General features: G+C 37.4%; 2 protein-coding genes and 1 pseudogene across 5 annotated transcripts in view; all 3 read left to right on the top strand.

Annotated features, from left to right (window-relative positions):
- LOC146462761 (uncharacterized) overlaps positions 1–585 on the top strand; it is a 2200-nt pseudogene extending 1615 nt beyond the window's left edge.
- LOC146462760 (uncharacterized) overlaps positions 1–9659 on the top strand; it is a 121632-nt gene extending 111973 nt beyond the window's left edge. For all 4 annotated transcript variants that reach the window (XM_085085230.1, XM_085085233.1, XM_085085229.1 and 1 more), the window contains exons 22-23: positions 7361–8606; positions 9412–9659. In XM_085085230.1, the coding sequence (XP_084941356.1) occupies positions 7361–8606; positions 9412–9596 (1431 nt within the window). In that variant the 3' untranslated portion in view covers positions 9597–9659. The remainder of the gene's footprint in view (positions 1–7360; positions 8607–9411) is intronic.
- Positions 9660–38562: 28903 nt separating this feature from the next.
- LOC146462759 (uncharacterized) lies at positions 38563–47530 on the top strand. Its single transcript, XM_085085257.1, has 5 exons — positions 38563–39007; positions 39496–40020; positions 41207–41512; positions 42599–42901; positions 46666–47530. Exons 1-5 carry the CDS (start codon positions 38563–38565, stop codon positions 47010–47012), a joined length of 1926 nt encoding a protein of 641 aa, XP_084941383.1. The 3' UTR covers positions 47013–47530.
- Positions 47531–72089: the final 24559 nt, after the last annotated feature.

The following is a 72089-nucleotide window of genomic DNA, read 5'->3' as shown; positions in this document are numbered from 1 at the left end:
TCACACCTTTGGGCCGCTGAATGGGGCTACAAAAGCCTTTTGAGCACTTTTTCAAGCAACAAGGCAGGTGTAGGTATCCTTTTCAACAACAACTTTGACCTCCAAATCATGAAATCTTATATCAATATTTCGGGCCGCTATATAATTTGTGAATTTAAATCCAATAGAAAAATTATAACTTCAGCGAACATATATGCCCCAAATGAAGACGATCCAACTTTTTTTAAAGCTTTGTCTGATCACCTCTTAGACTTTCAAGGTAACGAAATCATGCTGGGAGGGGACTTCAACCTTGTCCTAGATATAGAGAAGGATAAACAAGGTGGCCTTGCAAAAACACACCAGAACGCTAAAAATACTGTCTGTGACATATGCGAAAATCTTGACCTTGTAGACGCTTGGAGAATCTTAAATCCAGAAGCCATTAGGTATACGTGGCGTCAATCACGACCTGAGATTCATTGTAGACTCGATTTCTTCCTTGTAAGTCAAAGTCTTTTGAACATCGTCAGTTCAGCAGATATCCTTCCAGGCTTTAAAACAGACCATTCCTTGATTACAATAAATATCTCCTTACACTAAAACCCTAGGGGACGTGGGTTCTGGAAACTTAAGAGCGGCTGCCTGTAAGAATCGAGAACTGCATTTCAGCGACCCCTTGGTCGAATTTCTGATATTTCGCCTGAAGATACCCTTGGATTAACTGTTTTCGAAAATCATATTTTAAAGCTCCAAGGTATTTTATTTTTTGAGAAAATTGCGAGAGTTTGAAATACGGCCTAGGTGCGGTCACGGGCCGATGAAAACCGCGAAAATTTAGGTCAAAGGACGAAGCCCCGTTCACGATGTAAAATAACTCAATGAACTTGAAACTTTACACAAACCTAGACCAACCATCTGACAAGAACATTAATACAACAAACATTCCAAACTCGCTGGCTGCTTTCTAAAGCATGCAGATTTGTGTACGCTACTCAAAATGGCCTCAAAACTAATGCCTATTTTCATTAAAATAAAAGTGTTTCTGGTATGTCATTTTCTCTAAATTAAATCTCATATCTCGAAAGACGAAGAAAAGAACTTTATTTGTTCCAAGTTTCAAGCTCTGATTCAAACTCTTTCCCACTCAAGGAAGATCGAATATGTGGCGATACTTGCGGCTCACAATTCACGTCACGAATTATGAGATCAGAACCAATTCACAAACACTTGACATCTGGAGCCCGTGAATGTTTCCAAACATCACATATTGGGCCCTAAAACTTATCAGACTGACTGAAGATAGTCATTCAATGTTTTTCGATCCCAGATTTCTTTCCTATTCTGCTCTAAATTAATATAATTATTTCGGTCAATTAGCCTACGAAACATGTGCAACAAATTTGCATACCATTTCGATGTCGCAGGAAAAAGTAGTGCAAATCAAACTTTACAGCTCCTTTATCTTCTTAAATGAAGCGATCGATCAGTAAAATGGAGAAAAACGCGTGACTTTGTTCCTGCCGTGTTGTTTTGAGTGTTCGTTTTTAGCAGCGACGGCTCAAATCAATAAGCCAGTGTGAAAAAACAACTGTCACTCGATATTAACTTCGTTGATGTGGGTAATGCACACGTGATCCTGGCCAGGCACTTGCGCGTTCAGGGTGCTTTTAGAAAAGTACTTCTTGTGGGCCAAGCTGTGACTTCCTTGGTGATGATAACCTTGTCCAGCTTTTTTTTTTCCGCAAAAAAACTTGACGTTCAAGTATTAGTGTCAGTTTTTGTTTTTTTGACTTACAGTAATGCAGATCCAGGAAGGTTGATTTTTTGCAAAAAAAAAATCTATCCATAACCACCATCCCCACACTTAGAAATATAAAATTTGTAACTTTGAGGGTATCAGAGTAGTGAATTCCCAACCGACCAACCCGACCTCCCCCACCCCCATTCCCATCCCCCCTGGCGATAAGCGCCAATTGTGGTTATTGTTTACTTTCCTAAACCAGTTTTCTCGTTGTTCCTGCCAGTTTCTTTCAATTTCCGAGAAGATAGGAATCTTGCCAGCCTTGGTCTGTCTGATGATGGCCACGAAAACTAACTTATTACTAGCGCAAGCGGGTGAGGGCTGTAACTACCTTATTACTAGCACGTGCAGGTGAGGGCCGTATTTCGCCTATACATTTTCCAATTTTTCATTTTTCACGGAGTTGAAAAAAACTGGTTGGAGCAGCGAGAAAACGATTTAGGAAAGTAAACAATAAACACAATATTATTGACGCTTATAGCTAGGGGGGAGGGGGTAGGTCGGTGGGGAATTCACTTCTATGCTCTCAAATATACAGATGTCATATTTTTAATTGTGAGGATGGTGGTTATGGGGTTTTTTTTTTTCGCGAAAAAAATCGACGTTCCAGGGTCTGTATAACTGTTAGCTAAAAAATGAAATGACAATAATACTTGAATTTTTTTCGCGAAAAAAAAAAACAACAACAACAACCAAAACTGAGAAGATGGGCTCTTGCATCTCTTGTACAGTCTTTTAGCTTGACAAGGTTTTCATCACCAGGGTAGTCGTAGCTTGGCCCACAAGCAGTAATTTTCACTATTTACAGTTTCTAAAAGCTAAGCGCCCTGTACGCGCAGGATTTCATACTGAAATGCCTGGATCACGTGCGCGTTACTCACATCAGCGAAGTGAATATCGAGTTACAGTTGTTCAGTGTCACACTGGCTCATTGATTTGAGCCGTCGCTGCTAAAAACGAACACTCAAAACAACACGGCAGGAACAAAGTCACACGTTTTTCTCCATTTTACTGATCGATCGCTTCATTTAAAAAGATAACGGAGCTGTAAAGTTTGATTTGCACTACTTTTTCCTGCATCATCTAAATGGTATGCAAATTTGTTGCACTTGTTGCGTAGGCTAATTGACCGGAATAACTATATTATTTTAGAGCAGAATAGGAAAGAAATCTGGGATCGAAAAACATTGAATGACTGTCTTCAGTCAGTCTGATAAGTTTTAGGGCCCAATATGTGATGTTTGGAAACATTCACGGGCTCCAGATGTCAAGTGTTTGTGAATTGGTTCTGATCTCATAATTCGTGACGTGCTTGCGAGCCGCAAGTATCGCACGCATATTCGATCTCCCTTGAGGGGGAAAGAGTTTGAATCAGAGCTTGAAACTTGGAACAAATAAAGTTCTTTTCTTCGTCTTTCGAGATATGAGATTTAATTTAGAGAAAATGACATACCAGAAACACTTTTATTTTAATGAAAATAGGCATTAGTTTCGAGGCCATTTTGAGTAGCATACACAAATCTGCATGCTTTAGAAAGCAGCCAGCGAGTTTGGAATGTTTATTGTATTAATGTTCTGGTGAGATGATTGGTCTAGGTTTGTGTAAAGTTTCAAGTTCATTGCGTTATTTTACATCGTGAACGGGGCTTCGTCCTTTGACCTAAATTTTTGCGGTTTTCATCGGCCCGTGACCGCACCTAGGCCGCATTTCAAACTCTCGCAATTTTCTCAAAAAATAAAATACCTTGGAACTTTAAAATATGATTTTCGAAAATAGTTAATCCAAGGATATCTTCAGGCGAAATATCAGAAATTCGACCAAGGGGTCACTGAAATGCAGTTCTTGATTCTTACAGGCAGCCGCTCTTAATACATCGCTCTTAGTGGACGCTGATTACATCGACTTGATAAAACGGACCATCAGACAAACGAAACAAGAATACGAAAACAATGAAACGATGAACCCTGCCCTACTTTGGGACATGATTAAACTTAAAGTCTGAGAAAAAATCTCTTAGCTTCGCAGCGGCCAAAAAACGTAACATTATACATAAAGAACTCGAACTAGAAGAGTGAATCGCCTTACTGGAAAGAGAACTTGAAGATCTTCCAGCCAGCGCACCTCAGAAAATGAACTTAACAGAGCAACGTGAATCTTGCAAAAGTGAATTAGAGGAGATAATCTGATGGCGCACCCAAGGCGCAATTTTAAGGTGTAAAGCTAAATGGTACAACGAGGGCGAAAAAACCACCAAATATTTTCTTAACCTTGAGAAAAGGCATTTTAGACTCAGCACAATAAGTCAGCTTAAAATTAGTGAACATGAATTTGTCACCTTAGATAAAGACATCCTTACTGAGTGCGAAACTTACTTTTCAGAGCTTTATTCATCAGGCATAAACCAAAAACTACCAGAAAACAACTTTTTCGAGCCCGAGAATGAAACTGTCCTGAACGACAATGAATCAGCAAGCTGTGAGGGCCTATTAACGGAAAAAGAGTGTCTAGAGGCTTTAAAAAACGTGGAACCCAACAAAACTCCTGGAACGGATGGCCTCCCTGCTGATTTTTACAAAATATTTTGGAAAGACCTGTCCCCTTTTTTAATCAGTGCTTTCAACTATGCTTACGACTCAGGAATGCTCTCAATCACACAGAGACGAGGTATTATTAAACTTATACCAAAGAAAGATTCCGAATCATACTTTTTAAAAAATTGGCACCCACTAACTCTTCTGAACTGTGATTACGAAATAGCTGCAAAAGCCATAGCAAACCGGATAAAGACTGTTATTCCAAGACTTATTAACAACGATCAAACTGGTTTTCTTAAAGGAAGATTCATCGGAGAAAACATACGGCTGATAGATTGTATTATCAAGTATGCTTCAGAAAAAAATATACCAGGTCTACTACTTTTTATAGATTTCGAAAAGGCCTTCGACTCGCTGGAATGGCCTTTTATCGAGTGACACTCCAATACTTTGGTTTTGGACCCTCTTTAATACATTGGTTTAAAACTTTTTACAAAAACATTAAAAGCTGTGTTCTGAATAATGGGTGGTCAAGCAGTTTCTTTGAATTACCAAGGGGGGTTAGGCAAGGATGCCCTCTCTCTCTCCATATCTCTTCATACTTTCGGCGGAGATCTTAGCTAAAGTAATAAGATCCAACGATAGAATTAAAGGAATCTCTGTTAACAATACAGAAATTAAAATAAGTCAGTATGCAGACAACACAACATTTATCCTTAATGGAACTAGAAATTCTTTATCTGCCACTCTTGATACACTTGAAAGGTTTGGCAGTGTGTCTGGTCTCAGACTTAACAACACTAAGACCGAAGCCTTATGGATTGGATCAATGGCGGGAAAGAATAAAAAACTCTTTCCAGAGAGAAATTTTAGATGGCCTGAAAATAAAGTCAAAGTGCTTGGTGTTTGGATCTCCACTAATCACAATATCATGCTAAACCTAAACTTTCGAGAAAAAGTGGACAAGATCAGAAACATACTTAGCTGCTGGAAATATCGACGATTAACTCTACATGGTAAAATCCTAGTTATCAAAAGCTTAGCCACATCACAGCTTACGTATATCTTAGCTCCACTCGTAACAAACCACAGAATCATAAGTGAGATAAATGACCTTTTCTACAGTTTTCTCTGGAATAATAAAGGAGAAAAGATCAAACAAAGCGTGATGATAAACGACTACGACAAAGAAGGTTTAAAAATGGTCGACATAACGCTGTTTAACAAGTCACTTAAGACTAACTGGATTAAAAAATATCTTGATGAGCAACCTATATGGCACAATTCGCTAATTAGGATTGAAGACAAACCGGCTTTCAATAAACAACTCTCTCTTCATGGAATTACCAAGATAGCTCATCTAATGAGGGACTCGCACAACTTTCTCTCTTTCGATGAGTTTATTAACACTCACAAAATACAAGTAAAGCCATTGAAGTACTTTGGCCTTGTATCAGCCCTTCGTTACCATTACAATGCTCATTTTCCTAAGGAAACTGGTGACACAATAACACCCGACTCTTTCCTCCATACATTTCTTAAAAGTGACAAGGGTAACAGGTTAGTGTATAAGAAACTTCTTTCCACCAAAAGCACCTCACCAGTGAAAAGCCAACTGAAATGGAACAACAGTTTTCCCTCTGACGAAAATTGGACTCCCGATTGGAAAGCCGCTTATGGGCTAGCAGCTAAGTGTACCAAAAGCGCAAAACTTGTAAACTTCCAGTACAGGTTTCTTCACCGTATCCTACCCACAAACGTTTTTCTAACCAAAATTGGTATTAAAGAAGACCAGAATTGCTCTTTCTGTAGTGGCTCCTCAGAAAACCTAGCCCACCTATTTTGGCTCTGTCCAAAGGTCTCTCTTTTTTGGGATAATTTGGTTGAAAGGCTAGAGTAGTTTAAGTTAATGCCAAGAAACTATTCAAAAGATGTAGCCATTTTTTTAGGTCTGAGGTCTGACAACTCCGTTTCCGCCCTTCAATTGAATTTGTGCTTTCTTTTAGCAAGGTACTTCATATGGTGTTGCAGGGTAAACAATAAGATCCCAGTTTTAAAAAGCTTTCTTCTGGTCCTCAAATGACAATTTCACATTGAGTCTTATAAATCAAGAGCAAATCAAAAGAAATGGGAGCCTCTCTTCCCTTTCCTCAATATTAATTAGAAATCAAGAAAAAAAAATTAGGGTCACACCCTTCTAAGCTTAGTCCCCATTCCCTAGTACATTGAGGTAGCTACCAAACTGTCCTTATTATTATCTGACGTGAATGTTATTATCCACCACTGCCACCAAACTTTGTAAAGAAAACGGCTGTAGAAAACTGTTTAGCTACTGATAATTTTTTTTTTTGACTTTATTTTATTTTATTTGTCCTGTAAACGCCTCTTTTGTCTGTAAGGCTTTTGTTGTATGTGTCAATTTTCTGTAATTATTTGTAATAAAAAAAAAAGAAAGCAAAAAAAAAGTGGTTTAACCATGCGTAGATTGACCATACACTACGGAATAAAGCCAGTGATTAAACACCACCCATGTTATCTCCCTCCTATATTTCTTTCCGTGTAAAAAATATAGAAAGTTATGAATTAATTAGAGAAAAACATATTGCAGTGTAAAAAAATTCATAAATTAAGCTATGAATTAATGCGAGAAAAATCCCTCTCGCGTATACAGTATGTTATGTTCACATTGCAATATGCTGAATCTGATATTTTTTCAGCTCACCCTGTGAATCTGTTTGTTTTGGACTGTTATTTATCTGAGGTCAGGTGGTAATGCTAAGTGAACTTTTAATCTAAACAAACTGCGCCTTAAAGACTTAAGGAGGACACTGTAATTACACCAGTTCGTTAATTTTTATAAGGTACACTGGTACTTGTGACCCCCAGCTTCTCATTGCATGTTTTCTGCATTTCACGAATCCATTGTATTTACTTTTTGACTCGCTTTGACTCTACTTTGATATGAAACAATGTTACTGTTACAACTCTATGTTAGCTGATCAAGGAGGGCTATATGTTATCCTCTTGGTTTTTGTTTTGCAGCTTCGTCCTGAGATCAGCATTGAAATCACGTCACAAGATCCACTCGGACAAAAAGGTCATGTTTCCACCAGGGAAACACTGAAGGTTGCTCTTCTTAGTAGCAGGTGGTCCTCATCAGCTGGTGGTTTGTCCACACTAAATAGAGAGCTTGCAATTCATTTGGCACAACACCCTAAAGTTGAAGTCTCTCTCCTGGTCCCAGAGGGAACTTGTAAAGATGAAGACAAAAGAGAGGCTCAAAGTTATGGAGTTACTGTTGTTGATGCAAAGAAACGCCCAGGCTATGAACTTCTTGACTGGTTGAGCTTCCCACCAAAAGATCACAGAATGGACATTGTTGTTGGCCATGGTGTGAAGCTTGGCCGGCAAGTACAAATCATAAAAGATTCTGCCCACTTTTCCAATTGCAAATGCGTTCAAGTGGTGCATGCTGCTCCAGGAGACCTTAGTAGGTACAAAAGCTTTTCTGATCTGATTTCAAAGTGTGAAAAGAAACATCAGGTTGAAGTTGATCTCTGTAAAATGGCTGATCTGGTTGTGCCTGTTGGACCGAGACTAGAAGATTTTTATTCTTCCTATCTACGACGATGCAAGGAGAATCAGGATATTTTCACTGTCACGCCAGATATTTTTGAGAGGGAATTTGGGGACTTAAAACAAGCTCCTAATGAGAGTGGCGAGCTTAAAGTATTGTTATGTGGTCGTGGTGATGATGAAGACTTTCAGCTCAAGAGATATAATATCGCTGTTGAAGCATTTTCTGATCCCTGGCTGAAGAGTAAACCTTATCATCTCATCTTCGTTGGTGCTTCTGAAGGAAAACAGGAACAGGTAAGAGAAAAACTTCTCCAACGTGATGTCCCAGAGGAACAACTGACTGTCAGAAAGTTTGTTCAAAACAGAGAAAAGATGAAAGACTTACTGAATGAGGTTCATCTTGCCATTATGCCATCCAGATCAGAGGGATTTAATCTTGTTGCCCTTGAAGCCCTGTCAGCTGGTTTACCCATTCTTGTTGGTAGCAAGTCTGGATTTGCTAGAGCATTAGAGAACATTCCTTATGGAAAATCATGGATAGTTTATTCAGATGACCCGACAAAGTGGGCAGAGGCAATTGAAAGTGTTCGTGCCAGTCATGCAGTGCGGCTTGAAGAGATCAAATTACTGAGAGCTTCTTATGACAACAAGTACAGTTGGAAGGAACAACGTGAAGCCTTTGTGGAAATAATGTGCAGAATGGTTCCAGGTATGAGCTCTTACTTCGTTTTCATCGTTTCCATTCCAAAAGTAACTGCAAATTTAGGCAGAGTAACAGACACCCTGTAGTTATAATTATAAACGCTGTTAACTCCAAGAGGAAAATTTATTGTCCTGTATCAGTTGGTTCTAACCTTTCAGTCTGTTAAAGAAATCCCATTGTGTGACTGTTAAAATGACAATGAAAGCTATTAACTAATACAATTCTGAAAGACTGGTTGTTTATCAAGATCGTAATAATAGTAATAGAACTTTGGATATGTTTTAGTTTTTTATGGCATTAATTCTTGAGACTTAAAGTTTCAAATACCATGCAAAGTTGGAATGTGTGATAAGGTGGTAGACTTGATAAATGTGACCATCATTGATTTGAACTCTAGTCTTTGCTGCCTTAATACTGTCCATCTACAAGAGAATTTGCTCGCTCATTATTTTCAAGTTTTCAATGGGCACCATCTCTATCTATTTCTAGCTGATAGTATTATTGCCCAATTGTTAAGTTTAAAATCTTATTCTTTCATGGCTCCATTAATTTTTTAAGCCTTTAACCCCTTATATCAAAGAACGAATTCTCTTATCTTGTCCCGATACTTTTCTTCTCAAAGTACTGGGTAGAAGTTATTAAAATATCAAGAAAATTAACCTTGGGTGATCATATCTGTAATTCTTATGAACTCACTGGTTAAATAAGAATTGACATTAGAAGGAGCAATTTGATGCTGATCACTGTTAGGGAATAAAGGGTTTTAGAGATGAACCCAAAATATTGAATGAGAGTGTTTATTTTTTTACAGGCCCCTCCAGCACCACTGTTAAAACTCCAGGGGAAGAGTCCCCTGCTGAACCGACGTCAGCTGCAGTCACACCAGATAAAGGTCCTTCACAGGAACGACATCATCTTGATGAAGAAGCGAAAGGAAAGCCAAGCATTTCAGGAACCTCTTTTGACCCTAAGGGTATGAAGCTTGATTTCTTTTAGATATAAATTTAGTTATCATCGCTCCACGTATTAGCCCATAGGTTGGGTTTTAGTTGTATTTAAGTCTGCTCCTTCGACTACCTTTTCCCTGGACTGGTCCACGGAGTTACGTAAACTACATGACTGTACATGAAATGATTGAGAGTTATCAGGAGAAAGTCCAAAAGAAGAGAAGAAAGACAGTCAAGTTCGAGTCAAGTTTGGGGTAGCTCGATATACACACGTACGCTAAATCGTGAACAAACAACAAGTAAGAGAAGCTCATTTTCATGACGGTTTGTTGATTTTCAGACACTTATGTCAGGATTCTAATTGAAGTTACTTGCGAAGATCTAAATGATGAAAAGAAGGACTATCTCTACAGCCTTTTAGGAACTGTAGGAGAGCAATATGTGAAATCCCACAACCTTACACCTGAACTAGGACGAGTTGGAGCCCTTTTTCAACATCTAGAGGACCATTACAATTTGGGCCTTGTGGCTATTCGGAAGGGCTCTTTAGAAATTATTGTGCATTGTGCTACCTTAGAAAGTCTTGAGCATCTGTGGAGTGACTATCTTTCTGGTCATCTAAGTGAAGTTGCTGAGAGGTATCTTGTTACTGATGAAATTAAGAGGAAATTCGACCTGGACACAGTAAGATTGAAGACAACAATAGCGAAGGAAAATTACTTGATATGCAGAAGGGCTTTGGTGGAAATGTCTGGTAAGTTTTGGTTATGATTAAAACAGTTTTTTATAGAATGGAAGTCAGGAACTTAACTTTCGCGCTTGAAGTTAAAAGCCAGTTAATATATGTGTTTTCAAAAATGTATAGACTGGAAATCAAAGGTCCAGGGCTGTGCACAGGCACCCAGAAATACATTGAACCGTTGATATTTAAAAACAACCAGGAAAAATTATAATTATTTCAAGGGTTCTTATATTATGCGACTGTGCATTCTGCCTTGTCAGTAAATACTGTCAAAAAGCGACTGCTATTACACTTCGTGAAAATTAAGCTTTACGTTTTACCTTTATTCAGGATAACAACAAAGTGTTCAAGGGTTTCCTGCAAAAGGGGTTTATATGGCTCTTTGGCCAAAAATTGAAAAGAAAAAAACTTTCCAAATGTGCCCAGTTTTAGTCTGCACTGCAGATTTTGGCGTTTATATGTGTGTTGCAATGGATTACATTTTGTCTTACCAAACACATGAACTAGGATACAATTTTAATCTCGCGAATGCGTGCATGCGCAATGAACGAGTTATCGTAATGTGGGGTAAATGTCACTTGGTCGATCGGTCGTAAACTTTCACGCATGCGCAATGAAGGAGTTATCATAATGTGGGGTAAATGTCACTCGGTCGATTGGTCGGTCAATCGGTCGTAAACTTTCACGCATGCGCAATGAACGAGTTATCTTAATATGGAGGAAATGTCACTCGGTCGCTGGTCGTAAACTTTCAAATGTGGCGTACTCTCACGGCTCGCTTTAGGTTCTCTCCATCCTCGATCTCAGAGCCTACGATCTTTTGGTCAGCGGTTGGATTGTAGGCCCTGGTACCAGCAGTTACCGGATGTCATGAATTTCATGACATCCGTTGACGAATTACTATTGCTCTTGCTCAGTATTAGAAACCGGAAACATTTTGTCGAAGGATTGTCAACACAACGATAGAAGGTTGAGTATTTTCATGGCCAATTTAAAAAAGATTTTAACTACCCTACCCGCCGCTACTCTGAAAAAACACAGCCTACGTCTTCGATTACTTTTAGGCGTTCTTTTAAAATAATTCAACAACTTTTTCCTTGTGGATACAGTTGTGGTTGTATGTTTACACCAGTCCGGTTATTACTTTTAACTATGGTCTTTATCTGTTACGCCTTGTAATGCGAATGACTTCCGAAAAAAGGCAACCAGATTTCCGAAGAATTAAGGAAAAATTACTCAGAAGTGGAACTCAAAAGCCAAAAGCATTAGTTTGTCTCATCTTTCGGTTACTGATTATTGGAAAGAAATGTTTTAATGGTTTCTTGTACATGTTTCACTGTTGTATAAATTTTATACATTCTGCACCTCTATTATCTTAAGTTGTTGTGGAATATTGTTATCGGGCTTGTGCCTTGTGTCATTATGGTAATGTTTAAAATACATTCCATAACTGAGGCAGATTGTTGATGTCGAAAAATTCGTGTGCCGTTTATATGAAAGGGGGAAAAATGGAACCCACGATGCTGCTATATTAGTTCAAAGACCAATCGTTGCCATTCAGTGAATGGCTTAGGTATCTTAATTTGTCTTAAATCTCCATGTTCTGATATCTATTATCTTAGATGAAAAGCTTACCAGCTTTGCAACGTCTGTAAAATATGAGTAAAGGTCGACAATGGCACACTGTTTTTATTTTAAAATCCCTAAGGATCAGATGCAATGGTTACATTTTGTTTCAGTGGTCAAACAAATGCAGTATAGTTTTGTTTCTGGTTACCCAATTTAAGTACCCCAGTCATTTTTACTCTCTCTAAGAAACCACAGGGTAAAGGTGGGTGGGGAGAGAATCCTACTCACAGTGATGAGGGTGATTCTTATACCTTTTAGCATTTGGTTCCTTGAGATGTTTAAAACTGAAATGATTACCAGTGAATAACACCATTAATTTCGTTTGTTGTTCTCATAAAGAATAAAATAAAACATGCTAATGTGGCATTGGCAGCTACAGGTAGATTAAACTAAATCAAACAGTTTTATTCGTCACAGAGGCATTTTGATAGTTTCCTTTACAGTGCCAAACACTTGCTCTGAGTCTTTCATAGGGTCAGAGAAGTTCCCTATACTACTAGAAAAAATATTAGACCTGCCATTGGGACTTTGCTAGTCTATTTGAAACTTTAAAAATATGTGAAAAAAATGTTATGTCCTTAGATAAATAGCTTAAAGCAAATTTATTTACACTTGCAAAATTTAAAAATTGTTATTAAATAGAATGAGTAACAATGTTAAAAAAACAAATTCAGATGTCTTAAAAAGTGTCTAAGAAGCATCAATTAAAATACTTAAGAACAGAACCAACTAAAATTAGTAACAGACTTGAGTACAAAAGAACTAAAACTTTTCAATTCTAGGACAGTTTTGTTTCCGAGATGGGTGTCACTTGAGTGTAGTAACTGTAAAACACAGGGAGAAAATTCTTCATCTATAGAAACAACATTTAAAACAAGTAAGAAGGGTAGCTCACAGAGAAAGAGGCAAACAGATGGGATGTACTCTAATAGGTGGGTAGGTGTCATACATGTAAAGCACATGTCAAAAGACAACAACAACAATAAAAAGAAACAAATTAAAGCCAGGTGACCCTTGCAGTGGCAAAGCCATGGATGTATCCTGCTATCTTTCCTCTGTGGTGAATCCGGAAATGCCACAAATGTATCCTTCCTCCATGTAAACAAGCCATCAGGGGTTGTGATTTTAGGAGGTTATCAGTTCAGTTACGTTGCTTTTAATTCTCAACAGAAAAATGGGATGCCATCATTTCCATGTGACTCAGAAAGGGTGCAGTTCTCATGTGACCTGTTGATTGAAAGTGATTATTTAATTGGAAGTTAATTGATTGTCCAGACAAATTCGGTATTTAATAAGACTTACATGAGTCCCTTAGTCCTAATTCTTTTCCCTTCAACAAAACCCTTAAGAAGCCATATTTATTCTTTAAAAGCAAACAATGCACTAATTGGGTGAACCAGTGGAAGCGAGAAGAACATGTAATCAGTGCAATAAAAATCCAAGAACAAATCTTTAATTTGCCTTTTAGCTTCTGTTTGCTTAGCCTCTGATCGGTGAGTTGGTAGAGCTTCTGTAAGGTTTGCACTTATTTATTTTATTTTATTTTATTTATTAAATCAATTCCAAATTAAATTGAATCTGTGGTCAGCTTAAAACAGAATATGAGATTCCTTGGAATAAACCGCCTAATACATCACAGATAGATACTTGTATTATTATCAACAAGGGAAACTTCAATTTTTCTCAGCACTTTATTATTTGTGTGGGACTGTGGACAGTACTTCCGAATATTATAAATCGCAATGTAGTGTCTCTTTGGCCGTAAGCGTGTTTCTGGGCAACGGAATAAAGCCAAGTCAGAGGCACTTACCTTCGAAATTGAGAGCTACATCACTCCTGACTTGTGCTAGTACAAAGAGTATGGTTTACTCTTTGTTCAGTTCTTCCTCTGAGATCCCAATGATTACCTTGGCTTTTATGGAAAGCAAGCTAGCTTATTTGGAAGAATTGAAACACTCAGCACAATATTTCAACATCCAGTTTCCGAAAAGATTTCAGGCGTCTTCTTTGATGAACTTTTATCCAAATCACTAATTCTTTGCGCTAAGTCATGTATCGACAAAATGTTTACATGATTTGTTTCTTTACATAGCACGATTTCAAGCGTCTCACCAGAAGTGAAGACCAATGCGCAGAAGCATTTTTCACCTTATAGCGCATCAAACAAATTCTGATTCATTCTCGAGGTTGTGTGGTAATGGTGAACGTCATTGATATTTGGAAAAAAGAATCATATAATCCAGGAAGCCATTTTTTTGTGTTTCTAAACAAGCTCACCCAATTGTAGTTTATTGATTTGGCAAATATTTAAGAGTGCCTGACTGTAACTTTCGAGAATCGCTGGCCAAGCTTGAAAAATCGAAACTCCTGATAATTTGCCTGAAGAAATCTCACTCAAAATTAGCCCAGTTCAATACGCTTGTGTTGAAACAGTACGCAACACAGGAAAACGAAGTTGGTTTTGAGTAAGAGCATTACTCACCTACTTTCTACCAATGGGACCTATAAAAACTTTTGTAGAACTTTGGAGGGTTTTATGGCTCTTTGAAAAATTGACATTTTGAGGACTTCGCGATGAGGCGAAAATTGAGTAAGTTTGAAGGTTTAAAATGCATCTTGATATGTCAGGTATCGACTCGAGAGGAACATTGTGATGAAGCTTGGGTCTTCGTCTTTAATAATACGAAATAAAAAATCTGGGCAATCAATGCACGCGCTGACGAAAACCAAAGGTAGTGAGGCTTCGTTAACAAATTTGCATAATTCGCAACTGTTGAGAAAATGCTTTGTTGTGGCGACTCGGTAAAAACATTTACCCAAGCTATCTTCTAATGGTCATTTTATCTCATATTGCATTTGCCTGTTTCTCTTTCTTGTTTAATAACGTGGTAGAAAAGGTCTGGACAAAAAAAAAGTGTGTGATCGGAAAAGAAAATATTCGCCAAATTGTGGTGGGAAATTTGCATAATGCAAATCTGCCAATAAATCTTTCTGCAAAGGAATCTAATTGGGAAGTTTTTTTTAAGAGTCTATTAGAAAAGGAGTCAAAACAACGTTTAATAATCCGATTTCAACAAATGATTGTCGAATCTTAACCTTTAAATTTATATAGTGCCAAACTGATGATCGCTATTGCGTTACCTGCGTCACGTCAATAGCTGTCGATATTGCCCACAAACTAACTTGTGCTGCAAAATTGTCATTTACAACAGCTAGGAAAAAGACCTTTATTTACTGGCGTATAAGCGGTTTTGCAAAAAATTAAACGTTTACATGACACTGGAATCAGGTTTAAAAATACACACTTGTCAAATGAGTGCGAAAGTTAGACATAGAGTCGGTCAAAGTGAATATTATTAATTAAATCAAGTTTGTTTACTGGAATGCTTTTTCAAATAGCTAGTCCAACCTTTTTCAGTGGCCTTCCAAATAATAATCACCCAGAAGTGGGTCAGTAAAAAGAACCCTCTCTGTTCATGCTGTTTGATACTGTACCTTCGCAAGTGACTGAAAAACAATGTCAGCCGGCATGCCATATTTTAACGTAATTACTGGTATGAAATATCAGAGCTTCAAAACCTGTGTGTTTCCGTTTAACAAAATAATAACTCAGTTTATACCTATAGTTCACATTGGCTGTAGGGCATGCATTTATCTTTGACGAATGTTAACAACAGAAACACAGGTATCTCAGTGACACTGTATATTCGCAATGTCTACTGCATACATCACAAGGTCTATGACCTTTGTTTGACGAAAATAAGAAGCGATGTTTGAGCCGCGTGCGTAAACGTAAAAAGCTGAGTGCTGTTTAACTTTTTACATTTACGCATGCGGCTCATACATCGCTTCTTATTCTATTTACGTACGTAAAGCCAGCTAAATTCACGTCTGTACGCACGTAAAATTTACGCAACAGTGGAAATCCACCTTAACAGTCATACCGCGTTTATGTCAAACCGGAATGAATACCGGAATGAAAACTCTAGGTTTCCTATGTACATGCAACGAATTCAATAAACTTAAAGTTAAATTTCGATTCGGACCATTTTAGTTCTCTTCACTTGTTCTGAGCTTTTTACTTTAGCTAACACGTGTAAGCATGTTGAATCAGCATGTTAAATCCTTACTCCAGTCGCCGATAAATTGAGTGTCCTCTCATTTTGTTCTAATTCGATTTGACGTAACAATACAGGAATAAACTTAACATAAAATACGCTATTACCTTCTTACGTGCCACTTTTTTCTCTGGCGGTTCTGAACATTCATTGATCTCCAATGGCTCTCCTGACTCTTCCACAATATCGGGCAAGTTCTTTCTGGACCACTCTAAGTCTTTTTCGACCAGTACTTTCTCATCATCTATAAATGTGTTTAGAATTGTAGAATCGATAAGTATGAGTGAGGATATTTACTTTCAAATGCTGTCAAGTATTCTCTCTCGAACACAACAGAAGTACAAAACGTAGACCTCAATATCTAGAATTGAAACTTACTGTTCAAAGCAAGGATCTCCGCCTCTACTTTCTTCCCTTCCCACTACACGTGAACCAGCATTCTCTCTGTGTCATGAAGGTCTTTTTCGACAATAAATTATTATTAATCGCGTTGGCGCGATCCCAGTTTTACGTTCTTTTGGAAAAAGAAACAATGCTTTCGAAGGACGTTTGCACATTTCTTTGCACAATTGTCTGACAGACATCACGCGAGTAAAATATAAAACTTGGAAGATTGGATCTGTTACTGACGGTAGCTAGCACAAATGTGACAACTTTTGGCAAAAGATCTCTTTTATATCTAACACCAAAGCGAGCGGATCCAAATTCTAGTATCTTCATTGGATAAATGGAGAGTAATTGTTTTTAAGCTTAGCATATCAACAGCCTACGAAGGTGTTAATTACCAGGTCGCAAGTCATAAATTACAATATCAATCGCCCTTCAAGTGTGAACTTGTGATTTTTTCCTAGCAGCGTCATTAACTATTATTGTATAAAAATTAATATGAAAGTGCTTATTGAAACGAAAAAAACAACAGGACAAATTTTTATTTACAGGTGTCAGTCGATCTGATTCAAAAACGTTACTAACAGGCGTCGGTCTGCATTGACAAAATAATTGTTATCGAATATCGAATGCTGGTCATTTAGACACTTTGCCGGAGGATTACCTTTGGCAGGGCCTTAGATTGGTGACAGGCGTTCGAACAAGTTGCAGAAATTCTACAATAATTTTATTATGGTTGTTTTAACAGGTCATGAACGGTTGAGTTTTTTTCGCTGCGCAGAATATAAACAAACTTGCTCTAGACAAACAACAACAAAAAAGCGATTGAACGCTTTGATGCTTTTAAATAAAAACTTGCTATGGTCATCACAAATGAAAAACGTGAATAGAAACAATGTTAAAAAGCTCTAATCACGATGAATAAATCGGCAGCGGTAAGTATTTTTGAATATCGAATTATGAATGGAAGTAAAGCTTGCATCATAGCAGACCGTTTTGAAACTAATTAATTGTGTAGCGTCACGTCGCTCGAGATGTCACGCTTCTCGTGATTCTCACCCGTGCTGGCCAACTAGCAACAAACCGTCGCTTCATAGAACTATGCCATGGTTCTACACTGTTCCTTGCAAAAAAATCTAAGGCCTTTTAAAAAATGACGAGAGTTTTGGTTCACAAAAAATAAATCATCAGATAGTTGACCGAGTAGATGTTGGTCACGTGCTAGGCAACGAGTTTGCAAGTGACTCAAATTTCATTCGCATCGGTAACCGAAAGATCAGAAAGCGTTACTGGTAAAACCCTTTTCGCTTCGTTTGGTAGACTGTTCCCCGTGATTTTGGCAACGGGTCATTAAATGAGTTGAATCGCCACTTCCATCAATTGAAGGGCTCCGTGGAAAAAGGGCGTAAGTGACGATTTTGGCCATTTTTTTAAATGTCATCCAAATGAGCTGAAATTTTGCATGTGGCTTTTGATGTAATAGAAAAACGTTGCCCTGTATTTTTTTTCGCAAATTTCTGCTTCATTTTGAAGAAAAACCTTAAGCAAAAAACGCGTCGGCGTTCTTTGCATTCTTTTATTCATAGCGGAAACAAAAGAAACCGATTAATGTCTTTGTGTCGTAAAATTTCTTAGTAGTTTACCTGGGATCAGAGGAACACGTTTTCGACTCAACAATTGCGGCAAGCGAGTGAAACAGTTGTTTAAACAAGACAGTATTGTCGCGTCGCTCTGTGAGACGTTTTTCAGTGGGTTCTGAATTTCGCGCTTGGTTCGAGATCAATGTCACGTTACGGCAAGAAAGCAACGAAGCACGGCTAGAGCAAGATTTCGCAAACTACCATTTCGTGTCTTCGTTTCGCAAACGACCAGCCACAAGGCATTGCAAAAGGCCATTTAAACAGCCAAGGCGTTTGAATGAACGGTGCAACTAACTGAAGTTTTGAACGGGTGGATAATTTTTCTGAACTGATGACCAAGTCGTTCGAACGGATTCAAATTTTTCTGAACGGGTGCTACAGCCGTTTGAACGGGTAGACAATTTTTCTGAACGGATGGCGCAAACCGTTCGAACGGATGGACAATTTCTGTGAACGGATGACCAAACCGCTCGAACGGATGCAAATTTTTCTGAACGGGTACACTAGCCGTTCGAATGGTTGGGCAAATTTTGTGAACGGATGACACAGCCGTTCGAACGGCTTTGCTTCCGTTTTGAACGGATCGCCCAAGCCGTTCGAACGGATACAAATTCTTTCTGAACGGATGAGAAACGGCTTGCGAACAGTTATCCGTTCGAAAACGGCAAGCCGTTAGTGTACGTTTTCGCGTGAGAGGTCACAAATGTCAATTTTTCAAAGAGCCATAAGACCCTCCAAAGTTCTACAAAAGTTAATATAGGTCCCATTGGTAGAAAGTAGGTGAGTAATGCTCTTACTCAAAACTGACCTCATTTTCTAGCGTTGCGTACTGTTTCAACACAAGCGTATTGAATTTGGCTAATTTTGAATGAGATTTTTGCATAATTAATGAGGCAAAACCCGTAATTTCGTTTTCTCCAAAATTCTCGAAAACTATAAATTTCCAGAACATTCAAATAATATTTTCGAAGATAGTTCCCCAAAAGTAAACTTCAGGCAAATTATCAGGAGTTTCGGTTTTTCAAGCTTGGCCAGCAATTCTCGAAAGTTACAGTCAGGCACTCTTAAGATACAAATAAATATTCTTATTTTTGTAAATACTACCTGAACTTCATTAATTTTTAGTATTTTTCTCGATTACAAAGTTTAGATAATGTTGTAATTGTTTTCTTAAATTTGATTAATTTTAATTGTGTAGTTATTAGTAACTTAAGTATTTAAATAATTGTTCCTGAAAAGCCCCATTGGGGAGGTAACAATAAAGTATGTATGTATGTATGTATGTATGTATGTATGTATGTATGTATGTATGTATGTATGTATGTATGTATGTATGTATGTATGTATGTATGTATGTATGTATCTATGTATCTATGTATCTATGTATACCTAATCTACTAAACAATGGTCTGCTATGATTTCACCAGCCTGATCGTGTTATGATTCTCTCTTTTCTGTAATGACAATAAACAGTTGAGCTTCGTAAGATAATTACTTGCCCAACAAGCAGTGCAATGGGACAAATGTGAATATATCAAGCTGTAACGTGGGCATTTTAACATATTTAAAGAAAGATAGCAGCTAACTTTATAGATAATCCCAATACATTTAGCAAGTTTTTGTGAAATATGTTCAATATGAACATTTCAATTCAAATTCTGGTCGATGTACACACCTGAAAATTTTGTATGATTTTTCTATTTATTGGTGTTCCATTGAATTCAATGTTAAGTCCACTATTGAACATCTACACTAACTCTTTTTTGACCTGATGAAAACAGTATACAACTTGTTTTTACTACGTTAATTGTGAATCTATTTGCCAACATCCAATCATAGAGGATATGGAGTTCTTTCTTCATTGTGGATACCAAGGTGTTTCTTATGGGAAACTACTGATGTTCATATCATCCGCATACAACACTAAATGAATTAATCTTGAGATAAACTGAGCATCATTTACGTAAATAACAAAGAGTACTGGGCCCAATATTGAACCTTGAGGAACACCAGTTAAAATTTCCAGATGGTCTGAATCTGTACCGTTAACCAAAACAAATTGATTTCACTTACTTAAATAACTGTGAAACCAATTAACTTCATTGTCCTGGATTCCTTAATAAATAAGTTTTCCTAAAAGAATGTTGTGATCTATAGTGTGAAATGCCTTTGACAAATCTAAATACAAGCCTAGAGCAATTTTTCCATGATCAAGAGCAAGCCGTAATCTATCCGTAAAATCTAAAATGGCCATTGATGTTCCTCGTTGCTTTCGGAAGCCAAATTGATACTTCAAGAGGTTATTTTCTTCTAGATGTTGTGTCCGAAGTCCGAAGTCATTTGGCTGTGAATTCATTGCGCCACGGGTGCTAGATAGATAGTTAGACACCCTAAACAACTTTTAAATACAATAATCAATCTCTGCATAGCACCTGTGGCGCAGTGGCGTGGTGCGTTGTCTCTAAAGCTGAAGGTTTGTTGAGGGTGCCGGTTCGAACCCTCGTACAAAGACGAAATCTTGTGTTTTTTCTTTTTTCGCCTTTAAAAGCCAACCACTCCAAAGGTGCCAAAAAATTTTCAACAGTTAAACTTTGTTAGAACTTCCTAAATTTGATGCAAACAATGGTTGATACCTTCGTGGTCACAATTCATTCCCGCATAACGTCCACGAGTCGATAGTTTTTTGAAACAAACTTTAATGCGATTACTGCGTTGCGGTTACCACTATTCACTTCTGCATTCACGAGTTTGCTCACAGGCGCCTTTGATTGTCTATAACTGCAGTATGTTAAAAACGTAGCTTGCTTTGTAAATCAAACTTTAACTTCGTAGTTACATTTTATGATTTTCATGTACTGTTACTGAAGTCACAAACCAACAGCTACATGTAGAACAACAAAAGATATTTATTGAACATTTCAAACAGCCCATAGATCTGTACCTGAAAGACAATACAGTTTGTCCAAGCAATCACCCACATGAGGGGGTGAGTGGGTTTTTGAGCAGTTAGAAGACATCTATGATGCACATGTGAAGGCATTCAAACTTGGCTGTTTGGAAATTACTGTTCAAAGTCCTATTCTTGGAAGCCTTAAAGTCGGTAGAGTGTCTATTGCTCTGGTCACGTTAATGGGGTAGCTGACAGGATTCCGGTCACCAATGAGCTTAAAAGAAAATTAAACGTGGAAACTGAGAGATTAAAGACCACAAAGCCGTAAGAGAGCTATTTCTTGTGCAAGAAGGGAATCATAGAAATGCCACATAAGTTTATGATGAAAAAAAAAACAAAAAAACAAAAAAAAGAAGCGAAAACATTTTCAAAATGAGGCAATCATTCTGGTGCCCAGTCTACATTTCGTTAGCATGCTTCAATTCACCATAATTTTTATCAGAGCGCAGAAAAGAATGGGCGGTGAAACGCACACTTGTCTCTTGAGCGATGTGTGATGCAGAGTGGGACTGGGGCGAGCACGCTCTTCTAGATTGTGAAAAAAGATGGCGGCCGTCAAGGAGGAATATCTTTTGATCCTTCTTAGCCTCGACGACGACGATCTAGACCGTGACATCATTGAAACAGTTTTGGTGAAAGAAGCTGAATATGTGGAGGTAAGGAAATTTTATCTGTTCTCCAAAGAGTAGCCAGTGAAATCCTTACTAAAATAGGCAGTCAGGATTTAGACCAGAGTAGCAAAGTTTTGCATGAGAGCCTGCACAAGTTTGTTGGAGCGGTGAATTATGTTGTGCGTATGTGTAATAAATCTGTCGAAAAAATCAAGGGACAGCAATTAAAGATGGTGAGCCTGGAGAAGGAACTTACACGGCAGAGATCAGATGAACAATCGCAGCTTTATAGATCATGGCAACATCTTGCTGGAATGCCAGAGTCTTCCACGAAACAATGCAATACTATCTTTCAGCATATTCTCCAACACATCTGGAGCAACTCAACTCTTCAAAATCCAGAAAACACGTCTGTCAACCAAACCAAGAAAGTGCCAAATATAAACAGCCAGTCAGCAGTAGACGATGTTGAGAGAGTTGCCATTAGACAACATGCTGGTTGGGCTATAAAGAGGGCAAGAGACACGATTCTGTCCTCCCGGTGTTCCTTTTCAATTAAGCTGTCAAGTAATGATAGTACAAAGGTTGAAGTTAGCAAAGATTACTTGTTGAAATTGATAGACAGACTTGGAAAGGATGAACTACAAGAACCGGGGAAATTTCTGTTTATGCCTTTTCCCAAGACTGATGATTTTTTTTAATACGCTTTATAAAGAAACTGAAAGTCTCTTAAAGCAAGAAACTCGATTGAAACAAACCGGAAAGAATGCAGTTATTTGGACCCTTACACAACTTTCCACTAACACAATTTTGCGTTGTAAATGGGAAAACTTGTTTGGCAAAGCCAGTGGATATGCAAAAGAAGCTCATGAGATTTTACTGCAAAGAATTGTAACCATGTTTCTGAAATCCAAACAGCAGATCATCCAAGAACAGCTTCAATTGAAGCCACAGAAATTCAGCCAAAGTCTGCGCCAAAGTCTGGCTAAGCCAAAGTCAGCCAACAACCGAAGTAGTAGTAAGGAAAGAATGGAGGGGGCAGGTAAGGCTGTCAAAGCATCTGCTGTTCCAGAAATTGTAACAAAACTCCGAAAAGACACTGGGAGTCCAGAAACAGTACAGCAGTTCCTTATGAATTTGAAGAAAGGCAACATAAATTCTACTTTGCAGTTTCTAACAGGCAAAGAGTTAGTCAGGATTCTAAAACTTTAGATCTCCCAGCCTTATCTTGCAAGGGTAAAGCAAAGCAAATAGACGTTTTGGAAAAATATCTGTCAAGTGTGAAAGTTGTCATTATCAAGTATCCTGAAAAAGTATGTTGAAATGTAGGATGCTATTACAGATAAAAATAAACAACTTACAATACGAATACTATAACCAGGGACACTTAAACAATGAAACGCAAATATCACACCGAAGAGCGGAAAATAAAAATTATTAAGTTGTACTGCACAGGAACTAACTATAAATTTTTTTCAGGTTTATTTTCAACTGCTTAAGTGAATGACAAAACTGCGAAGATCACAAATTTCACTCATGTTTCACCCGCAGTTCGCATATATATGATTTCATATATTCACATTGATAAAACTCAAGTGATCAAACTAGAAACTTTAGTTCTGTTCTTGTTATGGCAACTGCTTACTTGATGATAATTGTTGGCAGTGTAACATGCAAAAGGCAAGCCTTGAAAATCAGAATGCACATGCTATTACAAATTAAAACAGATCAAACACATGTGCAAAGAGAAAAGTGTACAAAAAGTCGACAGAGCCATCTTATAGTGTCATTTTGTAAGTAGTTCCACAGTTCAGTGGCATATGGATGACATGAGTAGTTTTTTAATGAAAGCTTTAGCGCCCTGGCTTTAGCAATGTCATGGAGACAAAAATGGTAACTAGCAGAGATGCACAGGAAGCCAGTTAAGAAAGGGACTGAGACAAGCTATAGACTGAAGCTTTTTTTTTATTCAAATATGCTGGCCTATTTGACCAAAACTGAAATTTGATAAACATAATTTTTCTAAATGTTAGTAAATGCTTACGGTTATATTTGCTTTTTTTACAGCTTGCAGTCGACCACTGATCAATTACAGGGGTGTAAATAAGAACACAATGACCATACCGATGACCAATGTATGTAAACTCATTGTACAAAATGCAATTAGTATGCCTGCCCACTCTAATGCCTGCAGATCAAAAATTTGTATCTCGTTTTTAAACTTGAACCAATGTGAGGATAGGAAAGTCCGTTAAAGTAACAGAACTTTCACCTCATCTCAAGGGAAAGAAAAGTTGTGTGTAGCATAACCACGTCTTAGGACTGTGACTGGAAAATTGCCAGTGCTGTTTCTTCGGAAATCTCTGGAGATCTTAGGACAACTTCGGAAACTCCTGGAACTCCCAGGATAGAATTTGCATTTGTAAAAGTTGGCAGCTATACAAATGAATGTATTTGTAAGAAACAGGAAACCAAGCACATTTCTTGAGTTCAAATTGCACTGTAAATTGTTGGTATTTTACTGTTGTTTGAATTGTAAACATTTTCCTTTTAGATAGTTTTATAAATCTTTGTTGTGTTTAAATTTAAATGTGAACCTCTACCAAGGGACACCTCCTAGGTGTGCATATGCCTCCCCTACGGGACACTCAGCAATGGTCCCAGTCACATACGAACGCTGCATTTTTAATCTTCCATAAGCAGACACCTATTCTAAACGGACACTGAATGTGGTCCGAGGGCACCCTTCTGTTTACACGAGGGTCCTCTTTGAAAGAGGTTTGACCGTAGCTTTCCTCAGTAGATCTTAGGATAGGGTAACTGTTGTACAGTGATAATTGTGATAATTGTGCCTTCAGATTCATTTTACCACTTAGGGCACTAAACATAATAATGCAAATAAAAGATGTATTTGTGTACACTACCATACTGTGGCACAATCACTCCCATCACTTTCGTTATAGGGGCTTTGGGACTTTGATAACAATATTGTCTTATATTCTTCATATGTCAACAAACCATTCCACCATGTCAAATATACCATCTGCTTAATCTTCGAGGAAGCTGTTGCTTCTCATTGAAATATGACATACACTCCTCCAATTCATAGACATTGGTTTGCTTGTTGGCCAAGGCCTTGGTAGCTTGAAAGGTTGTGTAGCCATTCACATTGTAGCCATATACAAAGGCGGTCATATTTTGTGTTCCTCCACACATTTGCCTTTGACACGAGAAAGATGACTCTACAAAGTCCTGATTTAGTTTCTGAAGGATTCAATACAGTTCCCCATATTCATTTATAAACTCTTGGGTCCCAATGAAACATAGCAGTTCTTTAGTGGCTGCAATTGTCACCTGAAAATGTAAAAGAAATTATAAGTAATAATTCTAAAGCTCATTAAGCAGAATCCCCTGTATTCAGTCCCATTGGTACCTGAAGTGAGGCCCAGAGTGGTAAGCGGTACTTTTTAGACAATTAAGTTGGGGGAGGGGAGGAAGTGAGGGCGTGGGGCTCCATAGTAAAGTCAATATGAGAGAGGTTGCCATTGGGGGGGCCCTAAGATGGGGTCCTTTGGATGTGCTTGTGTTACAAAAGGGTACATGTAGGTTGAATTGTGAATTTTAGGTACAGGCCACCAAAAGACAATAAAGGGATGGTGTTAAGTATTATGATGTTTATTGAATGCCGCCTTCTCACCCAGAGAATCCCTCACAACCCACCCCTCTCCCCCCTCCCCATGGCATTCATATTCATGGCAGATAAGTATGCCATAGATTTTTATATAGAGAGAAAATAATAGTGATTACCTGAACGTCAAACATGGTCTGCCAAGCTATGAAATGCAGTGCTTGTTCTGACTTTGTACGATAGTCACAGAGTAAAGATTCCTTCCATTCCACAAAATATTGAAGCACATTATCAAGTGTGTTTATTCTCTCATCGTTTTTGTGCCTGATTGGTTTGGTATCATTAAACACTTTCCAAAACTTCTCGCAGTTAATAAATTATGTACTCTTGGGTAGAGGAGGTGACATTGTTTTTACATTTTGACATTATCCCTAGCAACTTTTGCAGATAGTGTTTGAACTGCCAGTTTCACTCTCATGTTACTGAGGCTGTCTAAATGAATATGTGAATTCCTGAGGTCTGTTGCAAATAGGCAGCGTTTCTTTTCTCTATTAAAAACACCGTAGATATGGTCCCAAAGCATATACTTTCCCTTATTCCTCATTGTTCTTATATATCGGCTATTTCTGTCTTTAAATCCACTATTATACAAATTGTTCCTCATTTTTTTCATTAAATGAGGTGGGTCTGAAAAGAAAAATATAGGCAACCCAGAAAATGGATTGAGTCCTTTGCTGTTATGTGTATCATTTGTGGTGTTCATTGTTATAAATTATCTATTTGGTGATGCACCATCGCAGCAGGCTAGTATAATATCAAATCCATAGCTGTGAAGCATGCTGACTCCAAGCCAAAAGACTCTATTTATCTGAAGTGAGGTGGCCCCCTTTGTCAGAAAAAAAGCACATGGAAAGTCAAATTTGAAAAATGTGCTTCTATAAAAAAATTGCATTATAATTATGTGAAGCTATTTCACTGTTAATAGAGGGATCAGTTTCAAAATTGTCATCTTTTACATCTGTGAAACCAACAAGTTCCCAAGTGCTGGGATCAAATACCAATCCTTCTTTTATCCTAACTTCGTCAAAGAAAAGCCCTCCAAGCTTTGCATGTTTGGGAGCCTTCATTTTTTGCAACCTGTCCTTCATCGCTTGTATTGTACTTGTATGCCACCCAGACTGGGGAGAGGTAAAATTTTTATAATCTGACAAATTAAAGTTCTTCCACGTGGCAGTTTCAATCCTCCAGATAATCGCATCTCATTATAGAGATTGTGTGATCTACAATACAACCTCAGACACCACTGAATCACTAATGGATGCCATCGCATTTGTTTTGCAGTGGTATTTAATGCTTTTGTTTGATCTTTAAGCAATATTTCTAGAAATTCATCCTTAGCATTCCCAGTGTGATCTCTCAGATGATTCTGTAAAAGCTTCAGTTTATTTTATGTTGTGTCACACTCTTTCCAGTTGCATGAATATTGTCTGTTGATGGAAGCAATAACAGAAGTGTCAAGTTTGTCAATGTGTTCTTTACAATGAATGTAAAGTTCCTCAACATTTTCAAACTTTTTTTGGCATTTGCCCCATTGACAAATTGGATTTTGTAGCTGTTGTTTTGTCTATTTATTCCGTCATGTAACTTGTTGAATATGTGTTTCAAATCACTGTCTGATTTAGGCCCAACCAAAGTTATCTTTTTCCTGTGCTCTTCTAATCTTTCAGCCTTTTGTCTCAAGTATTTCATTTCTTTTGCGGATTTCCTTGCCACGTTTATTAACTCCTCCTTTGTCACATATCCGTATCTTGTGTGTTCAGATAGGTCGCATTTGTTCGAATTCAATTTTCTGGATTTCAAAGTTCTTACATAATGACTGACACTTTGGCATGTGACACAGCAGTTAGTCAGTTCCAAAATCTCATCATCTAAGAGAAAGATTAGACACTTAGTGGATCAAATAATTTTTTGTCTCCCCTTAGTTAACAGTTGCTCGACAAATGCTGCAGGTTTGCCATCTTTTGTGATGAAGACAGGTTTGCCAAATTCAGGGTCAGAGGGAACACGTGATTCATACTTTTGGTAGTCACACCCATGGCACACTGTAAATATTCCGATCTGATTCAGGAGACAAACGACGTCCCCAAATGTTCTTACAGGTTGTGGACAGTCTGTCAACTTGAGGTCAACTTTCCTTTCTATCCCTTCAACAAATAAATACCACTGCCCATCAGCATTTAGCTTTACTTCCCTTTCAGCATTTCCTGGACAATTTCCAAAAGAGTAAAAGTGGAGATTTGTTTCTTCTGCAGTTTGGTCTTTATGGAAGCTCCACTCTCTGAATAATGAAGGTTTTATGTCACTATCAAAAAGGCTACCGATGTCACTCATGTCCAATATACACAAACGGATACGAATCGTCAAAACACCCTCACAAATTGTACCATTGGTAAAAGATTACGATTTGTCAAAGATGCCTAACGATTCATACCATTGGAACGAATGGTAAGCTCCTCAGTCGATCAGAATTCCATTGGTGAAATGCATCTCATTAACACTTGCAAGCCGTGCGAAAACAAATGGTCGATTGGTAACTAAGTCAATTGGTTAACCATTGGAAACATTCATGTCGAATACACAAATGGTTACGATTCGTCAAAACACACTTACCAATCGTACCATTGGTAAAAGATTATAATTCGTACCATTGGAACGAATGGTAAGCTCCTCAGTCGATCGGTATACCATTTTGTAAACTGCATCTCATTAACTGACTTGTTGTAAGCCATGCGAAAACAAATGGTCCATTGGTACCATTGGTACAAATAGAAAAGTAGTCAGTCGATTGGTTAACCATTGGAATTTGCATCTCAAAACAAACGCCATGACTTAAATATTCCTTGATCTATAAGCGTAATACCTCCTTCTTTCATGCATGAACCGAAATAAGCGTGCTACACATGAATATATCTCGTTCTTTAATCCATGAGCCGAAACAAGCACACTACACATGAATATATCTCCTCGCTTTAATCCATGAACCGAAACAAGCGCGCCACACATGAAAATATCTCGTTCTTTAATCCATAAACCGAAACAAGCGCACTACACATTAATATATCTCGTTCTTTAATACATGAGCCGAAACAAGCTCACTACACATGAATATATCTCGTTCATTAATCCATGAACCGAAACAAGCACGCTACACATGAAAATACCTCGTTCTTTAATCCATGAACCGAAACAAGCATGCTACACATGAAAATACCTCGTTCTTTAATCCATGAACCGAAACAAGTGCACTACACATAAATATATCTCGTTCTTTAATCCATGAACCGAAACAAGCACGCTACACATGAAAATACCTCGTTCTTTAATCCATGAACCGAAACAAGCACACTACACTTGACTATATCTCGTTCTTTAATCCATGAGCGAAAACAAGCGCACTGCAAATGAATATATCTCGTTATTTAATCCACGAACCGAAACAAGCATGCTACACATGACTATATCTCGTTCTTTAATCCATGAACCGAAACAAGCCGCTACACATGAAAATACCTTGTTCTTTAATCCATGAACCGAAACAAGCACACTACACATGACTATATCTCGTTCTTTAATCCATGAGCCGAAACAAGCACGCTACACATGACTATATCTCGTTCTTTAATCCATGAGCCAAAACAAGCGCACTACACATGAATATATCTCGTTCTTTAATCCGTGAACCGAAACAAGCACGCTACACATGAATTTATCCCGTTCTTTAATCCATGAGCCGAAACAAGCGTGATACACTTGAATATATCTCGTTCTTTAATCCATGAACTGAAACAAGCACGCTACTTGGAATATATTTCGTTCTTCAATCCATGAACGGAAACAAGCGCGCTACAAATAAACAAAACTCGTTCTTCAATCCATGAACCGAAACAACCACGCTACACGTGTATATAACTCATTCTTTAATCCATGAACTGAAACAAGCACGCTACACATGAATAAAACTCGTTCTTTAATTCATGAAATGAAACAAGGACGCTACACATGAAAATACCTCGTTCTTTAATCCATGAACAGAAACAAGCGCGCCACACATGAATATATCTCTTTCTTTAATCCATGAACCGAAACAAGAGCGCTACACATGAATATACGAGTTATATTCATGTGTAGCGCGCTTGTTTCGGCTCATGGATTAAAGAACGAGGTATATTCACATGTAGCACGTTTGAGTCGGTTTATGGATTAAAGAACGATTACTGGTAATATTCATGCGTAGCACGCTTGTTTCAGTTCATGGATTAAAGAACGAGTTACATTCATGCGTAGTGCGCTTGTTTCGGTTCATGGATTCATGAACGAGTTATATTCATGTGTAGTGCGCTTGTTTCGGTTTATGGATTAAAGAATCAGGGTATTTTGCTTATAGATAGACATATATTAAAGTCATGACGTTTTTTTCAGATGCAGATTCCAATGATTAACCAATCGTCTGACTACTTTTCCATTTGTACCAATGGCACCAATTGACCATTCGTTCAAGTTACAAACGGCTTACATGTGTTAATGAGATGCAATTCATCAATGGTGTATTAATGGAATGCCAAGTCACTCTATTGGTACCAATTGTACCATTGGTGCCTATGGAGGAACGGAATCTCACTGTACTCAAACCGAGCCATACTGAAAATAGTCTAAGTCCCCTTAATGAGATGCATTTCACCAATGGAATGCCAAGTCACTCTATTGGTACCAATCGTACCATCGATACCAATTGACGAACGTAATCCAACTGTACTCAAACCGAACCGTAGCGAAAATAGTCTAAGTCCCCTTAATGATATGCAATTCACCAATGGTAAACTAACTGACTACCAATCCATTCCATTGGGTTCCGTTTGTGTGTATTGGACAACACTCACCAATGTTGTCAGCTATTTCAAATTGTTGGCCTAGCCCCGCTTTATCATTTGGCTGATTTGAGTTCTGGGCACAACAAGAATTTAAACTTTCAAGTAATGAAACCTTGGTAGTTTCCCCTAGGACGCTCCCTTTGAGTAGCGATTGAAGGACACTTACTTTTGAATGCATGAATTTCCAAATCTCATCCTTGAAGTAATTCCACCTGCAAGCACCTTTACTTTTCCTGACTCCTTTGACTTGATTATTCCGGACACGATAGAAATAACTTCTCACACTTTGGCTGTTATTCTGGACTCCAAGAACCTGATAGATAACCTGTAAAATGTTATCGTATTTTTCTTCTGAGTGGTTTTTACAAAATGTTTGAGTGGGAAAGACAGTGGTCATTAGTGCATATAACAGTAGCTCATCTGCAGTGAGGGGTGTGTCACTTTAAACACGTAGAGGTACCCAGCTAATCTGACTTTGGTTTCTGCCTGTTATCTACTGGTGGTTTCGTGTTGTAACAAATTGCTTCATGTTCTCTTGTATTTGTGACATCAACTGAACTTGCTTTTACCGGTGTAGCACACGAGGGAGTGCAAGGAACAACTGGAGTATCAATCTGAATGCAGCCAGATACTACAGATGAGCCGGCGGACTGTGATGAATCAAAAAGCCTTTTCCTTGATCTGCTCTGCTTGTCGACTTAAGCTGATAATCTTTTTTCAACAACAACTGTCCACACTGTCAAGGCCCCGTGGAGTAGAGCATTATGGCGATGTTGGTCCAGATTCGTCACACTCTTAAATGCTGTGGTGATGAAAAAACTGCCATTCTCTTGTTTAGAGACCGCACACTAGGGCTCACAGGTGATAATAAAATTCTTTTTATTCCTGAAGCCATAACCACACGCGAACTTGACAACAACTTTTTAACTTAACGTCACAACTGTTACAAAGAAAAACTTTCTAATCCTTTCAAAAAATTGCGATAACACGATTCATGATGTTTCGAGCAGCTGACCTCAACGAGACAGCTACTCTATGTGAAGTTTCGCGCCTAAATAAACTACACGTAGAGGATGCACTGAGTTCTATGGTTTCTAACTCAACAAGTTCAAAAAAGTTCGAAACGAAATTAACGGAGCTGAACGAGCTAAGGTTGTTCTGTCTCCTTTAAATCCTATGCCTCAAGCTGCCTCAGATCGCTGGTAATAAGCATTTGTCCCTTCGCACCCAAGAGTCAACAACACCATTTTTTGAAGAAGCGAAATTTATTTCGTATAAAATTGTTGCTTGTGTAACAAATGTAACACGATCGCTATCACCTACAGCTTCAAACTCAAATTGGCATAATATTTTAATTGAAAGTAAGTTTAAATCTTGTATCGTTCTCTTGTTGTAATCCGTTTTCTCCGTCACCTATTGATCTCCATCGCCGCCATTTTTTTTAACTTGCGTGCTCTCGAGCGCGCTTGCCCCAGTCCTACTCCGCATCACACATCGCTCAAGAGCAAAGTGTGCATTTCACCGCCCATTCTTTTCTGCACCCTGCCAGAATTCAGCATGCGGCGCCATCTTTTTCCGTGAGCGCACAGTTCTGGGGGATTCTGTAATCGCTACAACAGGGATGCCTGCAATGGTCGTGTGAGACGTAAAAACGTTGCAGGTAAAGTACAGAAATATCTATTTCGTGCTAATGCTTAATCTCAGCTCAGTAGTTACATGTATGTTTACCACGCGAAACAACCATTTTTTTCGTAGACCGCAAATATAATGATAACTGTCTGATCCTTGGGAGCGCTTCTATAAGACTTAAATTAAGCCAGTATTTCGGTTCAACATTTTTTTGACCACCGGCAGTTCAGCAAATGTTGATCTTGAATGTTGGGAAAGATTTCCGCACAGCCCCATACGCATACTTTAATTATACATGCATAAATGCCATTCTAATCCTCTTACACAAAGAACAAACATGAATAGAATTTGAGTCGCAAAATGTATACATAATTAATGTATGGAGCTGTGTGGAAATCTTGCCCCAACGTCTAATTGTGGTTTGCGGTTCATTGTTCAAACGCAATTCGATTTAGTTCTTGCAAATTTACGGCCGCCATTTTGAATCAGCAGCCATGAATGGCACTTGTTTTCAAGATCCAATAGGATTTATCAAATTTAGCGTTTCGCCCGAATTTGTGCCTCTGTTAATGGAAAAAGACATGCTCCACAAGATTTTTGTATCATTTCGTGAGATAAAATGAGTTATACGCTAAAAGCTTTCAGGTAAATCTCCACGTTGGAAAGGCACGTTGAAAACCTCAAACGTGACGTGAAAGACTGGTGACATGACTTCCAGCGGTTCTTGGTTTGCGGTAAACACGGATCTAAAACACTCTATTGCCGAAGACTGCCAAATGAAATAAACATTAAGAGATCACGTGACTTCCTTAGTTGTGATAAATGAAAAAGGGAAAGTAAAATTGCACTACGAGCCTAAGTGGCCCAGATGGCTGGCACTTAGCCCGGTTTCTGTAACATGAAACAACTATTGGAGTATTGCTACTCCCCCTGGATGGGATGCTAGTCCATTGTAGGGTTGTTTCAAGCAGTGTGTCACTGGTACCCATTTATAGACCTGAGTGAAGAGAGACAATGTGGAGCAAAGTTTCTTGTGTAAGGAAGCAACACAGCAACGCAGAGACCAACCTGGCCTACACCACCACACCTCCACATAAATGGCATAGGGGTGATATAATGTTGTAAAATGAAGCAATAGGATTTCCACTTTGAAAATTTGTTAACTTTCTGTCATGCCACATTACCAGAATCAATTTTTTTATAAATGTATGAAAATATAACATCTTATCTAAAGGAATTTTTGCAAACAAACAAAAATTTGAGCATAATTGACAGACCTTTAACAAAATAACATTTTGTTGGAGGTTTGGCCACCAAGTTATTGTTGCGGGACAAAGTCAAGCTTCCAACATCGCAGCCATACATGTCAGCATTTTAATTCATTTAAAATGCAAACTGCCATAAGATCTCCCCCTTTGATGATAGTTTTTTCTTTCAAATTTGGAAACTACAATAATTTTTATATGCTCTTTCTCTTTATTTCATTTTAAGGTGCATTAGTCATGTAACTTAATGCAAGGCCAGGGGGTGGGTTGGGGGGCTCCCATATAAAAGTGAATCACCCACTTCACTTTGATCTGGGAGTTCCCCCTGGGGTCTATAGGACCAGCTTGGGTCCTTTTCCTTTCAACAATGTGCAACATGTTGAAGAGGAAAAGAAAACAGCAAAGAATTTATCATGATGCCAATAATTAACAATTATCCTGCGAAATCGCGCGGAATATCGCCTGATACTTAGCCGACGAGGCCGTAGGCCGGTTTGGCTAAAATCAGGCGATATTCCGCAAGATTGAGCAGGATAATTGTTTTATTATTCAACACATCGATAACAACGCACAGGTTTAAAGCAAAAAAGCTGGAGGCCATCTTTATTTGTCAAAAAAAGAACTTGTAAGATTTTCCTGCCCACTGACCGGCATGAATGAAAGTGGCAACTTTGTTCAAGTTTGAATGAAATCAAGAGCGTTTTGCATCAAATTAAAAAATTGAGTACTCGTCTATTGCACCAATCGCTCCTCCAAAATTGTCCACAAATTGCTAGCCTCAAAAGCTAAAACCAAACAGTATTTTGAAGCTGCGAAGGGTTTGTTGTGTCAGCCAGGCCGAGCTGAACAGACTGGAAAAGCTTTTCAACGAATTTTCTCGGTTGAGTGTTTCTTTGTTTACTGCGCAAGCAATTTCACGATCTTTCCTCAGTGGTTTGACAAACGTATCTAGTGCCTTGTTGCTTGCAAGAACTCTGGATCTTTTATGAAACTAAACAGTTTTTCAAGCAGCTCTGATGCTTTTGAGAAAAATTCCTTTGTACTTTGTCTCTTTTTTGTCTGACAGAAAGCTGACACTTCAGTGCGAGCTCAGATTTTCTCAGGTGGTTTTCTCCATCTCTTCAAGACTAGTTGAGATCTATTTTAACAGTTGCGAGAACCAATCTAAGGAAATACATGTACTGTTTGTAATTTCTGAGCCCTAGAATACCAAAAGTCTAGCGAAAAATATATGAAACGTTTTTGCTGAACTGTAATTTGCCAGTTCATAAACAGAAAGGTAAGCAGTAAACGTTTTTGCACTAACCATTACATTCTTAACAGCCAACTTGGTTGTCTTCTTTGTGTTTAGTACAAAGCAGTGTTATTAATAGTTTGGTGTTCTTTCGAGGTCGTTACTTTTTGAAAGTGCTCTGCAATTTTACTCGATCCCGACATGCGAAAACTACTTATATTGCAGGATATCTGTTGTGCGGGCGACGTATATTGAGTTCCCCATGACCATATTTGGGCAGTGTCACAATGTGTTGAATAATAACACTCGATATTTGTTGAGTAACAATTGCTGAATGCTGTTGCACTGTGTATCATTGGGTTAAAGTGAAGGCTATTATATAAATCAAGTGCAGTAATTATTAAGGTAGTACAGAACTTGTATGCTTGCTGTGTGATTGGTTCTATTTGGATCCATATTTGCAAACTTTGCACAGCTTACACCTTGTTTTCTTGTGCATGTACAGATATGGAGGCCTGTACCAGCATCTAGCACAAACTGTACAAAATTTGCTGCATCCGACAACCTCGTTGTACAGTCATACTAAAGAATGTTAGCTGTTTTTTAATGATATTTACACTTATTCGCTAATGTTGTTGTTGTGCATTGTTCATCCAGTTCATGTTGTATTAATTGCTACAATACAAATTATGTATCAAGTACAAATATATGTGTTATGGTTTAATCTTTTTTTTTTTTTTTGGTTTAAAATTTTTCGAACCAGTTAAATTTATTTTTATTTCCCTTTGAGCAGTATTCATTAACATAATCTCAGAAAATGGGAAACAAATGAAAAAATCAAACTGGTGTGAAAATTTTTAACCACAACAGTTATACAAACTGTAATGAGAAGAAATATAGTGCAAGTGGCTTTAATACAGCATGCCAACACTGAGTACTGTTAGATACCGATCAAAGAAAAGCAAATGCCATTTACCTTCTTTCAAATTCTAAAAAGTCTCCTAAGTAACTAAGAACAATTTTAGAGCTAAAAAACTCAAGCAGGACATGGCTCATTCTTTCGTTAAGACTCCCTACAAAGTTTAAACTACCCATCTTTTACAATAGTGTTATTTCAACACCCTTAAACCACAAATGTATTATGGAGTGCTGTGATGCAGACAACAAATGCATCCGCAATGGAACAGGTTTTTGTAAATTTGAAAAGTTTTAAGAAGTTTTAAAATTAGTATGTCACATGATACATATTGTGTTAAATAATCTGTTAACTTTAAAATATTGAAGTCAACCATTCAGGTCAGATTCATGTAAGGAATGACCATACAATGACAGAGAAAAACGTGTTTTTTTTTTAATGATAATTAACGTTATTGAACTTACAATAGACCTAGTACAGCATAACAAGATACAAATGCGAAATATAAATACAAATACATAATACAAAATCAAGCTTAAAATAAAGAATTACTGAGTAACACAGTACGGTACCTACACTCCCTACGATACTTACACCACGGTACTTACACGGCTTACAGTACAATACTTACTTGCACAACTTACAATACCATCTTATTAATTATTGCTAAAAAGGTATACGTTTATAATTTTCGTAGTAAGTGTCTTCAGATTACAAAACAAAAGCTATACAAACAATTTGGTTACTTGACAGGTAGACTGGCGTTACTTGCACCACTTACAATACAATCTTATTAATTATTGCTATAAAGGTATACATTTATAATATTCTTAGTTAGTGTCTTTAGATTACAAAACAAAAAAATACTATACGCACAATTCGGTTTCTTGACAAGTAGACTGGCATTACTGAGGAAAACGGGTGGGTGATTTTGGCTGGTAATTAAAAAAAACCGTAGGATGTGAGTTAGGGCTTACCAGGTGCGAGCAAACCAAGTTTAACGAAGAAAGAGCCTCCATTTATTTTTAAAGGCAGTTGAACGATAACTACCGAGAGCTACTTGTTTTTCAATTTGAATAATTTTGTTCAGTTTACTATTAAAGACAGAAAAACAAGGCCACACTCCCCCTAATTGATAAGAGTGAATAAGATATCTTGTGAAGAAGAACCAGATCAATTGTTGTATAAGTAGGGACTTTAGAAAGCCCCATCAAACGAAGATCTGTAAAGACAAAGTCACTTCCAAGGCCCTTTTGAAAAAGGAATTGTTTAACATCGTTCCAAAAACGTTGTGTTATGTAACAGTGCAGAAAAAGATGAATAATAGTTTCTGTTTCTTGTTCACAGAAGCAACATTTATCTGATTGAACAAGGTTGATTTTGTTTAGAAAATCATTCGTTGCAATCGTTCGATGTAAGAACTTAAAATGGAAGGTTCTTAATTTGGCAGAAAGCGTAGAGTTAAAGGCAATTGTGTATGGTATTTTCCAGTTGACATCACAGTCATTATGACCACGCAGGTCTCTGCACCACTTTTCTTGGCTCCGGATCGGTGGGGGAGTTTTTTTCTACAAAAGAGAAGTATAAATAAAATTATTGACCTTACGTTTGGAGATAAGCACAATTAAAGTCACTCCTTTCACAGTTTCATTGGCATGCATCGGAGTACAATGAAGCTCCCTCATAGAGGATTTTATAGATGGTAGAACTCCATAGAATTCTAACCATTTCAGTTCTTGAAAAGCGGTCCTCAATTCGTCATACCTAAGGAGGGTACCATTCTCGGCCTGTAAGTGAGGAATTTTGCTGATGCCGTGGGTTGACCAATGTTTATAGAAAACGGGCCGGTCATTTATTTGAATTAGGGAATTGTACCAGATGATCTGATCACCAATGTTTTCACTATTAATAGTCACGACGTCAGAGAAATGTAGCTGCGCCCAGGGAAAAACTTTGCAGTAGATTGTCAGATCATAATATGCAATCTTGGTGACCCATTTTCAATTTTCATGTGACATTCTCAAACTTATTAATAATTCATCAAGCCAAAACAAAGCAAATCACCACCGTGAAGGAGGTTTAGAAATGTGATCTTAATTATCATAAAATTGTGTGAACTTTTGCTTCGAATTTCTCCAAGAATTACCAATAGTTTGAGAAGCTATATCAAACACTCGAAAGAGTGTTTCCTTCCATTTCCAAACACCTCAAAGTTGTTTTAAAAAAACTCGGCTGCGTGTCGTTCTTCCAACCTTCTTCTTGGTGTTTGGAAATCGATGGAAACACTCTTCCTCGTGTTTGACATATAACTTCATTTTCAAGCTCGGACGATACTTGTGGTCTATAAATTATCAAAATAAATTAAAAAATCAGTTTATTTAAGTGTCAATGTATTTAGCGCAGAACACTAATTGGGGACACTATCCAGGTCAAATTGGAATTTAGAAATGTTGGTTTTGAGGAGAGGGGAAAACCAGAGTACCCGGAGAAAAAAATCTCGGAGCAAGGACAAGGAACCAACAACAAACTCAATCCACATATGATGCCGAGTCCAGGAATCAAACCCTGGCCACATTGGTGAGAGGCGAGTGCTGTCACCACTGCACCATCTCCGCTCTCCTATTATCAACAGTTGCAATCAGTGGGAATACATAACCAAATTAGGCTTGGAAGAAATGAAAATTAGGCTAAAGGTAGATTCAACCTACCCATGGCTCATCATTAATTGTAACAAAAGAACACAGTTTGCAAGATTTGTATGATTGAGGTGTTAATTTTTATATTTACGATAACGCTTTTCCCACTTATCAACATACAAAGCCCATGTAGGGTGAAGCACTGGTCCCCTAACTGTGATGTCTTTTGACATAAGAATTATTTTGTGGACACGTTGATTGATATCAATTTTGTTAGTTTTGTTAGTTATTCGTGTGAATCAGGAACAAATCAAGTACATTTGATTATGTTTGTACTTTTGTGAAGAAAAGACCATGTCAAGACCAACGTCAGGTGTCTGGAGTTAACTCTTGTATACTACTCCGTGTCAGATAAGAGAACGATCTACAAATGGCACCATTGATTTAAAGAAAGCCTTTGACACTATAGATCACGAAATCATCTTGCAAAAACGTACCAAATATGGGGTGGATCAAGATGCACTGAAATGGTTTAAGTCTTACCTAACAAATCGTTTACAATGATGCAATGTAAACAATCACCTCTCCAGTGCAACCCCTTTAAACTGTGGTGTTCCCCAAGGATCAATAATTGGTCCTCTACTCTTTTTAATCTATATAAATGACTAATTACCAAATTGCTTGAGCCTTGGCTCCCCTAGAATGTACGCTGATGATACGAATGTTACTTTTGCTGCATCTGACATGCTTGGTCTTGAGACCCAAATCAATACTGAACGGAAAAGCATTAATCTCTGGCTCAGAGCGAACAAGTTGAGCCTCAATGTGGCCAAAACTGAGTTTATGGTCATTAGCTCACGTCAAAAACTGCAGTCTTTAAATGACAAAACAATAAATATTAATGTAGAGGGCGTCAAAATAAACACAACAGATAATAGCAAAGCTCTCGGACTGAACATAGATGAAAACCTATCCTGGAAGGAGCACATACACGCAATTTCAAAAAAAGTCGCTTCCAGTATCGGTGCACTTAAGCGAGTCAGACCTTTTATTTCAATGCACACCGCTATTGAAATATACAAAGGTCTTATCGAACCACATTTTGATTACTGCAGTGTTGTTTGGGATGGCTTGTCTCAACAGCTGAGTGAGAAACTACAAAAATTACAAAATCGCGCTGCCAGAGTAATTACTAAATCAAGTTATAATACGAACTCTAGCTATCTCAATTCTCTCAGCTGGGACAACTTATCCGTTAGAAGAACGAAGCAAAAGGCAAATTTAATGTACAAATGCGTCAACAAGCTCACCCCAAATTATCTTTGTAACATGTTTACTCCGACAACTTTGTCTTTCGATCTTCGTGACGCAAGTCAAAAATTGTACTTGCCGAAACCGAGAACTGACTACCTGAAGCGTAGTTTCAGTTATAGCGGAACTTCTCTTTGGAACGATCTTCCTGAGGATATCCGCACTACAACATCTCTAAGAAACTTCAAGACACGAATTGATAAATGGCTCTCTGTATCGGACTCCCCATGGCAAATATGTAAACCAGTAAATAGTTTATTTACTATTGTTATACTGATATTTTTACCGTGTTTTTAAATAAAGATTTCATTCATTCATTCACAGTCCAGGAATCTTCACCTACTGCTGCTGCTGCCCCAAATGGTGAGCCTCAAATTCCTGTGAACAGTGAAGCACATAAGCCAAACTGTAGCACAATATCAGCTGACCATGACCCGCCACATCATGATCAAGATGCTTGTGATGCTCCTCCTACTGCTAGGCAGCCTCCAAAGCCCGCAGACAGTGAAACATCAGTAAATGGAGGTGAAAGTATCTCAGCAGGTGGTCATGCATCATTACAGGATGCCCAAGAAACACCTGCAGCTGTTTCTGCCACCACAGCCTCTGCTTCTCCTGGAAATGCTCAAAATCCTGAAAGCACAGATTCTGTAAATGATGAGGTTAGTGCCTCAATACAGCAAAATGCCTCCACAGCAGCAGTTCCTCAAAATGAGGGTGACAACAGTTCACAAAGTCCATCCCGTGTCCCTGGTCAAGGAACAGAAGAGGACGATGGAGATACTAGTACTGATGAGCAAACAGCTTTGCAAGAGGAAACAGTCATGTGCGGTCATAAGCAGCTTCTTGGTGAGTAATTTAGAATTCTGGGTACTTTTTTTCAGTTATTAGCTAGATGTACTGATATATTGGCTAACAGTGAATTGGATATATTAATAAATAATTAATAATAATAATAATAATAATAAATTATAATAATAATAATAATGGTTTATAAACAGATCCACTGGGTGGCTCTTCTTCACATTTTTTATTAATAATAATATTATTTATTAATAATTATTATTAGCCCTGTGAAATGTGAGCTATTACATGGAGATGTCCATTGCAACCTGGCCTATTAGTGACCATAACCAGGAACGTTCACAGCGATAGAGTCAATGGAAATTCTAAACCCATACTTATACTTACCATGTACCTATAGCTAGAAAGAAGCAAGTGATTTAATTTAATAAGTAAACACCAAAAAATCCACCTAAAGGATAATGACATTGACAACTCTGCAACTCTTCTGTTGTGTAGTTTACTCTGCTTTCCATCATGTCTTTCATTATAGTGTTTTTACTAATAACTATAAAAAGGCAAATGTATGTTCTACTTGACCCTTTCTTATCATTTTTTCTTACTGACCTGTCACTCTTATGGACTTTATAACTTGTGAACAATTTTACAAGGATAGTACACACGAGATAGGATGGATCAATAACATAATATTCTTATGTACAGTAGTGTATGGAGTAGCAAATCTGAGTGCACTGTTAAAACTTGAAAAGTTGAAAGCCCGGGCTTTAAAGGGGCAGTGTCACTGATATTTAGTGTGCTTTTAAATAGCGAAAAACTCATTTGTGTCCATGGGAATGTTAAAATAATGGTTCAGTAATGTTAGCAATTGCCCTACGAGTATATAAAAACTAGTATTTGTTATCTTTTGCTGTGGATGGCTTGGATGGAAATGGATTACAACTTGAAGAAATTGGCCAATTTTTTCAAGTTCTTCTTGTGGATTTTGGAGAAATTGCAAAAAGCTTATTTATAGTTTGTTCTTCATTAAACAAATCATTTAATATTTCCCTCCCGGTGTTCAACGAACAATTTCTTGTTAGAGAAAAGGTTCTGTGTTAAATATTTGACCAGCTTTGATCAAAATAGGGCAAAATCTCCTTGACAGTGTCCCTTTAATATTTCTTGTTGACACTCATAATGATCACCTGCCAGCTCTTTACTGATGCGATTAAATCTTATTTCTTGTTATCAGTTTCAAAAGTGATCAGAGGGCAAAAAGCTATTCTTGACAAGTTAGCTGCTAACCTTGATCGAACATCCCATCGTATTATCAAGGCCTGGGAGCATCTGGCCTGTACGGAGGAAATAAATGCACCTCTGGAGATCCGCCTCAAGTGTAAACTCAACAGTGAAAACAGTTGCACCGTGATGCTTTTTGAGACATTGTGCTCAGATGTGGAATATGAGGATAAAAAAGTGAAGGATTTGCTGGATGCTCTAAAAGAAATTGGCAGAAATGATGTTATAGGAATCATCACAGAATCCGAAGCCTGTCGAGGTATGTTCAAATTGCACCCTTTATGGCTCCTCATAGCATGTGCTTTAGATTAGAATTCAGAGGTACTTGCAACCATAAAATAACAATAAATTGACATTTGGTTATAAAGTGATTAATGTTTTGTTATTGATATTAAGTCAACTCATAAAAGTGTACTTTATATTCATTCATCATGTGTGTAGCTCAATAATTTATGACGGCCAGATCCTTTCGCAGTAAATGATCTCATCTTGAATGGTGCATGTAGATAAGAAATTGGAGGCGAAGTTACAAATTCCCATACATTTGGATCCCTGTAATTGTTGTTTTGCTAGGGATGAGTTTGTCTGTAAAGTCCGCAAAATTGTGGTCTTTGGACCAAAACATATTCTTGTGTGCTGAAGGTGAGTCTCACTTTTCTTGGTTCACATAACATTTCCAGTTTGCAGCTAGGGTGAAACCGTGCAGATTTATCTGACATACAGTTTAAATTTTTTGCTCCTATTGCAGTCCATGTAGTACACATGTCTGCCCATAACTTTTTTTTTTCACACAGCCATGAAATGTGCAAATTTTATGAGACAAATTCAACGTGGTTTTAACCTTAAAGTGAGATTTAATTTTCACGAAAAATAAATAACTTATCTGTATGCATGTACACTGGAATCTTTTTCTCAGCCAATTACGGCTTGATTACTCTAGCCTTCGCAATCTTCAGTAGTAAGCAGATGTGGGAATTGGTAACCATTCCTCCAATTTCTTGCCTACCCATTCAAGCTAGCAGGTTTTACCACATGCAGCCCACGCTTATGTCACTAGACTGCCAGCATTTAATGATTATTTACCAATGTGAGTGCACGAAGAATTGGATTATAGGCTTCACCATTAAGAATTTGAATGCTTTGTACAACTTTGTACGGGGAATAAAATACTGTAGATTTCAAACTTTAAATAAATGCTAAATTTTAACTTTTATTCATGACAATAAAATGATTAAAACTGACTCTGATTTATATTTATGCATTTGCCGGTAAGAAAAAACAGTGATTTCAAAGAATGCCAAATTGAAACAGGGATTAAAATTTCTTACTGCGTTCTAACCAACAGGTGGTGCAAATGACCAGGACAAAATAAGTGATTTTGTTGCATCTAATGCCAAGTTGATTGAGGAAATTGCCACTTACTTAGATCAGAAGAAGTCAATAGTTGATAAGAACTGGTTTGAGTTGGGTGCACAGTTTAAAATTCCTCCCAAGAGGTTGAAAGAGATCGAGTATGGTCAGTCTGATCCAACCTTGGCCTTAATGGAATACCTTTATTCAAAAAAATTGACCATCGGAACACTTTGTGATGTTGTAGAGAAATTGCAACGAAATGATGTTAAAAAAATATTGAGTCCCATTATTTCAGGTAAGTTTGATTCTTGTTATTTTTTAATACCATGGAAGTAGCTTGTTTCCCTGATAAAAGATTTAAGTTGTGTTCACCCAAATGATCGTTCATTTCAACATTACTTACTACAGTTAAGAGGCTAAAACTTTTGTCATGAACTTGTTCAAAACAATAAAATCGAAATTCCCATAAATTCACAGTGGATAGGAATGTTTGAACATGTGAGGTGGCAGATTACTAAATTCAATTAAAACATCTGGGTTCCTTTTGAAGGCAATAGAATCAAAATAGTCAGTATTAATTACAGCAGACGCTTGAGCACTGATAAGAAATGAATGGCATATGTTGACTTGAGGATGCATTCTTCCTGAAACATAAATCAAGAACCTCAACACAAATTTAAAATGGTTAATTTCTATTCAAAATCTGATTTCCTTTTCTGATTTCCTTTGGCAACAGTTAAAGCCTTTTTAATTTGGTTTTGTGGCTAGCTCTGTTGTAACTGGGTGTCAACAAAACCTGAGCTAGGCCATGGCCCGGGCCATGGCCTACCTTTTTTTGCTGGAAAAATGGAAAACAAACAAATAAACAATAAAAGCTCAATTACAATAATATTAAAACTGTAAACAGAGCGAAAATTGTGTAGCGAGAGGCGGGACAGCCTGAGTGAGGACAGCAGCTCACTCGTCCTAGTCCTCTGGAGGTTTACAAAGCTGTTCATAATCCAAGATGGCGGCTAAACATTTCGCGATTGAGGTCTTAAATGTATGTTTCAGTTTGGTCTCGCTAAATACGCCTGCACTGCAATCTAGGTGATATGAGGTGTGATTCGACACAACAGTATGTTAGGGTTTGATTTCACTGAACAGCTCTTGTGTACTCAGTGCTAATTTATCATGTCCTGTCCCTCGTTTGTAGTTTTGATTTCAAAGTAGTTGATTTTTAATTTCATTATTTTAAGTACAAAGGGACGATTTGACACTCGAGTAGGTTGACATTTGATTTCACTGGGCTCTCCGTGTCCTTGTAAACGTTTGCTAAGGGCTTTAAACTTACCATGTCTTGTCAGGTTTTGATTCCAAAGCAGTTCATATTGTTAAAAGTGTGCACGCTGGGATACGTTTTAAAACAAAAGAAGCTTGGCGTTTTATTTCACAGTACATTGGCTGTGCATGCTATTTAATCATATCTTGCCCTTGAAGTTTTAATGCCAGTCAGCAGTTCACGCTGTTAAGTGGAGAGGTATTGTATGATTTAGAACAGAAGCAAGGAGGTGGCCTTTGATTACCCAGACTTCATTGTGAACATTTGTTCGATTGCTACGGATTTATTATGTCTTGTTAACTAGTGTTAAATTGGAAAATCAAGGTTTCAATTCCAAAGTCGGCAGTTCACACTACTGTTAGCAACGCGTTTAGCAATGTTAAGCTAGGCTGCGATAGAAAGGCACTTCCCTGTCTTAAAACAAGGGCATGGCTTTTTCTGAATGCCACTATAATGTGACTCCTGAGGGGGCATTGTTGTTTTTTGGCGCCAATAAATGTATCTTTTATTTGTGACTGTTAGTGTGTGTAATTAGTGGCATATCTATCGGTCAGAATTTGTGTCAGTTCTCAAAAAACTTATTTTTTCGCCCCCTTATTTCTTCGGTTTATCTAGCACATTGCTTGAACGATGTACTATATTTGAAATTCAGAAGTAAGAAGGGTCGGTTTACTTGGTCAAATAAAAAGGTAGTTCGCATTGATATAGAGTCTAATTGGTGATTGGTCGCGGATATCAAGCGGGATAAATTCCCGCGACCCCTATTTATATATATAACTATTTCAAATAACATTACCAGATTAAAGCCAACGACTGAAAGATGGCATGGGTAGTTGTAAATGCATCATCGATGGGATGCAAGAAGTTGGAAGAATGTACCATAAACGTTGGCCTCCGTGTTTTCTTGTCTATAAGGACGAGATATTGGTGATTTTTGTACAGTTATGTGCAAAAAATCCTGTATCACCTTGCGGTCTAAGCTTGAAGCTATAATCCAACAACGTTAATTGAAATAGCTGTATATATGTATTAAGAGGTCGTGCACAGTTTACTCAAGGGCCTCAGCAGGACTTCAACGAAAAGAAAGAAGCTCGGAAACTGGACCGATTTTTGTTAGTAAAAAAGTAATAAAGTCCAAATTTCGGGTTATGCGCATGCGCGTGAAGATAAAAGGAGTCCTATTCAGCTCACATGAGAACAGGGAAATTTACAGGTTTTGTGGCAATTTTGAGCCCATTTCACTGCTAATTGACAACACTCCGACTCCGAAAAAGGCTAATTGGGACAAAAAGTGCGATATTTCCAATACAAAAATTAGGTCCTAAAAGGGTTAAACGAACAATTAATGTTAAGACCGAATTAGCCTCCAATAAAAAGCAAACTTCCCTCCTCCACTTACCAACATAGCAAAAAATCCTCAAATCTTGAACACATTTTACTCACCTTTCCTTTCACGTTTGCAATTTAAGTTCTCGTGCTGACACTCACCCTCCTTCAGTGCTTTGTAAACTTCCAAAAGACTGGGACGAGTGAGCTGGTACTATTAAGGCCCTCGCGATGCATTAGCTAAACAATTTTTTGCTCTGTTTACTGCTTCATATTTTTGTAATTGAGCTTCCTTTCCTTTTTCTTTCATTTCCAGCCAAAAAAAAATAGGTGGGCCATAGGGTAGGCCATGGCCTAGCCCAGGTTTTGTTGACACCCGTTGTAACCATGGTTTAATCCAAGGCTGCAATTAATACTGACTATTTTGATTCTATTGCCTTCAAAAGGAACCCAGATGTTTTGATTGAATTTAGTAATCTGCCACCTTACATTTTCAAACATTCCTATCCACTGTGAATTTATGGGAATTTCGATTTTATTGTTTTGAACAAGTTCATGACATGTATTTCTCATCATTCATATTCACTCCAGTTAACACTGCATCAGTATGGACCCTTGAAGGCCATTGCACTGGAAAACAATAATTCAACTCTCGTAGTCGAGTGGGCATTACGTGCTTTCCCGTTTGTCTTGTAAGGAGATGCTTTTTAAAGTTTCTTATTACACCCTGCCTGTCAGGGTTGAGTAGCAGGCAGTTGTTGAGGCACCAGTCCCCTAGTTTGTCCAAAATGAAATTGTGTTGAAGGTGGTTAATGTAGATTCCAATAACTGGAACTGGACCCAACATTAATCCCTGTAGTATGCCACAAGTGACGGCTAAGTGATTGAGCACAGAAGAATCAATGTGAACCGCTTGATATCTTCTTGGTGGCTAATAACAATTAAAGAAACTGCTATCCCGTTTTTGGACACATTTTCATCTTAAAACCAAACAGACTGAGCAATCAACACATCGATAGATCTACACATTCTGATCGTTATCTGTTTTGTGCAGTTCCAGAAAATATTGTTCTGCACCACTTCCCGTCACGAAATTCCTATTAGCTTCATACTTTGCTTGGACAATTTTGGCTTTTAAGATCCCCCTCACCCTGGAATTTCCGTTGACCTTCCATGGAGTGGGTATGGATTTTTCCTGGAACTACACATTTCAGCTACATCACACTTCCTGGTTCAATAAATATGAAGATGATCACTATCATTATCATCATCATCATCATCATTTTATTATTATTATTATTATTATTATTATTATTATTATTATTATTATTATTATTATTATTATTATTATTATTATTATTATTATTATTAATGTTATCATAGGCTGAGTTGAAATATTTTTGTTTGATCAGCAAAGGGCAGAGATACGAAAATGGAAGAAGCCATTGATTTACAGTCGGATGATATGAGAGACATTTGTGTGTGTCTCAATAACCCCAACCAACAAAACAGGTGGATACACGTTGCATATGAATTGGGTTTGCCAAGAGACGAATACAAAGATTTGGAACCAGAGAAACCTGAGGGTGCCACGATAAGTCTTTTTTCTTGGATCTTTAGCAAAAGGACTGACCTAAATGTTGGACAGCTGTGCAAAGCGCTTGAGAAAATAGGAAGGAATGATCTAGTTCTAGCTGTAGAAGAACATGTCCGACGGTACCAGGTTAAGCAACAGCACTCAACTGCTGGCCAGCTGTGACAATATTAGTTTGCTAAATGCTGTAACTTGGGGATATTCCGTATTTTGCATAGCCTGTTCTATCCATATAAAACTTGGGGCAGTTTGCACTTTCTTGATTTTTAGACAGAACTTAACATCCATTTGCATATAAAAGAATCTTTAAGCAGGAATTAGATGCATTTTAAAAGGGTGACTGAAAAGTGCAAGAAAATCACATTTCAGTTGATTAATTGCTCCTTTGAGTCAATTTGACCTGAAAATAGGTGTTTTGAATAGAAAATATCAAGTATATGCCACAGAGACTTCAAAAGTCCAAATGAAAGCAGTTAAAGAAATGTAATTGAATAGTTTTAAAGTGGATGAAATGTTAGTCACAAGAACTTAAAAAGTTCTAAAACAACGTAGAAGTTAAATAGAAAGTTCTTGTTTTATATATATGTATACATTAAGTCATACAGTTTCCATTGCAGTGAATAGGTTGAAGGAAACTGAAGGACAAAGACTGGTCCCGTTGAAATTAATATCTTAAAAATCTCACAAAACCGTTACAGCCATACACGATATGCCTTGAGCTGGTCATTTGAATTTTATAAATCGATGAACAGATCTATTCTACTCGCTGGTTGTTTTTCCTCTTGCAGTTGACTGACTCCTCGACTGAGGTGAAAATGGCAAGGAGGACACAGGACTGAAGGGTTTTTTTTTTTTTTTTTTTTTTTTGTTTACAAAAATGCAAGCGATTTGATAAATGCCCAAAATCTAGGGGAGGGGAGTCGGTTCCATCCAAAACTCCCGTACGGCCTGAAAAGGTCTGTTCTTTCTGTTTCATTATCAGAAGGCGGTTAGGTCAAAAAGACGTTTTCTCTTACTTAGTGAAAATGCTTTTTAGGTTCTCTTAAACAAATGTGTACTTTTTGTTTCAGGATTAAGGCCGGGAATACATGAGGTAATTTGTCCAAAACAATCTCACATTGTAGAAAGAAACAATTCCTCGTTCTCATTTTGAGTGTCGTAGGTGGCTCTTTACTTAGAAATCGCTTTTTGTGTATAAGTGGGTGAAAACGGTTACTTTGTCTCGAGGAGGACATTAAGTAAGCATTCGTAAATTTGTCCCCAACCAAGGTACGAAAAGAAATAAGCAAAGCATTTCAGGGAGTAAATTAAACCATTCAGTGGTAAAAATATCCTGAAGTTTGGAATTTCTTTAGTATTTATTAGTTTGATTGTTTTGTATTCTGTTAACACAGTATGTTCTTACTGCAAATGTACTTAACACACTCTAAAAACTTGGTTAGCAACACGAAAGATCAAAAGTAATGTTAATCAAGATTTACAGTGGAGCTGTAACATGGTATAGTTAATTTTTTTTTATGCGAGTTTCTTCTATTTCATAATGGAATCAAAGTTGAGAGTTCATTTTTATGTTTTATATGCAAATGCGTTTTTTCAAAAACAGTTTTCTGTTGGTGTGATTTTTTTCTAGGATTTTAGCAACGTACATTCCAGTAATATGTAGATATATTGTCAAGGATTTCAGTTTGTCATTGATTTGAAGACTTTTAGTTCTAAACTAAGCTTAATGATCTAACATCTGTTACCGAAGCTAGTGAACAATATTTAGGCATTTTGTACGCTATTTTAAGAAATAAGCTGGAGTTTCTGGTATGGCACATGTACTTAAAGCCAAGAAAAGATATCAATCTGTTGAGGAGGGATTCTCCTATGAAAGTGGCAGGGGTGTTTGTTATCAAATAAAAATTCATGGTAAGTTGTTATTAGGTTGTTATTAATCTAAAATATTTCTGGTTAGGACGTAAAGCCGAAAACATGTAACAGGAATTGCAACTAATTTTTCAATTTGAGTCCACTGTCAGGATTGAGATTTAGAAGAACTGAATTACGTTTATCGTAATTCATCTAGCCCGGGAGCTGCAAGTTATCGAGTTAATAAACGGTCTTTACCTTGAACCACACCCACATAACGAGTTTCTAATGTTTTAGTACTTGTACATTTGTAGTGAAGACACATACCTCTGCTCTGGTTGCTAGTTTATTCTGAACTGATCACACGTAACCTGTTTGTGACGTATTCCGCAATTAGCGTACCGTAAAAGAGCAGAACTGGTTGTGGAATCCAACAGATTTATTCTGTCAGCAAAACAACAACTTAACAACTCGTGAAGGTGCTGACACATGAGCACTGCTACATGAAAACGAGGCCAACACTAAAACGAGGCTTTACAAATACGCCACACTGTTGTTTTATTTTACCGTGACATATCTGGTGGTATTGTGTTAATTGTTATACTGGTGAGCACAATGGTTACTTTTATATGGGGGTATGCCTCTGGATGCTAAAAAATCTTTAATTTTTTATGTCTTCTTCTTTTCTTTTTCCTTTTTTTAACTTCGTGTTATTCTCTTGAAATAAAGGTCTTGCTGATGATAGAGGTTTGGTCGGGTTGGAAGTCGATAATAAAATTGTTTGTGTGTAAGGTAAATGTTCAGATCGGCGCTCGGGATGTCTATGTGTGCAGGAGAGTCGTGAAAAAAGAACTAAAAAATTGCTAACTAAGCAAATTTTACCTTGCATGGGCTATTACAAACCAAAAAAATATATAGGGTATCCACGATTTTTTACGGAGCAGTAATTCCAAAATTCATCAAAAGACACGCCAGTAATGGCTTTTCCAGTCTGACGCTTAGTTTCTTGGACCATCCCAGTGCTGTGCAGAATGTTTGCTTATGGTTGTTTTGAAATAAATTAGGAGAAAAAAACATGAACTGTCGAGGAAGTCAGGATAACTATGGTTGACATTTTGCGGTTGTGCAGTGTTTCTTGTTGCTTTTGTTTTCTTTTTTTAAAAGTTTAAAGAAAACGACAAGACTTTTAAGTTTGCAAAACATGTTTCGACAGAGACTTCTGTCTGCTTCAGTTACTTAATGTACAAAGCGTTAAAATGCTAATTATCAGGATAAACGTTGACCACAAAATGAACATGAAACGTGACAATGTGAGAATTATAAGGATAAATTTGATTCAAGGACGGTTGTTCTCTTTGAATATGAAGTCTCTTATCTTGAGTTGGAAAATGGTAGAGGCGTGATCTAAAATATGGAAACAATCTTACGAACATAAGGCGCGACAATGTTCATAATTCTGCAGATGTTTGAAAATGTGAGAGGCCCTATCACTGACTAAGTGCTCACGTGTGCGTGTGGAAAAATGCCGGGTTGTTTCGCCGACATAACAGGCATTATAGCCCTTACATGCAAACTTGTACACCACACGCGAACGAGGGTTGTCCAATACTCACCACTTGTTCGGGTCGTGAAAGTGCCTTTACGACTCGTACGAGTCGTGGAACAATTGTTCCACTGGTCAGTTTAGTGCAACTGGTGAAGTAGTTACATTTTCGCGGAATTACATGATGTTGCTTTTAATTTTTAGGGGTGCATCTCATTAGGGAGAATATCAGTCCGTGGCGTAAGGCTGTAGGGCCTTAGCAATCAGTTGTCGACTCGTACGAGTCGTACGGGTGGACAGAATGTTTGACAAGTCGACAAAGTAAATTGTCGAGTCGAAAAATGCATCTCGTTAGGGAGACTTGGAAAATATCGGTCCGTGTTTGTAAGGCTGTAGGGCCCTTGCAATCAGTTGTCGACTCGTACGAGTCGTACGGGTGGACAGAAGCATTGTCGAGTCGACAAAGTAAATTGTCGAGTCGAAAAATGCATCTCATTAGGGAGACTTAGAATATCAGTCCGTGTTTGTAAGGCTGTAGGGCCCTAGCAATCAGTTGTCGACTCGTACGAGTCGTACGAGTGGACAGAGGCTTTGTCGAGTCGACAAAGTAAATTGTCGAGTCGAAAAGTGCATCTCATTAAGGAGACTTAGAAAATATCAGTCCGTGTTTGTAAGGCTGAGGGCCCTAGGAATCTGTTGTCGAGTCGTACGGGTGGACAGAATGTTTGACGAGCCGACAAAGTAAATTGTCGAGTCGAAAAATGCATCTCATTAGAGAGACTTAGAAAATATCAGTCCGTGTTTGTAAGGCTGTAGGGCCCTAGCAATCAGTTGTCGACTCGTACGAGTCGCACGGGTGGACAGAAGCTTTGTCGAGTCGACAAAGTAAATTGTCGAGTCGAAAAATGCATCTCATTAGTGAGACTTAGAAAATATCAGTCCGTGTTTGTAAGGCTGAGGGCTCTAGGAATCTGTTGTCGACTCGTACGAGTCGTACGGGTGGACAGAAGCATTTTCGAGTCGACAAAGTAAATTGTCGAGTCGAAAAATGCATCTCATTAGGGAGACTTAGAAAATATCAGTCCGTGTTTGTAAGGCTGAGGGCTCTAGGAATCTTTTGTCGACTCGTACGAGTCGTACGGGTGGACAGAAGCATTTTCGAGTCGACAAAGTAAATTGTCGAGTCGAAAAATGCATCTCATTAGGGAGACTTAGAAAATATCAGTCCGTGTTTGTAAGGCTGTAGGGCCCTAGCAATCAGTTGTCGACTCGTACGGGTGGACAGAAGCATTGTCGAGTCGACAAAACAAATTCTCGAGTGGAAAAATACATCTCATTAGCCGGGGAGTCTGAAAATATCAGTCCGTGTTTGCAAGGCAGAAGGCTAGGGCCGTAGCCAGTACCGGAGTCGGTTGTGTAGTCGTACAGGTGGACTCAAACATTGTTTGCGAGTGTAATAATTCATCTATTTGGGGCGTCAGACTTGTGATATCCTGCACGATTTGTCGATTTGTAAGGCAGGAGGGACGTAGCAATCGGTTGTAGTCGAACAGTACGCGCGGACACAAGCATCGTCGAGTCAACAAAGAAATGTTGATTGGAGAACGCACGCTTTGGCAGTGTTAGAAAATATCCCCAATTTAGTTTAGGTAAAATTGCCGGGCAATCTGTTGTGGCTTTCGGGTTTACGAGTGGCATAACATTTAACGCGGTTGTGTTTGGCATTTGTGGGAACGATTAACATCAACATGCCCGTACCACCTTAAGACGAGGGAACTTGGTGCGAGTGTTTATAAAGGTACGTAATTCGCCAATATGGCGGTTTCTTGAAGTCATTATGCTACAGAAAAATGTTTCGGAGGTAAGATATTAATACTGCGTAATTGTTATAAGTATGAAGAAAGCAAAATTTCATTAGTTAGTTAATTAAGCTTAAAGTTAGGTGCGTGATAATTGTAGAGTTGAAGGTAACTTGGAGGGTAACTTGCGGGGAACGTAACTTTTAATTTTAGTGGATGTAGGCAGAATAGGTCTTATCACGGTTTTCGACGCCATTTTGACGAGTAGGCAAACACGTCTGAAATTACAGTGTTTGTATGGGAATCCGATGTTAAATAATTTTCATAAAACATCGCTTCTGAAAAATTCATGAATTGGAAACTTTTAGCACTAGTAAAAGGATTTTAAGAAAAAAAAAATCGGAGGGATGTAGGTGTGCCAGAAAGCGTCCAGTCGTGTTTTGAACTTTCCATACATTTGTCTGTATTTTTTCCCGCGAACTATTTTTAGTAGGTTCGCTGTACAGACAAATGTATGGAAAATTCAAAACACAACTGGACGCTATCTAGCACAGCTACATCCCTCCAATTTTTTTTCTTAAAATCCTTTTACTAATGCTAAAAGTTTCCAATTCATGAATTTTTCAGAAGCGCTGTTTATGAAAATTATTTGACATCGGTTATCCATACAAACACTGTTATTTCAGACGTGTTTGCCTACTCGTCAAAATGGCGTCGAAAACCGTGATAAGGCCTATTTAGGTTGTTGTGGGGTGATTTAAGGTTACATTATGGTATTGTGGGTGTAATGTTAATACAGTCGAATCCTTTCCATATGGACACCGAAGGGACCATGGATAGTGTGCATATTAATGGTGCCGTATAAGCAGGTTGTGTGAATTAAGTCAAAAATACCCATTTTATTGGAGTGGTCTATAGTAATGAAGATGGGCTCAAGAAGCATTATGTGTCTGGACTAACTATCTTTCATTGTTAATCGTATTGAACGACTTATAACGGAAGATATAAATTTGTTCAGGTGGATAATGCATCTTATGTAATTATTTGAGACTGAATTATTGAGATCAAATTCTAAAGTTAATTGCTTAAAAGCAATATAATGGATATTAGAAACTGCATATCAGAGGGATTTTTTTCTTTGAAGTACCAATTAATGATTGAGTTTTTTCTGAACCCTGTATTATGCATGAGTAAAAGTACCATTTCTTGAAACATTTTTTGTTATGGGTTTACCTAAAAGCCAAAATGTGAAATTCATAATATAAGAATAGATTTTTGTCAACAGTGGTATTCTAAGGCAGTCTCTTAAAGTGAAAGCTGTTAAACACACCAAAACAGCACTAACTGTCTTATCTATTAACTTGATGTCTACAACAAATCTCTGTATATTTGTCAAAATATGACGACTCATACACATCTCTCTCCCCTAGCTCTTATGATCACAAGCCAATCAACGTACTTCAAGTTACACGGAAAAAGTAAAGCAAAAGAAAGTTCTTACTTTTATTAAGGCGATTCCATTGGGAAATATCTCTCTTATTGATTGACTTCCTTTTTTTTTCATAAAAGATCATGCTAATTGCAATGAATCATAACTATACTGAAAAAAAAAAACGTTTTGACACCTATGTTTTCATACCACTTTAAACAGATTTGACCAGGAAAAGTGGCAAAACACAATGACTGCTGAATTCCGGATTCCGTGTATTTGATTTTAGTTAAGTGTTGTCTCATGTGTGTTTTAAAAGCTTTACGCTTGAAATGGACTGCCACAATAAACGCCATAGGTTTAACTGCAGCAATTGAAATCTCAGGCATTTTTTTTTTGAAAATTCACTGGGCTCTTGACTGATTGTCATTTTTCAACAACAATAAAGACTGTTTCCCAAGTGAGTTGAAACCTGGTTGACTTGTTTTCTCTAAAACCTAGGGTTTGTCACATTTTCTACATTTTACTCTTCCACTAACCAGTACAGTTCCCATTGGTTGTCCGCAGCTCAGAGTAAAATCATGGAATTCTTGAAACTCGCGTTCACTAAACGCCACGATATTCGGATTTAAGAATAACAGACTACGAGTTTCGGCAATAAAGGCCTCAACATCTTGGGTTGTTTGCTGAGGGGAGGTTCCATAAATATACTGTTTTACAACGGAAGCAAAACTGGTAAGGTTCAGGAATATGTCGCCAATGGTTTGAAACACAAACCCGACACGAAATAAATGGCCGTAATTTCTAGCTGTCGTTGACATGTTGAGAACGTCTTGTGTTGTGCCAGTAATGGTACGGCCAACCTCGTTCCCAGGGTCTCTTCTCTTCACGAACCCTGGGAACGAGGTTGTGGTATGGCGTGGGCTCCTGCCGACGCTTCGATTCGAAACGGTTGCCTAGTTACAAGAGCGAACTGTACCACCCTAGCTATTACCGTTTGTTTTAAAACAAGCCGTAAGACAAACACAAATTTATTTCTTCTTTACTTCATTGCCTCTATCGTTGCCTTCTGTTTTCGTTGATATTTATTTCTGTTCCATACTTCAATTTATGTTTTGTGGTTCCGCGTTTGGCCACAAGTGAAAACTGAAGCCCTCCCTGTTTTCGACACAGGGAAGGAATCGAACTTGACCAATAGAAAGGTGAGATGAAATTAGAAATCATTTTAAGACATTGGAGGTGTTTGATGTCAACTACCCAGTCGAACCTCCACTAACGGCCACCTCTCCACAACGGCCACCTCTCTACAACGGCCACTTCTTTTTGTCCCGGCGGACAGTCCATACATTACCTCTTGTTTAAACCTCCCTACAACGGCCACCTCTCTACAACGGCAACGGCCACTAAAGTGGGTCCCCAACTGCCAAAATAACCTCTCGACAACGGCCAGTACAACTCTTTTTTGTAAAAACCCTTTTTTTATAAGTTGATGCATTAATCGACATTTGCCTTCGGAACATTACGTTTCTGTATCCATTTTAATGATATACGTATTTTGATTGTGTTCCATTTATAAGCAGCAGTAAGCATAAATTGTCTACAATAATATAGTGAATGTTGCGAACCTTGCTCGTTTCGTCTTGTTAACATTTTGATTCGAAACATTATTTAATATGTTTTATTGTGTATTTTATCTGTATATATTATTTAAGACTGGATTGTCATTATAGGCTACAGAAAGCATGAACTTGGCACAATAAACATGTTGTACCTCCCGAAAAAAAGTGTCATATTACACCCCTACCTCCCCATAATGGCCACCTCTCGACAACGGCCACTTTCTTCTGTCCCCAAGGTGGCCGTTGTGGAGAGGTTCAACTGTATAACAACTTACTATTGACAACCGGGCAACGCGAGACCTTTGTTTATTAAATAAAAGGAAAGAACAATGAAGAAAAGGAAATGATCGAAATTCAGAGGTTTCTTTTTTTAATAAGGCATTTAAAAAAGGAATAAGGAATTTACAATCAACCAGCGCGCTGATAAAGCGGAACAACTCCGTCTTATGCCAACCTAACAGCAAACCGAGCGACTGGTAGATATGATAGTGTTGATGGGAACCGGTTGAATAGACTCGAGCCGATTGTTTGCGGCAAATTTACCAACAATAGCTAGTGCGATTACATTGAATAACTGTTGATCCAAACAATCAACCTTTCTGTCGAGGGAAGGTGACAAAATTGTAATTGAGGGTATTTAAACCATGATGCAGGATTGCAGCTTTCATAGAGCACTTTTCAAAAGGACGCGTGATGGCAGCGTTACGTCTGTATCGAGAAGAAACTCGTTTACTGTCACGAGCAGAAGTAGTGGAGGAAAGAAGGCAGTTGACGAGAGTAATTGATGGGGACGCATTCTTTCCTTTAAAATCGTAGCCAAAGGAAATGCGGCTCATATTCTGGAGAAAACCCATGGGTGACACCGAAACCTTCAAGTTGGTTCTCTTTCTCATCGGCAACGTTTGTGAGCCAACCCTTATCAGAAGATGGATAATGCTGGCGCTACACTGGGCGGACTCAACAGTTAAAGCAGAAAAGAGGGCAAGACAAGTAGATTTTGTCCTCAACAATGCCGAGCAGAAAAGCCATCTGTGGTTCTACTTTGACGTAGACTACAACAAACTTCTGTACCTCAATGGGTTACCGAAGTAAAAGAGAGTCATTACAAAATGCCACTAATGCCACTAAAGTTATTGACCAATACTACCGTACAGTCTACTTTTTCCATAAAATACTAATTTTAATCTATAGTATTCTGCATTAGTCGTCAGGAAAACACGTTTCCTAGTTCCAGTCGATTGTAAGGTTTTGTTTTGTAAGAAACGCATCATTTAGTTTCTCACACTAAAGAACGAAGAAAACATATATTTGTTGTATTTTACAGCATCAGCCCCTAGTTTAAATTTTGTTTACTTCTTGTTTATTTTCTGTTTCAACGAGAAACGCATCATTTGGTCGCTCACGCTGATAGAACGAGAACGAGATCGAGATATATTCATGCAACGAGTTATATACACGTGTAGCGCGGTTGTTTCGGTTCATGGATTGAAGAACGAGATATATTCATGTGTAGTGCGCTTGTTTCGGCTCATGGATTAAAGAACGAGGTATTTTCATGTGTAGCGTGCTTGTTTCGGTTCATGGATTAAAGAACGAGTTATATACACGTGTAGCGCGGTTGTTTCGGTTCATGGATTGAAGAACGAGATATATTCATGTGTAGCGTGCTTGTTTCGGTTCATGGATTAAAGAACGAGATATATTCATGTGTAGTGCGCTTGTTTAAGCTCATGGATTAAAGAACGAGATATATTCATGTGTACTGCGCTTGGTTCGGCTCATGGATTAAAGAATCCTTACTTAATGAGATGCAGTTTCACCACTTGAACGAGTCGTACGACTCGTGCGAATCTGCCAGGCCAGGACCTCCTTTAAGAGATGCAGTTTCACCACTTGAACGAGTCGTACGACTCGTGCGAATCTGCCAGGCTAGGACCTCCTTTAATGAGATGCAGTTTCACCACTTGAACGAGTCGTACGACTCGTATGAATTTGGCAGGCCAGGACCTCCTTTAATGAGATGCAGTTTTACCAAATCAAACGTCATGTTATTTTCCTTAAAAGTATCACACTCACCACTTGGCTCGTACGACTGGTACGAGTCGTAAAGGCACTTTCACGACCCGAACAAGTGGTGAGTATTGGACATGACTGACGCGAACGGAGCCCGTCAGGGACAGGGTCTTTCACACCAAACATATTACCGATCTTAAAAGAACAAAATACTAGCTTGATATCTAAATCATTACAATAGCGCTTAATAAAGAGGCGAATCCTTTTCTAAATGATGACAGAGTGATATTTCAGATCACGCCTCTACCACTTTCCAACTCAAGATAAAAGAGGCTATTCATATTTAAAGAGAACAAGTGTCCTTGAATCAACAATTACACCATGAAAATCTAAAATTATCCTTATAATTCTCACATTGTCACTTTTCATGTTCATTTTGCTGTCACCGTTTATCATAATTAGCATTTTTTGTCTACTTATTATAAATTCAACTTCAAACGCTTTGTACCTTAAGTAACTGAAGATGACAAAAGTCTCTGTCGAAACATGTTCTGCAAACTTAAAGTTTTGTCGTTTTCTTTAAACTTTTGACTTCCCTGCTACCAGCCAGACCCTTCCTCTTTTTAATAATATATATATTTCGGAAATTTCGACCTCTGGCCAAATCTTTCGCAGTAGGTTTTTGTTCAATGCCCAGATTCCAGAAGTAAAACTATTCTATTTAAAACGACTTCATCAATTGTGACCAAAAACCAAAGGAAAAAAAGACAAGAACAAAATATAAGGATCTCTGAAAAAAAAGGTGGAAAAATGACCCGCATACAAGTCACAACAAAAAGTAATGATTCTGTAATTTTAATTCAGAATTACGGTGCCAGTTTACCTTTGGTTCAATGCAATGGTGAAATCATCTGAGGACCAAAATTAAACTTGACAGGTTTTACCTGCTTGTCTAAGTAGCCCGAGGAACAGGCGAGTGCCACACCCTTGCCTCATGCTCACTTCTTCAGTTCCCTAAAAATGCATAAAAAAATTATCCCTACTCTGCAGGCAGTGTCCACGTTTCATACATTGTAAACAAATAACCTAAACCCAAACCCCGTCTGTGTAATTCTTGGATACTTTTGTTTGCTGTAAGTGAAATCTGGATCATTTCACATTGTGCATGTTACTTTTGCTGAAGTCCATGTAGAAACAATGAACAAATTTACTACGCAATTTCCTGGACAACATTGTTTTCTAATTACACTCTCATTTGGTGATGATAAGATTGTCAACAATCCGCATCACATCTTGTTAGGATCATTCAAGTTTGCTTCTGTTCATAAAATATTCTTTCAAAATGACAGATCTGTTCTGTTGTTCTGCTAAAGGTTGAAACCTCTGTAACTTTAATCCTTATTTAGTCATATGATTTAATCATACAATACGTTAAAATACATTTCATGTAAAGAATGTTCTTCTGAAAGAAACATTTACGGTTATTATATTAAAAAATACTTCGCTATACTTGGACATTACATGAATTCCGATATGTACATCACTGATTTAAAGTGCTTGTATAAGAAAAAAATTGTCAAACACTGTGGACTGATACAGCTTAAAATTGTAATAATTTTGCATTAAACATCACATCCAAGGGAACTCAAAGTTCTCGCACTGTTGTAAAATGGCGTGTCAAAAATACTGAGTATGCTTCGACACATTTTAATAGAGCCCTTATCTAAAAGATCGCAGTCTTTAAAAGTAGGCTTTCAAGAACTGCGATTCAAGAGTACACAACCACCTCAAAAACTCTGATCTTAGAGTTGATTGTGGCAAATCTCGTATTAGAAAGTAGTATAACAGTTGAGGGTATAAGCACACTTTTCAGACATGTGCCCCTTTTGCCCCCCAACTCCCCCATATTTGTCTCGTATATAAGCCCAACTCATCAATTTTCGATTTTCACATTCGACACATAATTTGGACCCAACTCACCTATCATCAATACCTTTCTCAAGCCCTTTAATACAATATTTGATTTTCAAGGTCACTGGCTTGCTATCGTTTGATACAACCGTTGCAGATGACGTTTTTAATATCCCCTTGCTAGTTTTTAGCCTCTTTATAAAATCTGAAATAAACTTTTCGAGTAAACTTTACTTCAAATGTTTATAATTTATTCACGCAACTGTCATATAACTTACAATGACTCATTCGCCTATATATTATGCTTAGTTCTGAAATTTTTACACTTGTGGTGCTATTTTTCTGTATATTGCGTAATATTGCTTGACTTGAATTGATACGCATGCGCTTTTTTGCGTGTTACGTCGACACAACCCAAAGAGGACTGGACACTAGTCTTTTATTTGAGATGTCGGCCATTTTGTAAACAGTTAATGTTTGTATATTTTCGTTCCTGTTCTGGGATATTTGGATATTTATTTCTCAACTTCCATCGTTCTGATGTTTGTAGACGCTTTTTGTGGTAAGAATATCCCTTATCTTGCATTAAAGTCGACCCAACAATAGATTTATTCTTGCATCGAATATTAGGGAGGCCGTGACTGTATCGATAGAATACTGATTATTTCAGCTTATTATTTTTGCACATCACCCTTGATTGGGATCCAAGAGTGAAAGTCATCATTGTATCCTTTCCACTTTACCAAAGCTTGTTTCTTCTTGTAATCTCTCCTGATGACTTTATTGATTCTGAATATCTCCTGATTAGCTTTCAATAAATCCGGTTCATAAAAGCTTCCTTTTATTTTTTCATCGTTCAGATCCTTTAGTTTGTATGTGATTGGAGTAGTGTATTGAATTTTATCGATAATGAACACCTCTTCTGTCCAGTTTTCTGTATTACCTTTATCGAACACGTTCCTTTTGTACTTTGATATTCGAACCTTGTCACCAACTTGGAATTTTGGTTCGCTTGATAATTCCTTTAAATTGCCATGTAGGTTTTAGTAAACAGTTCCTTCATTCTTTTTCTTAGATGCTTCTGTCGGTGTCATTTTTATTGAACTGTGTTTAGTGTTATTATACTGCTTCAATATTTCAGGCAATATATCCAGATACATTGTGTTGCCTTGAGCAGTGAATTGCTTCCACATTTTATTTTCAATTGTTCGATTCCAACGCTCTACCACTGATGATTTTTCTTCATTTTCAGTTGAATACAGTGTTATGTTATGTTTATTGAGCAAGTCATTGAAATGTTTGTTGTAGAACTCTGAACCTTTATCAGTCCACAGATACTTTGGTTTTCGACCCTCTTTGAATATGCTTTGAAATGCTGTAGTTATAGTTTCACCTTTTTTATCTTTTAATGGGACAATCCAGCCGTATTTGCTGAAAACATCTATAACCATGAGAAGATACTTGTTACCTTTATTCCATTTACTGTATTGTTGCATTTCAGCAAGATCAGCAGCCCATATTTCATCAATATTATTTACAATAACACGCCGCCGAGTAAAGTTACGCCTTATGGGTTTATGCAGCTCATTGGCTAATTTTTCCTGCCAGTTTTCCTCTTTACCCGACAGCTTTTGACGTTTTTTGGAACCCCAAGACCCAGTTCTGTTTTGTATTTATCATATTTCGAGCCAACCAGTGACCCCACTGACGCTTATTATATGGCACATTATCCAATGCTTTCACCATCTTTTTATCAGCTTTGTTTTTACATTTTTTGTCATCTTTGCGGACTGAATAATCAACATCATGCTGCATTGCTATTGCATCTGTCTTGCCTGTTGGTTTATCATATATTTCCAATATTTGTCCCGTTTTCGGGTCCCATTTGACTTGATTCTCCAAATCATTATATGGGCCAGTATATTTGTGCCCTGGAAGTACCCAACCAGCTTTGGGTTTTGGGAGCTTGCCAATTGCTTTGTGTATATCAATTGAACCACCTCTTTTTGGTCTTCCTTTTATTCTTTTCTCATTTTCTGTCCAATTTGGAATATGCCAACCAATCGCACGATAACTCTCACATGATGGTGTGTTGTGATATTTTTTTTCCAATCTTTACCATGCTTTGACATGGATAATCTTTGTATTTTTCTAATGTCTTTTTACCAGCTTTTCCAGTCCAAAATTGGTTAGACAATATTCCAGTATCTGTGCTAAAAGCACTTTTGGAAATGCCTCCAGATTTGTATCTGTCAAAGACTTCCTTTGTTGATGGAATTAATTTTCCAACCACATCCATTGACTTTGATGCAGCCTTACCTGGTGTCCCAAGTTATTCCAAAATTGTATCCAAATTACCACCATCAAGTTCTTTTCGGTCAGTTTTATACCTTCTTTTTGGTCTTGTTTTGGTTGATAATTTATCCAACATCTTTGATCCAGTCTTTTGAATCATTGGAGTTGCTTTAGAAAGAGAATAATCAATAGCTTTCTTTTGCAATTTGGGGTTTCTAAGTGCTTCAGACCCATAATATCGACCCATTTCAACTCCTTTCTTTCCCAACCATGGAATTCCGTGTTGAATTAACATATCTGTACCAGTTGATGCTAAAGTATCCATTATACCCGCCCCTTGAGGCGGGCTATTTAGTTTCCCTGATTTTTGACAAAGTTTGTCTTTGTTATGCCACATTCAGCACATGTACAGAAAAACATCAGCCTGCCATTTTTAGCTTGTTTGTAACCAGCAGGCTCAACACATTTAGTTTGTTTCTTTCGTTTAACACAAAATGATTTCACCATTTATATCTCTATATTAGATTAATTATCATCAGACTCATAATCTGAGTCACTGTCATCATTGATGAATTCTCTGTCAGACTCATGCTCACTGTAGTCACTTGAATCATCTTCTGATTCGGATAATGAATAACATTCCAAACATTCATCATCGAAATGATCAGTTTGTTCTTGACAGTATTTGCAACATTGCTTAATATACTATAGATTAGATAATTTTTGAAAATATTTGATTATAAAATCATGATTAACACTTTGATTGTTCATGTCAAAATGTGCATTGTGGATTGTTTTCAATATACTTGTCCCATTTTGTCTCTCAAGTAAATAATACAAACACCAATAACCACACAATACTCAATCTCTTCCTTGAATTTCATCACCTGAATACATCAATTGTTTGCCACTTGTTGACATAAATTGCATAATTTCTTTTGGCATAATTAACCCGAAACTATCAAAATATTCTGCATATTTGTTGCCATATCGATACGCAACCCAATGTGTACCTGGTCCAATCTGTGAATCCAGGTTAATGATACCAACTTCATCTTTTTTCATCTTTTGTGGTAAATTATCCCTCCTGTAAATGCCTCTGAAGTGTTTTATTTTGAGTTTTTTGACCCAATCAATGAGATTTAAGTTACTGAGTGATTTATTTATGAATTTCACAGAATGTCGCCGATTAAGGAAATCCCCTTGAATGGACTGTTTTTTCCTAACAACAGACCTTTTCCTTTTTTGTTTTTTTTCCTTTGCCATATTGATCCCATGTACCGAAAAATGGAGGCGGCCTATAATTAACTGGCAGGACCAAACCACCATCTTTTTTGGTTGTGTTTTGAACAAAAACTGGAACCGATCTTTTGGATCTACTTTTGTCCACCTGTAACCCTTTACCCATTAATGCATTCAAAACCATTGGAATGCCAATTGAAGCCAGTAAAGTACCCAAAAAAACCTCCTGATTGTGCCTTAGTTGGTTTAATTACAATCTGTCCACCATTATGTATTGCATTGACAATTTGCTTCTTTTGTGCTTCAGTGAGCCAATCTTTGTATTTTATCAATCGATCAATTTTACTTTGAGGAATGAGGAAACCACCAACTTGTCTTCTACCAAATATTTTATTGACTCCCACATTTGCAAGCCCAGAAAGTGCTCCAGTATCCAATGGTCCAACTGCTTTCGTTGCCATTGGTAGCAATCTTGTGCCAATTTTGAATAATGATGACCAAAGACTGCCTCCTTGTTGTACAGCTTTTCGTATCTGTGTTTTGCTTATTTTAATATCTGCTCCAGTTTTGTTTTGCATTGCCTTTTTCAGCTTATTTATTTGTGTTTTGGTTGACATCAGCTGATCCGGTCCAGTTAATTCAGAATTTGATAATCTTATTGTTATTGCTGAATTGTTTCTCAATAGTTTTACTCCGTGTGAATGATAAATTGTCATATCTTTTATATAACTAACGTTACATAAAAAATTTTGGACAATCATCCTATTCAAAAACAATCACAATAATTAATTTATTCCATTTATCGAAACAATAGTTTGCCATCTTTCTGGAAGAGCTCAGCTTCTTGTTCATATAATGTCAATGCATAAACTGAATATGCAGCTGCAGTTGTACCAGATAATTCATAATGAAATGTCAGCTTTGTGGTACCATTTTTGATATCCATTTTTTGTTTTGTCAAATCGAAATACACGAATGGAAATAGTGTTTTGAAGTTATTGATATTCAGCAAAGTCCCCTCACTGTATTCATTATTTGCATGCACATATTTGAGAATATCTCTGTAAACTCGATTTAACTCAGTTTCTGGAGTGTAATGTACATCAGGATATTCATTACCATTTGCCACAACAAGATGACAATTCAGCAATGTTCTCGGGTCAGTTGATACACTAAATGTATTGGACAAAAATGGATTTGCTGTTTGTGCTCCAATATTTGCATCATTGATAATGAAAACAAACACATGTCTTGGCTTTGAAATACCACTTGTTATCTGAAAATTACCACTTCTTTGTGTTGATGAATTGCTTCTTTCAACATTTTCACGCAAATAAACCCATTTATGAAGCATCAAAAATTGATTCATGTACAGTGATTGTCCTTCTGAAATAAAAAAAGTTATTCGTGGCACAATAAGCTGCATTCTAGAAATCATCACACGACAATCAGCCCCAGCTTGCCAAATAAGATTGGCATCAGATTCAATCTCCAAATTCAGTTCCAATCGTGTTGATGGCAATAACTCATCTCTCAATGCTTCAAAGAATGCGTATCGATTCAACGATATTTCTGTATTGACAACCGTCGATAGACCCAAAAGTGCTTTTCTGGTGGCAAATCCTTTATTGTAGTTGTTGTTGTTGTTATCTGATCGTTCTTCAGCATGTCGGCTTGTATCCAGATAGAAAAACTCATTGGTTGCAGTGGATTAAGCATATACTGGACTATATTCCAACAGATTCTTGATATTGACACAATGATTTGCATCATTACAATCATACACATGTTTACCGTTTAGCCTGATGTCCAAATTTTCATGTATAAGACTGTGGGAGCCATTCACAATACCATTAAGGTATGGTCAATTGCTATATTTCCATTGGCCATTGTTTGGACTTTAAAACCAACTGATATTCTTGCATTTTACCAATCAAAAGGGGTAACTTCTCCTGTGTTATCAACTACAAAACGGTAACCATCTTTCTTTTGTGACCTATTATTCCCTGGATTACCAGTATTCAATGGTGTCTCCAATTGGAAGAAGACATCTTCGTATCTCTCAATGTATTTTGGATTTCTGAATGATTTCATTTTATACAGATATGTTACATTATTTTCATTTTCTCATTCTTTTGAGTTTTCCACCGGATATCATCTGATTGACTCTCTTAGCTATTTGAAAATCAGACAGTGGCTGCTCCATTTTTGGTTGGCTCATTGTCACTGATTTTGTTTTGGAAGGTTGTTTTTTGCTTAACAATTGAATTATTTTATCTCCTGCTTTATTACCAGCAAATTCACCAGTTTTGGTGACTGCTTTTTCGGCTGCAGTTTTGGCTCCTTTTTTGGCTAATTCTTTTGCCGTTTTTCCGAAAAGTTTTGATCCAACTGATCTGGAAACATCCACAATTCCTTCACCATGGATATGTTTCATCGCATAACGACCCAATTCTGGGTCAAAACGTGGTTTAAATTCACTTTGTCGTACCATATATTGATATATTATATTAAACTAGATCTGAGAATCAGGCTCATGAACCAGTCAATGCCATTCAAGTCAATTAGCCGACCCAAAGCGTCAGTCACTGTTATCCCCATTTCTGAATTAATTGATTTGGAAACTGGGCTGAATAATGCTCTTTTTGGCTCAAAAGTAAATGGATAACTCCTTGTTAAATTGTCAGTGGGTATCATTATCAGTGTATTTGTGAATCGCGTGTTTAGTTTGGTTAATTTACCTTGGTTCAAATCCAATAAGTGCTCCAAAATTAGAGTTTCTTATATCAAGCTTCCATTGGTTGTCTAGCTCAATGACAACTCTATATGATAAAAGCACAAAATATAGATTGATGCCCTTGCTGGAAGCTGGTTTATCTCCAATTTGAATAATTGATTGAGTGATATAATCATCAAGATCATCATATGAATACATTCCATCAACAAATGTTATTGTTTTCTAATTTGTACCATTATCTGGGCTGTATTTGATTGTATTATTATTGTGTCCAGCATTGACATTATGCCAGGAGTATGTCATTGAAACTCGATCCACAGCTAGCTCATGTCTCGTTGTGTCAAGCTTCAATGGTGGATCAAATTTAATAATAAAGTCTTCAGGCCGACTTCGACCTATTTTTTGTCGGTTAATAGATGAAATATGTATCGCTCTTTCTTGCATATATCATTACATTATATATTGTTGCAATAAATCAATGAGTTGTTTGTTGTTTATCAAGCCAAGTTGATTCAGTTTATGGGTTATCTGTGAAAATTCCTCTTTGACTCCATTATTGCCAGCCAAAATGGATCCACCAAGCAATTCCATTCTGTAAATCAAATCATTAGCATCATTGAAATAAACAACACTAGAGCCCAATTTCTTGAATTTTTTGCTGGATTTATGGATTGGAATCTCACTGAGTTGGTTCAATTCATCGAATACCATTTTGGCAATATCGCTGTATTTCTTCTTTGAATTAAATCTCTTGGTCAATAAATCGATTGTCTCGAAATCAACCTTTTTGTCCATTAATTTGTGATTATCTTTTGTTGCCACAAGTCTGAGTTGTCCCATTAATCTTGGAATATCAATCATTAGTCCACCATATTGCCCAGAAGATGATATTTTGTATGCATTTCTCTCCGGTTGAGTATAACTAGAACCTTTTTTGATGGTTTTCATTCCTTCTGGGATTATTTTAATGCGCCCTCTGTATTTTTGCAATAATTTGATATCTTCATCAATTTTATCAAGTTTGTCTTTATTCTTGATCTTTCCTTGGTCCTTTGATATAGGACCCTTCTTTGTTCCAAGTTTTTTCAACATCTTACCAATATTTTCATCATAATCATTGATATCAATATCCCCTTTTATAGAAGCTTGGAGAACAGAACTCGGAGTTGCAAGATCGCATTGAATCAATTTTTGGATATCATCAACATCAAAACCAGCATCCAAATTAGATGCAAAATCAGGTGACATTGATGGTTTATAGCCAATTGGTAGCTTTGCTTCTGGTGATTGTGGTTGTGTTACAGGCTGATAAGTTAACATAGCAATGTCTTCCAAACCTGAAGTCAACGCTTTCTGGTTTTTCTCCAATTGTTCAATCAATTTGTCCTGTTTTTCATCAATTGTTTGTTGAGCTTTAATAATTGGTTTGAAAGTTTCTGATAAACCTTGTTGTAAATCTTGTTTATCATGCTTGTACTCCTTTAATGTATCTCTAACTTGTTTGGTTATTGTTCCGGCCTTAATCTTGGCTTCAGATAATTGTTTTGATCTCTGTAAATCCATTATATTATTAACTTATATTAACTTATCTCAACTTATCTAATGTATTGATATACATGGAAATCCCAAATTATGACAGACATGATAAAAACACTAATTTCAAAAGATTGTAAGGTTACATGCCAAATGACACTTTTCGGATGTTAATGTGTGGTAATTCAGGATCTGGAAAGACAAATTTATTGTACCATATGCTGATGAAACCACTTTTGTATTATGATGGAATACATTTGTATGCCAAAAATTTGGAGCAACAAAAATACAAGGATATGATTCAAACATTGACTGATATATCAAATAGTGTCGGGTTTAATATAATGTCCTTGTTTGTAGCAATGATGATATAATTCCAGTAGAGGAATTGAAGGATGATGATGCCCAGAAGATAGTAATATTTGATGACTTTATTTGTGAAAAAACCCAAAAGCCATTGATTGATTATTTCATTCGTGGCAGACACAAGAACTGCTCTGTTATTTATCTGAGCCAATCGTTTTACAAAACACCAAAAGACATTCGACTCAATTGCTCTCATTTCTGTGTCTATGACTTTCCCAGCAGCAATGAAAGAAGTCTGATATCCCGTGAGTTGGGAGTCGACAAGGATAAATACATCAAAGCAACAAAAGAACCATTTTCATTTCTATATGTTGATAAGCCCATGAAGAGAATTAACAGAAATTTTTATGTAAGCGAAAATTCGAATTTTTTTTATTTGCCCCAAAAGACCCTTTTGGTGAACTATTTTCAAAAATAATATTCAAAAGTTTCAGCGAATTTTTATTTTGGCAAAAATTGGGAAAGTTCGAAATCGGCCAAAACGTGCCCGATGGCCCGATTGAAAATTATGCAAATTAGGTAATTTTCAAAACTCTCGGCCAAGACAAGGCAACGTTTTCTCGAGTTGGTACTTTCAATATCGTTTTTACATCCGTTGTGCTTGCTTCCAAGCCATATTTTATCTCGACCTGAATATTGTTTCATTGGAAGTTGCCCACGTAAAGAATACAATGTTTGTTATTCCTTAGATAGAGTGATTTTTGCCATATTTCAGATGGCCATATCATCAGGGGTATACGAATATACTGGTAATTAAATAACTTTTTTGAACGGGCAATTGTTCTTATTTATCATGTTAAAATATTTAGTTTGGCCCGTGAAAAGTGAGCGCGCTAGGTTGAGATGTGTGGAATGCACTTTGACACAATTCGCCATTTCAGTACCTCATGTTCCTCCTGTTACTTTGCACGTGTCAATACAGTTCACGAAAGCGTTTAGATAAAAGCCAAGGTCTCTGGTTTCATTTCATGCTTTTATACACGTAAATAACTAGCTTTAAACTTGAGTAACGTTCCCTTACTTGAATTTTGCCTAACTTCTGATTGTTTCTCTTGCCAGTTCAGATTCAGAGAGCTAGCGATGTCCGCATGTAACCAAGCGTTGTGCCCAGGAACTTCTCAACAAATCAACCACCAAGTAACCATAGGGGGGGGGGGGGGGGGGAGAAATTTTCAGACTGCAATTGCAGTGTGGGGGGGGGGGAAACTTTTGTTTGAAAGATTTTTTTTTTTTTCGGCCCAGGACGTAAAAAACGTTCGGTCCCTTGGGTGCGAGCGGACGTCATTTTTGCATTGATTAAGCGTGACACATTGCAAATCTTGCGAATTTTTTGAGCTTCCTCCGCACGGAGAGGTGCCATGGCGAAAGAAAAACTTCACTCTCCTACATAGATTAGCTTTTTGTTTGAGGATAGTATTGAAATACCGCATTGAGGTTTTCAAAGCTCTTGATTTGTTTACTTTTCATTTCAGTAATTTCGGTTTTACTTTCAGGAAAATAAAGGTTGTTGTTGTTGTTGTTGATGAGAATCCGGTACACTCCCAGGAAGAGGGGGGGGGGGGGGGGGGGATACATGATTTTCGTTTCAATCCGGCAATCAAATATACCTTGCAGACCTTCACTTGCTTCAATCTTCTTGTTGTGCTTTTCGCGCGCTTGTGTATCACATTTCACTTGTCACGCAATGAAAGTTATTCGCGTTGTTTAAAACTTCAGAATCTCTAATAAGCGGAATTTGAGATTTTCAGCCTTGCCTTGGGGATGTGATATCGCCAGATATAATGTGAGTAACGATTGCAGACAAGTAAGAGCATTTCTTTATATCTAGTTGTTTTTTTAGTCGTGTTATCCGGTTGTGATGGAATGAGTCAAGTAGTCAGTAACAATGTTGCACTATTCTTCAGTACTTTCGAGAAACACACAGAAAAGCAAAGCCGGCTTGGTTGGCAAGTGTATTTATAAATAGATGGGCATAGAAAAGATTTTTTTGTTTCAACTTTCTGGTCATAAATGTATACAAAGGTAAAACAACGGACGCGTTTCATCCATGTGGCAAGTCGAGTTGCGATTTTTTCAGTTTTTTTTCTTGCGGTGGACTTCATTCGTAATATTTTAGGCAAATTCTGTTTTAGGTCACGTAAAAAAGAAGCATTTACACTTTCTAGCTTAAAAATAACGGTACTTTGGAAGTGTAGCATGATATGAGAGACAGGGTATTAATTTCACTGATTTCAAGTTATTTCCTGGGAACGGCTCTTTCATCTCGTTTGAACGGCTCAATATTAACTCGAAAATTTCACCTGAAAAAGAATTATTTGATTGCTTAATGCTAATATAAGGAGCACTCAAGTTTAAAGCTAGTTATTTACGTGTATAAAAACATGAAATGAAACCAGAGACCTTGGCTTTTATCTAAAAGCTTTCGTGAACTGTATTGACACGTGCAAAGTAACAGGAGGAACATGAGGTACTGAAATGGCGAATTGTGTCAAAGTGCATTCCACACATCTCGACCTAGCGCGCTCACTTTTCACGGGCCAAACTAAATATTTTAACATTGCCCGTTCAAAAAAGTTATTTAATTACCAGTATATTCGTATACCCCCGATGATATGGTCATCTGAAATATGGCAAAAATCACTCTATCTAAGGAATAGCAAACATTGTATTCTTTACGTGCGCAACTTCAAATGAAAGCATGTTCAGGTCGATATAAAATATAGTTTGGAAGCAAGTACAAGGGATGTAAAGACGATTGTGAAAGTATCAACTCGAGAAAACGTTGTCTTGTCTTGACCGAGAGTTTTGAAAATGTATTAATTTGCATAATTTCAATTGGGCCATCGGGCACGATTTGGCCGATTTCGAACTTTCCCAATTTTTGCCAAAATAAAAATTCGCTGGAACTTTTGAATATTATTTTTGAAAATAGTTCACCAAAAGGGTCTTTTGGGGCAAATAAAAAAAATTCGAATTTTCGTTTCTGTCGCCGGAGTCTTGAAAGTTACTGACAACGGCTCTTAAATTGACTCAAAATGGAAATTATGATATACAAAACAAAAAACTTGCTAATGTTAAACAAGGAGCTGATCCCAATGATGTTGTTACAAAGAGCCAAATACAATTGCTGGATAATGCTCCTGATAATGTACAAGCTGATAAAGTAATTAAGGTAAGTAATTTACAGCGATGCTGGTAGCGTTCATACCAATAGAATCTATCCATACCAATAGAATCTATCTACAAGACACGCCAGACGGTACTGGTAGCTCCAATGATGTTCGATTATTGACTGAACAACAGTCTTATGACAATATTCACCTTCATATACCGGATTTGCAAAACTTTGATGGTTATGGTGGACGAGCTAAAAGCGAAATAATGGTTACATCAACAGAACAACATGTTACTGGACGGAAAACATTTTTTGATATTAATGTTTTAAAACCCGATAATAACGATCAAGCGGCGAATAAAAAATATGTCGATGATGAGATAAAAAAAATACCATCATCTGATTTATCACCTTATTTGAAAAAAGATGGCACTGTTGCAATGACTGGAAATCTGGATATGGGTAATCAACAAATTACTAATCTTGGAGCCAATATTCAAAATACCTATGATGTCGTTAATTTAGGTTTTTGTGATATAAAATATTTACAGAGAGTATCCAATAGTGACCTTGATCTGGGCAATCATAAAATCAAAGATATGGCGCAACCAACTGATGATAATGATGCTGTTAATAAATACTACGTTGATCATACCTTTCTTAACCGTCTTAAACCTAATGCTCTTGGCGGTGATTTAGATATGAGGGGTCATCTGATTACCCATATTGGAAATCCTTCCGATCCCAATGATGCTTCCACTAAAGCATATGTGGACTTAGAAATTGCAAAGATTGATTTAACTGAATATGTTAAAAAAGATGGGAGTGTTGCAATGACAGGAAATTTCGATATGAATAACAAACAAATCAAAGACATAGCTCAACCAACTGATGATAACGATGCAATAAGCAAAAAATATTTTAAGGATTAATTGGAGCAAAGTCATCTGGTCAGCAGTCATCAAAACAATGAATTCAAATATTTGATAGAAACAGATGAAAGCAGTTCAGAATATAATGTCACAGTAAATGGCATAGTTGATCTCAATGAATCACCACATCAAAATAAAAAAGCTTATGATTTAACATTGACCAAAGACAGCGGAAGCAATAATTACAGATCAAGAATTGGCTTCAATCTTTATCCAATTGCTATTGGAACATACACAATTGTGTTTGAATTCTTTCCACCAGAGATGACCAATATTCAGTTATCATGCACAGCTTCTGAAGCATACATCCACAAAGCTGTACAGCGTGATTTCACAAATTATAGCAAATTATTGGTTCAATTAAATAACAACAGCAAACAAACTCCAGATTACATCTATTTAACTATGCATGGAACAGCCACAGCGACTCCTGTAAAATGTCATTTGGTTGTTTATGCGGTCAAAGAATGGTCAAACAGTGTTTATCCAGGAGTTTATGATGGTGTCGGTGATGGTATGTTTGGATACAAAAATGGAGATATGCAAATGCAAGTTGATTTGGACATGAATAATAAAAAAGTATTGAATGCAGCTAATTTACTTGCAAGAGATGATAATGGTAACTTGGATATGAATGAAAAAAGAATAATAAATCTTGCTAAACCAACAGATGATAATGATGCAATGAATATGGGTTATTTTAAAGATTTTTTCCAAACAAAATTAAGCGGAACTATTGCAAGTGGTGTTTTTCAAAGATCTGATCGAATGAGTAATTTTCAAATTCCTATCGCCGGGAATACTTATGTTAATCTTCAATCACTTGTTGTAACAAGTAATATGAAAGTTCTAAATAC

Source organism: Pavona decussata, unplaced genomic scaffold (assembly GCF_977016875.1).
Source record: "Pavona decussata unplaced genomic scaffold, jaPavDecu1.1 SCAFFOLD_185, whole genome shotgun sequence".
Lineage (NCBI taxonomy): Eukaryota > Metazoa > Cnidaria > Anthozoa > Scleractinia > Agariciidae > Pavona > Pavona decussata.
The sequence above is the reverse complement of the archived record's forward strand: the minus strand, read 5'-3'. Positions and strand labels throughout refer to the sequence as shown.

Coding starts and splice junctions, on each gene's coding strand:
- LOC146462759 (XM_085085257.1), top strand. CDS start 38,563: ATGTACGCTGATGATACGAATGTTACTTTTGCTGCATCTGACATGCTT. Junction 39,008..39,495: donor TGGCTTGTCTCAACAGCTGA/GTGAGAAACTAC, acceptor ATTCATTCACAG/TCCAGGAATCTTCACCTACT. Junction 42,902..46,665: donor ATTGAGTCCCATTATTTCAG/GTAAGTTTGATT, acceptor TTGTTTGATCAG/CAAAGGGCAGAGATACGAAA.